This window comes from Cupressus sempervirens, chromosome 8 (assembly GCF_028749045.1).
Source record: "Cupressus sempervirens isolate cs-2001-9-10 chromosome 8, ASM2874904v1, whole genome shotgun sequence".
Classification (NCBI taxonomy): Eukaryota; Viridiplantae; Streptophyta; class Pinopsida; order Cupressales; family Cupressaceae; genus Cupressus; species Cupressus sempervirens.
The window spans coordinates 287665824-287737912 of NC_143125.1; positions in this window are offsets into that span (position 1 = coordinate 287665824).

The window sequence follows — 72089 nt, forward strand, 5'->3', positions numbered from 1 at the left end:
ATACTTGCAACCTACATAAAATTCATGCATGTACATACACAATATATACTAAGCTAAACACACAATGGCAAGAAGTGGTGCATCATGTAGATCTTGACTAGCAGATGACTATGACTCCCTTTCTTAACCACATCAAAATCGCCATACATAAAGAAAAAAAACACACACACCATACACATGCAATATGGTGTAAGTATCCATAAGAAAACACATGTAATAATCCATCTAACTAAACATCATCAATAAATGAGAACATTATAATAATCATCATGCATACATGAAATGTAGAGTCCAAGTAATTTCATCATATATCAACTAAATCTGAAACACAATATCTAATGATATCAAAACAATGCTACTAACCATCAAACATAAAAATGGCCTTACAGAGTTCAACAATGATAGCAACAATGTAACTAGGAAAATTTAAACTAGGGGTAGGCACTACATCCACCCCCCCTACAATTAGGCTTACTCCTAGAAGCCTATAAACAAGTTGGGATATAAATCTCATAATCTAGATGCATCCTCCCAAGTAGTTGAAGAGTCATCAGTAGGGTCCCATTGGACCCTTACCTTCTCTATGGTTTGACTCCTGAGGGTCAACTCCTGCTGCTCCACAATATGAGCTAGCTCGAAAGCTAGCTTCCCATCCTCTACCTACAATGCATTCTAGTCAAGAACATGCACCACATTAGGGATATACTAGCTAAGTACTAAAAAATGGAAAACATCATGAATGTGAGCTAGGTTGGGCAGTAAAGTAAGGCAATAGGCAACTAGGCCAATCCACTCAAGAATATTGAATGGTCCCACAAAGCAAGATGCTAGCTTTGAACCCTTTCCATAAAGGATCTAAATCTTCTATGGATGAACTCTTAAGACGACCTTCTCTCCTACAACAAACTGCTTATCTATCCTATGCACATCGACATACTTTTTTTTCCTATCCTGTACCATAGTCAAGTGTTCCTAGATACACACTACCTATTGCTCTATATCACAAAGCATATCAGGACCCAACAGGATGCGATCCTCAAGACTATCCCAACTCAAAGGTGTATGAAAAAGACATCCATATAAAGCCTAGAATGGTGCCATGCCAATAGAACTGTGATATCCATTGTTGCAAGAAAACTCCACTAGGTAGAGATAGTCCTCCCAATGTGTCTACCTATCCATCACATGCATCCTTAACATATATTTTAGAACCTAATTCACTCTCTTTGTCTAACTATTTGTCTTTGGGTGATATGTTGAACTAAAATTCAACTGTGCTCCAAGATCATGCTGCAGTGATGTCAAAAATGCAGAAGTGAATACATGATCCCTATTCAAAATGATCTTTTGGGGAATACCATGTAGTCTCATGATGTCTCACATGAAGACATTAGCTATAGAAGCTACAATATAGGAAGACCTTATTGGTGAAAAATGTGCCACCTTAGTCAACCGATCAATGGTGACCATGATAGGATCATGAGAATGAGCATTCATAGGTAATCCTACTATGAAGTCCATAGAGATGATGTCCCACTTCCATGAAGAAATGAGATTTGGTTGCAAAAGTCCCACCAAATGTTGGTGTTCTACCTTGACTCTCTAACACTCAAGACACCTAGCCACAGAATCAGCAATGCCATGCTTCATCCCACACCAATAGAATAGTCATTGAAAATCTACATGCATCTTCTTGACACCTAGATGTGCTAAGTAAGGTGCATGATGGACCTCTACTATAATCAAGGTACAAATCTCATCTAGTAGTGGCACATAAATCCTTCCTGAATGTCTCAAAAGGCCATTTGACTCTAAGACATAGTCTAAAAACTTACCCTTCAAAGGTCTTCCTAAATCTATCTCTCTGCACACCTCCTGATACCAAGAATTAGTAGGGAGTGCCTGAAGCATCTGACTCCTCAAATCAACAGTAAGAGTCATAGATGATATCACATGTCTCCTATGACTCAATGCATCTACCACCACACTCTCCTTCCCTTGAATGTACTTCACCTCGAAGTCATACTCACATAGGAATTCCATCCATCACCTCTGGAAAGCATTTAGATTAGGCTGAGTGAAAATGTACTAAAGACTATGATGATCATTATGCAATTCAAATTTGTGCCCCAATAAGAAATGTCGACATCTTGTCAAAGCATGAACTACCACTGCTAACTCAAGATCATGTGTAGGATAATTTAGCTTGTGACCCTTGAGCTTGCATGATTCATATGCAATCACTCGTCCATTCTGCATCAAAATTGCTCCAATCCCCTTAAGGGAAGCATATGTACACACCATAAAATCACTTGCTGAATCAGGTACTACTAAGATTGGTGCACTAGTCAAAAGCTCCTTGAGTTTCTAAAATGCTTCCTTGCATTTCTTCATCCATATAAAATCCTTTCCTTTTCTTTGAAGGGAAGTGATAGGATGTGCTATTTCAAATCTATGATAATAACCAGCTAGACCCATGAAACTATGAACTTTTGACATAGTAGTGGGTGTAGGCCAATCTACTATTGCTTGGATCTTCAAAAGGTCTACAGAGATACCCTCACTTGATATAATGTGCCCTAATTACAATATCTATGATTGGAAGAAATCACAATTCACCGCATTGGCATAAAGTTGATTATCTCTCAAGCACTTCAAGACCAAACATAGATGTTCCTCATGCTCCTTCTAGGACTTAGGATATATTAGTATATCATCAAGGAAAACAAGTGCAAATCTATCAAGATAAGAACAAAACACTCCATTCATCAAGCACATGAAAGCTGATGAAGCATTTGTCAACCCAAAAGGTACCACTGTGAACTCATAGTGCCCATAGAGAGTTCAGAAGGTGGTCTTATGAATGTCAGCTTCCTTTATGGAAAGCTGATGGTATCCCGACTTAAGGTAAGTCTTGGAAAACATTATAGCTCCCTTGATTTGATCAAATAAATCATTAATCCTTTGTAGAGTATACCTATTCTTTATTGTCACCTTATTTAGTTGTTTGTAATCAATGCAAAGGTGCAAAGATCCATCCTTCTTCTTCACAAAGAGCATTGGAGCTCCACATGGTGATACACTAGGTAAGATACTACCCTTGGCAAAAAGTTCCTCTAGCTAAAGATGTAACTCACTCAATTTCTAAGTGGTCATATAGTAAGGAGCTCTAGAGATAGGCTTTTCTCTTGGAGCAAGGTCAATGCTGAAATTAATATCTCTCTTTGGGGGCTTGCCTAGAATCTTGAAAAATATCTACATGCTCCTGTAAAATAGGGTGATCTAAGGCCTTTCTCATAGGATCTTCCTCATCTAGCTCATTTACTATAACAAAAAATATCTAACATCCCTTATGAAAGCTCCACTTCAATTGCATAGCATAAATCATTTTTAGAGATATAGGTCTCGATATCCCAACAATCTCCACATCCTTCCCTTGGTCATCCTGACACCAAATAGTCTTCTTCCTATAGTCTATACTAGCTCTATGAGAGCCAATCCAATCCATATCTAAAACCACATCATAGGAGCCAAGAGTTATAACCTGAAGGTCAACTAAAGTATCAAATCCTCCTATGTTAAGCCTGCACTTATGAACTATAGAATTTTTGGAAACCTTAATTCCTAAGGCTAGTTCCACTTGCCAACCATGATCTTGTTTAACTACTTCTAGCTTACACTTATCAAATAGAGATGGTGAAATAAAAGAATCTATATCACTTGAATCAAAAAATATAAAGAGAGGTGTACCTCAGATAGCTCTCATAGTCTCAACCACTATCCCTTGATGGTCTTCCTGATGGTGATCTACCATTATAAACACTCTATCATCTCTATCTACATCTCTGACTGTGGGCTCATATGTTGCTAGCCTATTACTTGATTATTGAGGTGCTCATTGTGGATAGTGAGCTACAAAGTGTCAAATATACCCACACATAAAACATCCTGTACCTCTGCCATATCCTCTCCCTATAAGTTTTACATTTTACTATTGGTGGCTATACCTACTAGAAAGAGACTAGCTACTCTATGTGGGCTAAGTATACAAATTTTGATTATTTTACTAAGCATTGCAATTGTTCTTGGAGTTAAAACCACTGCTACCACCCTCTGCCTAAGGGTGTGATCCCTTCTACTACTATGCTTGCTAAGGCTGCTATTGATACTAATTCCCCTTAGGAAAAGGAGGCTTCCTATTTCCACCTAAGTTGTATTTTCCCTTATATCTTGATGTTGTAGGTGTTCCCACAAAACCTCCCTATACAAGGTTGACACTATGTTCTACAAGGATGGCTTGAAATACTGCATCCTTGAGGGTTTTAGGCTCAAATACCTTAACGCCCCCAAATATATGGTTTTTCAAAGCTCTAATGAAGTATTGTGCCAATTGAGCTAGGTTGTCATTGAATCCTGAAAAGGGCATGCACTCATAGAATTTGCACTCATACTCTACCACAGTCATAGTGTATTGTCTTAGGTTATGGAACTCATTTTCTCTATGTTGCTTCCATTCCTTTGGTAGAAATTTCTCATGGAAGCTCTCTAATAATAGCTCCCAAGTGACATTGTTCATATCTATGCCCAACTTCTTTTCCTCAATTGTCCACCAAGTGTCCCAAAGTTCTCTAGGTTGGTAATAGAAAATCTCGCTTTAACATTACTATCAAAGTCTTGCATGGGAAAAAAACTATCAAGGGCAATAAGCCATTGTTCAGCCACATATCCTAAACCCTATCTATTAAAGGGCTTGACCTTGGGCCTTGAAAGGTCCTTCATATGAGTAGATACAATAGATCTATGTCGATCCCTTCGAGGGCTTCTAGACCTGGGTCTATGCTCATGTTCTACATGATGTTCTCTATCCTAATCATGAATAGGAGGTAGGTGATCAAGAATGGTTTGCATCATCTATATTAGATCAATCTCCTTACACTCAGCATCCCCCTCTCTAAGGTTCTCTTCTTGCTACTCACTAACCTACTCTTCCCTACTCTCTTCTTGTGTAGGCCCTTGCGACACTGATAGCACTGCCATGCCCATAGCCTCTACCATGGCCTCTAATGGAAGATCTCATCCCAGATACCATCCTACAAAAATATCCAAGATAAAAAATACTATTACAACCATAATGCATTTTACTATAAGAATATACATATAAAAGACACATGTTTTGCAAATAGAAAAAAGGTCAATTTCAGTTTTGCCTATGTTTAGGTTTAAGTATGATTTCTAGTTTTGAAATCTAAGTGTTGAAGTATGAAAAATATTCAAGTAATAGTTTAAGCTCTATTTTTTTTAGTTCATCTAGTTCAATTTTCAGTTTGAAAGCGATATACATGATAGTTCAAAGTTTTCATTTTTGTTCAACTAGTTAACAACTAGTGGCATTCCAATATACCTAGAGCTCCCAATGTAGAAACTTGGCTCTGATACCAAATGTAACACCCTGCCAAGGGATCCAAAAGAATTAACCTAAAGTTTCACTAGGGTTGGTAGCATTTTTTTTTTTGAAACATGAAAGATAAAGCATTCACATCCAACACATACTGGTGGAAGCAATAACATACATTCAACTAAAAGCATACATAACCATACATAACAGGTTACATTCCTTAAGGATCCCATGATGTTGAATCACATTTAAATTTAACTAATACTAAGTCCATCAAATACCACATCCATATGAAATAATAATGAAAAGTCCAATGTCCTTAAAATAATATACATTTGTTCCAAATGCCTCTTGGAAAATTAAATTCAGAATGCTCAATCATCCACTGTACATGTCATAAGGTATGAAAGGCTTAAAATAATATGCACAAGTATAAATAGAATACATCATCCTCTTTCGATCCATGATACAAGTACAATAAATTAAATTAAACCATCCACCATACATGATACATCCATCCATCATAAAAGATATAACATCACATCCATCATAGAAGATATAACATCACATCCATCATAGAAGATATAACCATCCATGGTAATGATCTATGAATAGAATGAAAATAAGTGCCAACAAATAATTCTTGAGCGATGGTGACTCAGATGGATCTCAATGGTAAGAGTGAAAAAGCACTACCACCCAACCACGTGGGACCTAGATGGCCCACTCCCACCACTTTGAGGAGATAGTCTCAAGTCCCAAATAGGATATCAAATCACATAGCACAAGTACTCTCTAAGTCAAAGAATCCTAAAATTATACTAAGTCAAAGGTTCCAACATAGACCAACATCTATACCCAAAGGCACACAAAGACATGTAGGAATCTATGATGTAAGAAGGAAAGTGTCATCGCATGAATCACACTTAGAGTTACCTGAGCAATCCCTTAGGAATCTCAAGTCCCTAGCGATCCCTGTAGCTATTAGTATCCTCTCATACTAACAAGGCATACTACAAAATGTAACATCGTAACCAAGCATTCTCTCTACTCCCATCCTAGTCTGTACTAGTACTTGAGACATGGGTGAGAACATACAATTAAATCTTATTAAGTTCATTTAAGTTAGTATTTAATGTAATGTTTTCACTTTTTAAACAACTTACAATGACTTACCTTGGTAGCCTCTTAGGGCACTAGCCCCCATTGCAAGCCACTTCCCAACACTACATATACATAACCTACCCTAAGCTCATGAAATCACAAATCACATGATCACCTCAGTCTTATACAAGCTGTTGGAAAGCATCATAAAGAAAATCCACAATATCACATCAATTCTCCACAAGCAACTAAAAATCATCAAATGATAGATCACAATATCTGTTGGTTCTTAACAAACAACTAGAAAATATTTCAAAGTAAATCACAATACCCATTGATTCTCAACGAGCAAGTGGAAAGTATCCCAAAATAATACTGATCGAGGACTCCAAAATGGTCAAGTCAAACATGTCACAACATGACATCATCAAGACCAGAACAAACACTTTAGTCTCATCAAGGCGACTACAAAGTAATCCAAATATAACTGATCGATGACTCAAAATGGTTAAATAAGGTATCTCATAGCATAAATATCATTATCTCACAAGGATAATGAAGCATAATAACCAACAATATAAACATACTCATCATAAGCATACCATCACATACATGGTTGAACAAAATGATCGAGATTGAGTCAACATGATACCACACTCACAAAACCCCTGAGCCTCTGGTAGATGTCCTATAACTGGTCAACAATCTAGTCAACCCAAAAACCCCAAAATAAATAGCATAAAGAAAACAAAATATCAAAGTACATGTTTTGGTTCATTAAAATCACATAGTTGAGTTAATTGTGGGGTTTCAGTTTCTATTTCAGAGTTAGATATCAAGTGAAGGAATATTGTTTGTTTTCCTTATAACTAACACATGTATTTGTTTCAATAGATCAAAGATTTTTCCCCCCATAACTCTTTTGAAAAATTTTTCTAAAGTGTTCCAAGAATATATTATATATAAGTTATTTTGAAAATAACCCCCATCATGTTTCAATAGAACAATTGAAAATTTAAGATGAGCAAATATAAATTTCCCCTTATTTTTATCTATCCTTTATTTTAACAAATTAAATTTAATTAGATTTAATTAGATTGAATTTATGTTATGTTAAACTAAATAATAATTACATAATTAAATTCACTATAATATAATTAATTATTAAAAAGTAAAAGAAGTATTAATAAAACCTTATTTAATAATAATATATACATATTTTTATATAGTTTGAGGTTAAATAACAGATATTATATATGGAATAACCCTTTTTTTTTAAAAATAAAAATAAAAATCAATTTCAAAAATTAAATCATACCTGTAGTGGACATATTTTAATGCAGGTGTTGCTTTTTCTAATGGCAGTGTCATGGCCCCTACTGACGCAAGCCTGCGATTGGGTATGGAGTTATTCCCTCCTCACCCCACCACATGTTAATTTTTTTTTTAAAAATATTTTGTAATAAAAATTTTCTATTGCGCATTGCAATTTTTTTAATAAATAATTTATTTATGGAAATTTCATGTAGATCCATAAAACGATATATTTTTTTACAAAACAAATATAAATATGTATATATATTTTTGTTATTCAAATTCTCAAAATTGCCAATAGTGGCATGTTGTGATGGTTAAGTTGTTATGTTGTTATCCTTACCATCAAGGTTCAAATCTCATGGGGATGAGGTCCCCCATTTGTGGCCTCACTGGTTCATAGCTCCAGGTCAAAGTGTTTACCCCGCTTTAAAAAAAAAACAAATTCTCAAAATTAATTTGATGGAAAACTTATGGTGATATCCCAATTAATACATTTTTTCTCTAGAAGATTTTTCCATTACATTCAAACCCTATCCCAATAAATTTCTCAAATCTATTGAAGAGGGCTATACTCATTTTGCAGTTTTTTCCATAAAAAAATATTATTTATTCATAACAGGAATGTATACAATCGAAAACATTCTTCACAAGGATTCATCAAAAAGCATTCAACAGACACAAACAACACAGGAAGGAAAAAAGAGCAAAATAATATATGAGAAAATCACGAGTGTCTACTTGGACACTGATGCTAATTTGCTACTCCTCAAAATCTATAGAGAAAAGTCCCTTTTTTCTCCAACATTTGTAGTTCCACCAAAATGAAACCCAAGCTACTATGAGTGTCTGTAGGTAAGGACCTCTCAGGAAAGCACCTAGAATGTCTCTAGAAGCAACCAAGAGATAAGATAAGCATTGACAACTAAGCATAAGCCTTATTCAACCTTATAGATGTGTGATAAGAATGACAAGGTTATAGATACCATGTGCTTAATTAGTGTGCTACTCCTATGTAGTAAACAACATATGCATAAAAGAGGTGCACATACTCCTAGGTAGACGTATAACTTTTATTTTTAATTCCTTTTTTTTTAATTCTTTTTATTTAATTTAATTTTCCAATTAATAAAATAAAATAAAATATTAAAATATCATTTTAATTTTCCATTAAATTAAATTATTAATTAAATCTTTTAATTAGACGTAATTAATAGAAAATTCACCAAAAACTTCCAAGGTAAAATATGAAAACCCATCATAGAAAAATTCATACAAAATCAATCTAAGGGGTTCTAATCAAAAATTACATCATCCAATGCATTTAGAAGCTACACAACTTAGATACTTGTCCTACCTTTCTAGGACAAATGGTTTAAGGGTTTAGGATTTGGACTTAAGAATTTATCTCCCCTCTCTTACCATTGAAATAATGTGATAGGGTACACTCATCCTGGAAATTTACAAAAGTCGATACTTGATACCTACAACCTACATAAAATCCACACATGTACATACACAATATATACTAAGCTAAATAGGCAATTATAGAATGTGGTGAATCATGTAGATACTGACTAGTAGGTGACTATGACTCCCTTCTTTAACCACATCAAAAACAACATACATAAAGAAAACAAACACACAAACCATACAAATATAGTATGGGCTAAGTATCCATGAGACAACACATGTAATAATCCATCTAACTAAACATCATCAATAATTGAGAACATTATGGTAATCATCATGCATACATGAAATGTAGAGTCCAAGTAATCTCATCATATATCAATTGAATCTAAAACATAATATTTGATAATCTCAAAAAAATGCTACTAACCATCAAACATAAAACTAGCCTAATAGAGTTCAGCAATGATAGCAACGATGTAACTAGGAAAATGTAAACTAGGGGCAAGCACTACAGATATCATCAACAAATATTACCAAAATTGTTAATCCATCATCTATTTCTTTCTAGTATAGATTATTATCTGCAATACCTTTGCTAAATCCAAGTTTTGTCAAATACTTGTCCAACCTTGCATACCAAGTTTTGGGTGCTTGTTTTAAGCCATACAATGCTTTCTTCAATTTGCATAGCATGTCCTCATAATTTGTTAAAGGGAAACCTTTAGGTTGTTCTATGTATACCTCTTCTTCAAGTTCTCCATTTAGAAATGTTGACTTCACATCCATCTAATACACTTTGAATTTCTTATGTGTTTCATTGGCTAATAATAATCATACTACTTCAATTATTTCCATAGGAGCATAGGTTTCGTCATAGTCTATTCTTTCTTGCTATGAGTAACCTTTATATACTGACATTGCTTTATTTGTTACAACTTCACCTTGTTCATTCATCTTGTTCCTAAATACCCATTTTGTTCCTATCACATTCTTATTTGCTACTCTAGGGACCAATTCCCATGCCTCATTCTTCACTATCTGATCCAATTCTTCTTTCATAGCTTGCTTCCAATAGTCATCTTTACATGCCTCATCTATATTCTTTGGTTCTACTTGAGATATCAGACATAGCTCTTCATTGATTCTTGTTCCTATCATCACACCTTTATCTCTACTACCAATGATTCACTCTAGTCAATAATTCTTTGTCATATTATTACTAGAAATAGGATTTTCTATATCAACTCTTAGCTCTATTCTAGGTTCTAAGCTTTATTCTTTCCTTAGCTCTCCTTCATTCTCTAAATCATTGTTATTCTCAAAGAATACTTCATCATTCCTTGGTTTAGTAACAACATTGTCATCATTAGAATTGTAGTTAACTATTCTTTCTTGTATCCTAAATTTTTCATCAACTCTTACATTTACACATTCAACAATAGTCTTAAATCCCATATTATAACATCTATAAGCTCTTCTTTTCAATGAATAACTAAGAAACATACCTTCATAACTTCTAGTATAAAATTTATCAACATCATCATATCTTTTGATATAACATTTGTTGCCAAAAATTCTAAAATGCTTAACTATAGGTGAGTGATCAAACCATAGTTCATAAGGGGTCTTGTTTGTGTACTTCTTAAATTGCATTTTATTCATAGTGTAGACAGTTGTATTCACAAATTCTCTCCAAAACATCTTGGATACATCATTCTCAACTAACATAGCTCTTGTTTCTTCTATTACTGACTTGTTTCTTTTTCTGCAATGCCATATTGTTCAGGGTTCTAGGAGAGAAAAATTGTCTTTTGATTCCACTAGCTTCACAAAATATATTAAACTCATTTGAAGTAAACTCTCCTCCTCTATCTAATCTTAAAAATTTAATATTCATACTTGATTCATTCTCAACTATATTCTTGAATATCTTGAACTTGTCAAATTTGTCAGATTTTTCTTTAAGAAATGCAATCTACATCATTTTTAAAAAGTCATCAATAATGATCATGAATTATTTTTCACCATAGAATCATTTAGTCTTCATAGGACCACTAAGATCTTTGTGTGCAATCTCCAACTTTGTTCTAGTAGTAAACTTCTTGTTGGGAAAAGAAGTATGCTTTGCCAATACAAACTCCTTGCAAATTGTGTTAGTAGGATTTACAATTTGATGTAGGAGCATCCTAGGTGTGAGAGCAGTCTTGCATCACCCAAAAATATTTTATTTCACTCTTTTCTATTTTAATAAGGACTAGTAGATAGGGTGGTTACTATTTATGGGTACTTGCTATTTTTAGTAAGTTTTTCATACGATCTAAGAATGTTCTCATTTTCTACATGAAGGTTCATTTCAGAATTATAAGCCTACCATAAAAATATCATTGGTCTAGCTTAAACATCAAAGAAGTTATTGTAGATTTTTGGTTGAAATTTTTTTAGAAAAATCTTCAAGCTCACCATTGGAGGCCTTAGAGTGCCTAGATGAGGTCCAAGAACTCAAAAAAGGGCACTTCCATGGTTCCAATCATGTAGATTATGAGCTACCATTTCCAAAAAGTGCTTATAATAGCCAATTAGAACAATGGTTCATGAGTTATGGCCTTTCAAAGTTGGGCTACCCGAAATATCTAAAATAATTGTCAAAGATTATTTGGCCAACTCTATATGTATTGTTAGAGTCTATCGGCCCTATGTATTAAGTTTCAATTTCTAGGACCTTCTCATGTGGCATAAAATTGCCTATTTAAGAAAGGCTTGAATATTGTCTAGGATAACTCTAAGTGGTAGTTCACAGCTTAGTCTTGTAGGTTACTCACTAATACATTTGGCATTGATTTGTGATGGCTAAGTGTAACAATTACAATCGCAATGTGTTGCCACTATGACAGTAATAGACATCATTATTTTTTAGTCACAAATTTTGACGTCTATCCTATCTATCGCTATGAAACCACTTTATTATGGCACGAACCCCGTCGCAATTGTGACGTCTACCACAAGCGTTGCGAAAGGGTCATGATGGCATGTTGAAACGAGGTCACTATGGCACTTGCCTTGGATGTCAGAATGGTGACATCCATAGAAAATTGTGACGGGGGTCACGACAGCATCTGGTGATGGGGTCACTGTGGCAATGACACCGACATCTGTTGCAATGCTTTTGCAACATCCACAGCAAGAATTGCGATGGCACCATTGTGGAGGTGACGTCAAGGGCCATCGCAATGGGTGGGTGGGCATCACAATTGTGACATCTATGGTAAGCATTATGACAAGGCTACTATGATGATGATGCTAGCTATCATCGCTACTATAGCGACCCTGTCGCAAGCATATTCAGCCTGTTGCTTCAGCCACAAACATTAGCAATGTTACACCCATTCTGAAGCACACCAGTTGTAATTTCTAATGTCTCAGTTTGCTGTATAGAAACATAGAGAGTAGACTATTTTTTCTCTGTGCTAATGTTAGAGTCTTGCTCAGCATCAGAATATTGTCTAGCTTTATTTAAACCAAGTCTACCAGGAACTTCTCTTTATTTATTTAGCTTAGTACCATTTCCACTAGAAAGCTGCCTATTTACAAGAGGCATTGGAGTATCACAAAATTTAGCAATGTTACACCCATTCTGAACCACACCAACTATAATTCTAGATGTTTTGGTTTGTTGCATAGAAACACAACCATTTATTTTGATTGACAGACCCTTTCCATAGGATTGTTGTGGATACTTAGAAGCGACTAAACATGTAAAACTTTTCACAGCTGGATACTCTTTTCTAGAAGGCATTTTTGCAGAGCCTTTCTGCTTAAGAAAAATGTTAGCCTTCTTAAGTTGTAACTTTGTGCATTTCTTCCTTTCATTTGATCGTTTCTTCCTCAAAATATGCATTGCTCTTAGAAGAAAATGCCCCCTAAAAGACAATGCTTGTAAAAATTGAGGACATGGAAGATGCTTCATAAGCTTCAATCTGTTTCTACTAATGAGGTAGTGGTTGTCATCATGGTTTTTTTGGTACTTTTGGCTGGAAATACATTTAGTTTCTTGACTATATTTTTGCAACCTATGTGGATGCATAGCTTTTACACATGACCCATTCATTTCCCTTCCCTTATAGAGAAAAGTACCATTTTTGCCTCCCTGCCAAAAGGAACATATAAAGATTCATTAAGACTAAAAGAAATTTTCTCAAAAACAAACATATACACTACATCGTTAATACAAAAAACAAGCACCTAAAATAAGGAACCATCTTCCAGGGATAGGAGCTTAGCAGCCTCACTCTCATTATCTATAGAATTGTGGACCACACTACCATTCTCTAGATGCTCACTAGCTACAATTTTACCATTTGAATCATTTTTTGGTAGTTTAGTAGCATGATGTCGAGTAATAATACTTGTCAAACCATTTGTAGAATGTTTTACATTCTCATGATCTATTACCATTAATTTTTGAATAAGCTTTAGAATTTCTACCAATATAGTTCTCATTATCATTGCTCAGGTCATAGCTCTGATAATGTCTAACGACCATATCATTAAAATTACCCATTGAATTAGTTCCCTTTATTTTAGATTCCTGCTTCTTAACATTATTACTAGACCCATTCGATGTGCATCCATTACTTATGGTATGACTTGACTGGAAGACATTATTTGTTTAAATACCATTGGTTCTTGGAGGCACCATCTGTAATGTAGCATCATGATCTGCTGATGATCTAGATTTGCTGCATGACTAGCTAGAACTTGTGTTCTTTTCTAGACTTTCTGAAATGAAATTGACATTTGACAAATTTACTACTTGTTGGGGTATCTTGTTTACACCTGACACACTAAAAGAGATTGCTATTGTTTGGAAAGAATGCATGTTTTCTGTCACCTAGGGGACATATGAATCTTGTAAGTGGTTTTTGTTTGGATATCCAATGTTCAATGACACCCTCTTCTTCAGTTTAGAGCCATTATACTGAGATTCAAACCCACCTACTATTTGAATGGTAGTTTTCTTATCTCGTATATAGAATAGCTTGTAAGCTTTTTGGGAAAGCACACTTTTCTCACTGACTAAATAGACCTAGAGTACAAAATGTCATAAGAATAACTTCAATCAGTCTAAATAAATTTAGTATAATTAGTGTTACCATGTAAAGAAAAGGTTCTACATAAAATTGTAGTTTTTTTGTGTATTTTGTTATACACAAATTATAATGAGCTTGCTCCACAAAATTAAACATGTCTTCACAACTGTAGTAAATGTATACCCGATTATCATCTAAAGCATGCCAGATGCCTGTGGATGAATGAATAAAGCAGAAATGCATCTTCACATCCATTTGGTGAATGCGCCATCCAAATTTAGTAAATGTTAAAGGATCAAGAATTTCTGAGGTTATATAACTTCAATTATTTGAACTAAGTGAGGATATTATTTTAATAGAGGCAATCTTGTTTTCTCTCAAAAAAAATATGGATATGGATAATAGGCACTTACTACCCCACCTTGTTGTGCATATGTATTTCTATTCATCCACATGGACCCACTCATTACTTATAGATTACTCTTCTTACCCTAACCCTAATTGTGGTTGAGTGGCAAAATCTATGTTGTTTATTTTATTTCAATCCTAGTTGCCCATTGTAATTTGAGACCTATATAAAGGCCTCCCTTCTCATTTGTAAAGGGGAAAATTTTGAGATTATTGCTAAAAGCTACCAAGATAATAAAGATTTGGTGCTACTAGGTGTATTTTAGTGCTTGCATCGTTTCATTGTTCCCTCATTTAAAATTGATTTGTTTCATAAAGTGTCTTCATTAAAATGGAGAATGCAATAGTGTTTGATAAATTTTCCTCAATCATTCTTTTGGTAGTTTGTTGATTGTAATTGTAATGTAAAGTTAGCCTATGCCCTTTTATGGATGATTAACTTCTATCAATAAATGTTCATTGTTCATTATCATATTGTTCATAGAGATGTGAAAGTTCTTTGAATATAATCATTAGAAGATTCCACCAATTATGGCATAATTGTAGTTGATCTTGGTGAAGTAGAGCTTAGTTATTGGGAGCTTGTGTACTAGAGAACTATCCATTGACATCATTTTCCTTAGGAATAGATTTAGACCCTTCTAACCTTTTTTCTTTTAATTTCAGCTCATTTCAGCTATATCGTTAAAGAAAAAGCATTACAAAATTGCAATAAGTTATGTAGTTTCAATCAATATTGTGGAAGTGAAGAACAATTTAAATGTAAGTCCCTTTATGACACCAACATATCACATCAACCATTCCACTTATCACAAGTCAAGACATGATTGGTAAAGAACCTTGGAATCATGTATGATCTTTCACAATCTAATTATATAGGGGGTTTTGCTCAAGAAAGGATAAGATACCTTCATATTTTATTTTTTTGTTGGTGCAATCATAAAACACACATCAACATCATACTTTAAAAATTAAAATAACATTAAAACATTAAATAACAATACTTCCATAAAATTATAGAATTCAAATCTAGATTCCAAAAAGTTGATTAAATAATAAATGTTAAATATAAACAAAAGCTATTTAAGATTTTAACAAGACTTTATGCTAAAGCTTATAAATGATGGCTCTTTCTATGAAGATTTTGGTCACATATTGGCTTTACAAATCTTGTGTTGGCCCTGTAAGTGCCCCAGAAGCAGTTTTTTGACTCAAAATAACATTAAAAAAGTGCCTCAACAAATTATATGACTACATACAAGCAAATGTAATGAGAAATTTGTTCTTATGAACCACTACTTGTGAAACATGGGTCAAGAGTTGCATCCTATTAGCAATATCACAATATAAGGTCAATTTTTCCAAACAAATTTTGAGAATATTTTTGATGTTCAATATGGTTCAACAAAGTTTAAACATGGGTCATGAGATATGAACTTTAGTTAACCACTAACCACTGCTCATTGAAATATGGATCACTATAAGTTGAATCCAGATAAACAAGCACAAACTAATACAGTACAGAGTACCAAATATTTGAGTAATCTATACAAATCACAAGATTTTAAGAATTTAGATATCTTAATTAAATGTAGAGATAGCAGAATTTGACATGCTACAAAAAAAAAAAAAAACACTTGAAACCGAATTCAATTTGAGAATAAGAACAAGTAAACATGAGAAGGTAACCATTAAAAGTGAGGTGTTAATGATACATCATGGAAATTGGCACTTTTTATTGAAAACTCAGCAAACATGTAATTTATGTCATTCACAAAAGAAGTCATATAGTCTATTAGTTACAATTTCAATACAAAATTACAAATCATGCCAAGGATGTTTTCCACGTCCTCCACAAAGCCCACATTAAGCATTTCATCAGCCTCATTAAGGACACAAAATTTCAATGATTTCAAGTTTAGACTGCCTCTCTCAAAATGATCCTGTGTAAAGAAATTGAAACATTTTTTTTACCAATGAACTGTTGCATATCAGGAAAGTAGTTAATAAAAGCTACTCACTTACCTTGATACGACCTGGTGTTCCAACAACAACATCTACACCTTTGCATAGTGCATTCTCCTATGGACCATACAGAGCACCTCCATACACTCAACATGTATTAATGCCAATAGATCCACCATAAAACTCAAAATCCACATGAACTTGCATATCAAAAGTCATCATACAAAGTTCTCAGATTTGCTGACGTAGAGAAATTTCCAAAGAAAGAACATATTTTCAAAATACTAACATAATCAGACAGTTTACAGGTCAATGTTGACATAATACCTATTTTGCAAGCTCTTGAGTTGGAACCAAAACAATCACACTAGGTAGCTTTCCATAGGACTTATTCCTACCTTTGGAGTATTGTCCACTTGTTAATGACTCCAAAATAGGCACCACAAATGTCAATGTTTTACCTTGGAAATATTCATGTGTATATTAGAAACACAATAACAATACAGAATAGCAAAGTACTTAATTAAAATAATTAACAATTCAAAACTACTTGATGGACATGTTGCATCTAAACACTGATTAAATAAAAGATGTCCCCTTAGTTATTTCAATGACAATAGATGATTTTAGGGAAACTGCACATTTCTTCAAAACCAGTTGAATGTATAGTTGCACAAAATATATGAACTAAAAATATAAAACACAGCTGCAAATTGATAATTCAATATCAAGTAATATAAACCAAACTGATTTATTATAAACACTTGACAGTAGACATTGAGCTATCAATCATCAGCTGTATTTGGCATATAATCAATTTTTTTACAAAATACTCAAAATTAAATACGAAAAACATCCGATAATTGATAATTTAATGACAATTGTCAAATGTCAATAAAAAAGCAAATCGATTTATACACGTGCACATGCACATGTGTAAAGTTGCACCATTGTTTAACATATTAAACCATGGCCACACATGACGACATATAAGGTGGTAGAATGGGATGATGCACTGGTCATAGCATTGACCGCCACTCATGGGGGTAGAAGGCTAGTTGTTGAATACGACTTCATGAATGTTAATCAAGGTCCTGCATTTTGATCAATGCCCAAATTGGAAAATAGTAATTAGCTAGAGAAAGAATCATTTGGAGTAAATTCTTTGACAAATTAAGTTTTAAACAATGTTTTAATGCACAACTACAATAATTTTGGTCTACTTTCTTTTTGATATATTCTAGGTTTCCATTGAGGCTTGAATATGCTATCCTATTTGAATTTGTTCTACTCATTTTACCTCTATTAATTTTTACCTTCACCTATACACAACAAAAGCCCAAGTTGATTTGGGATTCAAATTGTGCCTCTTAGCACAAAGAAAAGGGCAAGTGAAAGGAAACATTGATTATTCCTACTTAAATTCACCAATTAAATAATACGTACTAAATACATCAGGAGCCTAATTTACATTTTTCAAGAAATAATACTATACCATGTAGAGAAGGGCCACATGACAAGAAGTGTCTCTCTTTAGCCCAAGAGGAATGCATTTGATGTAATAAAGTAATTTTCTGAGGTTTAAATAACAACATATAGAAAGGAGAGATAAACAAGGATAAACAAATTGAGTATCATGACTTATGAAGATAAGGAAGAAAACTGGAACAAACAGTACAATAAAGGAGCATTGAAGCATACCTCAATGAATGAAACTCTTAACTGAAATTTTGCTTGATTTTTCAATGTTTCAATTTTTCTAAATATTGCCTCCATAACTTGAGGAATAATTCCTATCTCCTCATATTTTGTATAACCAGTCCCCATGGTGTATGTCTTGCTAGAACTAGTCTAGAATAAGATGTAAATGTCACCCAATGTGAATCCAAGAGAAAACATTTAATCAAGCAGTACATGTTAATGAAAATAAAACTTAATGTGTTTGAATCATTCATACATCGGTGGATCTGATGGGGGCACAACCCAAGAACAGAATGGAACCAACAGAAAGGGAAAATTATATTAACTGAGAAAATATGCTAGTACAAATAGTACAAAGAAAATAAACTTCAAAACATGCCCTAAGGGCTTACAATAGCATAAATCTGGAGAATATTTCTCCTTTTAGCACCTCCTCTCAAACTCCACTCCGAACTACCTTTTACAATGCCAGAAATCTCCTTAAATAGACCCTGGAGGGTTAAGGACTAGGACTACATTCTAGAAAGTGCTAGTAGGCATCACCAATGACATAGAAGGTTCCGAAAGCTGCGTTAGAAGTCGATGCAAATCTAGAAGAATCTAGAAATGGTAACCAAACTTTTGGGAGGCATAACTTTTGAACCGTAGCTCCGATTGGCAAACCATTTACATTTTCGAAAAGCTCTCAAAGTGCTCTATAGCCCTATGGGCAAGCTTCCCTCATCCCCCATTTTTTGACCCTTTTTGAGGTCATTTAATGCCCCAAACCTGACTTTGAAGCATTCTTAGGAGGTCTCCAAAACCCGAAAAACTATAATAACTTTCAAACCGTGGGCCTATTGACCTGATTCTTTTTGTGGAATTCTCTTCACCATGATTACATTCATTTGGCCAATTCACACCTTCTAGTTTATCGAAATGAAGGCCCAAATACATGCTCCTATTTTTTGGGATTTTCAAACGCATTGATAGTTGAACTATGAGAGTTGGAACCTTTATTTGAGCCAAATGTGTATCCAAAAATGTAAAGGCATGAAACAGAAACTAAGTCTAAGTACATTTTTTTTTTCGGTGACACAGGATTGCCCTTATACCTCTGGATTCTCCTACATCAGACACCTAGGGTAGATTGAAAAGTGACCCTGTCACTTTATGGATGGTAGAGGAAATCCCAAATGGGAAACCTCAGCTGCTGAAATCCAAGTTGAGTCCTCGATTGGTCATCCTTTCCATTTGACCAAATACTCTTCATACTGCCTGTTTCTGGTACTCCTACCCACACAATGATCTAGAATGTCTTCTATCTCCTCCTTCTTAGAAGCAGGAATTGGACATGGCTCTAACACCAGCTCCTCATCTGCACCATCATCATGATACTCTATTAAATCTGCAATGTTGAAAATGGGAGAAATCTGAATACCATCTGGCAGCTCCACTTCATATGCATTTCCTGAGTCATGTTTCTTCAAAATTTTGTAGGGGCCAAATTTCTTCATTTTTAGCTTATTGTAAGTACCGGCTGGATATCTTTCTTTTCGTAAGTGTACCATGACTAAATCTCCTACTTGGAATTCCTTATGTCTTCTCCTTTGATCAGCCCTAGCTTTATACTCTTGATTCATCTTGGTTATGTGTGCCTAAACCTCCTCATGTAGACGCTTGATATGTTCAGCAAATTCCTCAGCTTCAACACTTGTCCTCTCCCCTTGTTCTATCTTCCTCAGCTCTGGTGCAGTCCTTGGGCTATTCCCATATACAATTTGGAATGGTGATTTTCCAGTACTCCTATTTACAGAGTTATTCTAAGAAAACTCTGCCTATGGTAGAATCAAATCCCATCCCTTGGGCTTATCCCCAGCTAAACATCTTAGCAAATTGCCCAAACTTCTATTTACCACTTCTGTTTGACCATCAGTCTATGGGTGATGCATGGAACTGAATTTTAGGTCTATTCTCAACTTCTTCCACAATGTCCTCCAGAAATACCCCACAAATTTAGTGTCTCTGTTAGAAACTATACTCCTTGGAAGACCATGTAGTCTTACCACCTCTTTGAAAAACAAGTTTGCAATATGGACAGCATCATGAGTTTTGTGGCATGGAATGAATTGTGCCATTTTGGAGAACCTATCAACCACCACAAATACTGAGTCATTACCCCTTTGTGTCCTTGGCAATCCAAGAACAAAATCCATACTTATGTCCTCCCATGGCCTTGATGGAACAGGAAATGGCTGATATAGACCAGTATTGTGACTAAACCCCTTGGCAACTTGACAAACCTGGCAACTTTGTATGAACTTCTTCACATCTTGTGAAATTTGAGGTCAAAAATAATGTTCTCTAAGAATGGCAATGGTCCTATCTCGACCAAAATGTCCTGCCATCCCTCCACTATGTTTCTCCTTAATCAGATTTTCCCTCATGGAACTCCTTGGAATGCATAATTGACTACCTTTGAACAACATGCCATCCTGAATCAAATAGTCTAACCACTTGGTTCTATCTATAGCAACAGGCTCTTTACAAGCTTTCCATGCTTCAGCAAAATCAGGATCCTCGGGGTACAAATTCTTGAGTTCATCAAACCTAACTACTTCAACCTGCATTACTGTAAGCAGTGACTGTCTCCTACTTAGTGCATCTGCAACCCTGTTAGATTTTCCACTTCTATGCTTCAACACAAATGTATAACTCTGCAAGAATTCTACCCACTTCATATGCCTCTGATTCAATTTACCTTGGCTATTTAGGTACTGTAATGCCTGATGATCAGTATACAAAACAAATTCCTTTGGCAATAAATAATGCCTCCATTTCTTTAAGGCCTGAACTATTGCATAGAACTCTTGATCATAAACAGAATACTTCTTCTTTGCATCATTCAATTTTTCACTAAAATATGCAATAGGCTTACCTTCTTGGCTTAATACAACCCCAATAGCACTACCACTAGCATCACAATCCACCTGGAACACTTTTCTAAAATTTGGAAGTGCCAACACAGGTTGTTCTGTTACCTTCTTCTTCAACAATTCAAAACTTCTCGCAGCTGCTACAATCCATTTGAACTCTTTTCTATCCCCTCTTATTGTATCAATTAGGGGTGCACATATGCCACTGAAATTCTTAATAAAATTCTTGTAAAAACTAACCAGACCATGAAATGATCTTACCTCAGTAGCAGTCCTTGGAGTAGGCCATTCCAAGATGGCTTTTACCTTCTCTGGATCCATTTTGAGACCTTCAGGTGATATAACAAAGCCCAAATAGACTAACTCCCTTTTTGCAAAGACACACTTCTTTAGATTAATTAACAGTTTCTCTTCCCTTAGCCTTTCAAGGACACTATGAATATGCAGTAAATGTTCTTCCAAAGTCTTGCTAAAAATTAAAATATCATCCAAATAAATAATAATGAATTTTCCCAAGAACTTCTTAAGTACCTCATTCATGAGCCGCATGCAAGTGCTTGGGGCATTCGTCAATCCAAAGGGCATGACTAACCACTCACAAAGACCCTCCTTGGTCTTGAAGGCTATTTTCCACTCATCTCCTTCTCGAATCCGTATCTGATGATAACCACTCTTTAGATCTATCTTTGTGAAGTACTGAGCTCCACTCAAGCAATCCATAATATCATCCATCCTTGGCAAAGGAAACCGGTACTTGATGGTGATCTTATTTATAGCTCGAGAATCTGTACACATCCTCCATTCTCCATCCTTCTTTGGTGCGATTACTGCAGGTACTGCACATAGACTCAGGCTCTCTCGAATCAAGCCCTTCCTCAATAGCTCCTGAACCTGTCTATTTAGCTCCTCTATCTTAGTAGGAGTCATCCTATGAGCAGTCTTGTTCGAAAAACTAGCTCCTGGAATCAGATCTATCTGATGACTAATTTTCCTTACTGGTGGCAATCCATCTGGAACATTATCAGAGATAATATCTCCAAACTCCCCTAGTAAATCTAAAACTTCAAGTGGTATTTCACTACTACCTTCTTTATCTTTCCTAAGAATCAAAGCATATAGCACATATGTTGATGTTTCATGCCATCTAAAAACTTCCTTCCATGAACAAGACAAATCCTAGCACTGCTACATACCTTTTCACCTTCTTTTTTCATGGGCTTCAATTTGTGGGGAACTCCATCCTTTGTTAGAGAGTATGTGTTTACATGTCCATCATACACTGCATGTCTATCAAACTGCCATGGTCTACCCAACAATAGATGGCAAACATCCATCGAAATAACATCACAGAGAACTTCATCATGGTAACTCCCAATTTTAAATTTCACTAAACATTGTTCACTTACCAGGACCTTATGATCATCTTTTACCCAAGAGATCCGATATCGCTAGGGATGTTTCTACCTCTTGAGCTTCAGCTTAGAGACCATCTCTTCTGATACCAAGTTATCAATGCTACCACCATCAATGATCAGATCACAACATTTATCCTCACACTTGCATCTGGTATGAAACAAACTCCTCCATTGTCCTGGTTGATTCTCACCACTTAGTAGGACTCTTTCATTTACCAAGGTCTCTCCTCTTTCTGCATCCTCTGAATGTGATGATTGTGCATCCTCATCCACATGAGCAACCCTAGCTTGGACCTTAGTTCTCCTATCTGTCCTTCCTTGTCATTGAGGCAATTCAAAGGCACAATGACCTTCTTCATTGCAATGGAAACAAGTACCACAAAAGCCTCCTCTTCCTTTTCCATGTCCTTTACCTCTTCCTCTTTGATTTCCAAAGTCTTGATCATGGGAGCGGTTGAAACCCTCATTCCTCTAGTTTCTGCTAGTACCCACATCTTCATTTTTCTTTTGGGTTTCATTGCGACCTCCAGATGATCTACCGCTTCCCCTTCCTCCTTGACTGCACCCTCTTTGTCTTCCTTCAAACCTTTTATTCAGCTTCTCTTCAACTTGCAGGGCAAACTGGTATGCCTCTTCAATGCTAGTCATTCTTACTAGACTTAATTCCTCCTAGATGCTAGGTCGCAACCCACTGATATAATGAGAAACCTTCTCCTTATTTGCTTTTTCATGCCGTGCTCTAATCAAGAGTCAGTAAAACTCCTCTTTATATTCTTGGACTGATCTTCCTGCTTGCTTTAACCCATGCATCTTCTTAAACAGATCAAGCTCATAGTCCATAGGAATGAACTGCTTCTTCAATTTGTCCACCATGTGATCCCATCTTGTGATCTTCTTCTTTCCTCTTCTAAGTCTTTCCCATTGAACCTCTTGCCACCAAATTTTTCCATGGCCTTTCAGTTTGGCCTTTGCAAACTTAACCCTATCTGGGTCCCTTATATCCTCATACTGAAAGTATTCTTCTAGTTCATTGATCCAATCGATCAACTCATCTGGTTTTAGATTTCCTGAAAATATACCCACTTCAATTGTAGGTCTTTTCCCAAACTTAGTAATGGCCCTAAAAATCCTTTCCTCTATAGGATTCAGAACTTCCTCATCAACTTCCTCTTCTGGTCCCATTACTTCCTCTTCATTGTCATCCTCACTATTGTCACCTGCAGAAACATTTGCTCCTCTACGAAGCTCCTCTTGCAATGCTTCTTCCAGCCTCTAGAGGGCTCTAACCTCCTCAGGATCAATAGCTCTGGCCCTTTCACCATGCTCTCTTTGTGGAGGCATCTTCTAACTCGAACCCACAACCACACAGTCCTGGTGCAAACTGCCTCACAGTTTACACACTCAGGAAAACCCGCTCTGATACCACTTGATGGGGAAACAACCCAAGAATAGAATGGAACCAATAGAAAGGGAAAATTATATTAACTGAGAAAATAATCTAGTAAAAATAGTATAGAGAAAATAAACTTCAGAACATGCCCTAAGGGCTTACAATAGCATAAATTTGGAGAATATTTCTCCTTTTAGCACCTCCTCTCAAACTCCACTCCGTACTGCCTTTTACAATGCTAGAAATCTCCTTAAATAGACCCTGGAGGGTTTAGGACTAGGAGTAAATTCGAGAAAGTGGTAGTAGGCATCCACCGACAAAATAGAAGGTTCCGAAAGCTGTGTTAGAAGTCGGTGCAAATCTAGAAGAATCCAGAAATGATAACCGAACTTTTGGGAGGCATAACTTTTGAACCGTAGCTCTGATTGATGAACCATTTACATTTTTGGAAAGCTCTCGAAGTGCTCTATAGCCCTATGGACGAGCTTTGCTCGTCCCCCATTTTTTGACCCTTTTTGAGGTCATTTAATGCCCCAAACCTGACTTTGAAGCATTCTTAGGAGGTCTCCAAAACCTAAAAAATTGCAATAACTTTCAAACCGTGGGGCCTATTGACCTGATTCTTTTTTTGGAATGCTTGAAATCATGATTACATTCATCTGGCCAATTCATACCTTCTAGTTTATTGAAATGATGGCCCAAATACATGCTCCTATTTTTTTGAGATTTTCAAACGCACTGATAGTTGAACTATGAGAGTTGGAACCTTTATTTGAGCCAAATGGGTATCCAAAAATGTAAAGGCATGAAACAGTAACTAAGTCTAAGTACATTTCTTTTTTTGGGTGACACAAGATTGCCCTTATACCTCTGGATGCTCCTGCATCAGGATCCTTCACCATCTTCAAAACATTGAGCATTGTAGTATATTGTTGGAGATGGATTGGAGAAAATAAAAACATCACCTCAGATTCTATAATACCAGATTGTTTTTCATATTGTTCAATGTGCTTCCTTGTAATCTTCTTCTTACAAACCTAGGAAACTACTCTTGAGCTCATGTTGACAGTATACCCAATTGTTACTTGCAATCATCAATAGATCCTATCAAATTTGCATCTATGTAAAAGATGCTCTTGTCCTTCCACTTGAAAGGGGCCTTAGCAAGACACAATGTTATATGTCTAAACATAATACAAAATAGATAAATATTTAGTATCTTATTGAGCTTCACTTTGTTTTGAGAATAGTTTAATATTCTCTACTAAACAGGGCCAACCACGTGAAGGTGGAAGCTCATTTGACCCCACCCACCTCCCCCTAACATCACTCTACATTCCCCATTAACATCTAACATTCATTCATTCTTTCAACCATTAATAAAATGTAACATTCAATCAATATCACATGATAACATTCATTAACACATTAGATTCATTAACATGCAACATTCATCAATATTATGCATTAACACATAATTCATGAACATTCATTAGCACATAATTAAATTCATTGAGACATAAAATTCAGTCATTATCAATTAAGGTATGTAGATAACAATCATTTCTTTTTTTTCTTTCTATTTATTTTTTCTATAAAAGCTCTAAGAGGAGCATCAGTGTCATCATCAATTCCCCCCTCATCAGTTGTTCTATTCTCTATTCTTGATGATCTCAAATTCCTATGCTGTTGCAAAGGGGGGTCCTCTGTAATAAAAAATAAAAGAGTTAAATTACAAATAATTTATTATAATTATTACAAGTATTTAATTATTTTAAATAACATAACTGTGGCGCTCTTTACCTGATCTGACCACATCATTTTGTTTGGACTCAATGTCAACACGATCATGAACATCGACCCCTCGATCCTCTATAGCTGCTATACAAAATGTTATGTTAATCCAAACACCAATTACAATTACATATAAAAAAATTAAATAGCAAATGTATACCTCCAAAATTGGGATGCACATCATGCAAACCTTCAGCATCCACAGATTATGTAGAAGGATTGTTAGGCTGCATTCCAACGTCCTAGGCATTATTATCATTGCTTGCTTAAAACAGATATACTCACTTTATATTGGAACTTAACATCAAATAGACTAATTGGTAAAGTATTCAATTTGAAATAAATTTCATTTAGCTTATTTACCTGTGGCTTAGATGCATCATTATTAGAACCTTCCACACTAATTTTTGTTGGAAGCCAATTCTCTTATCCTCTTCTATGAGGCATCTCTTGAACTCTGAGCCCTGCATTTTTGTGTGGTATGGTGAATTTTACTTGCATTGTTTTATCAAACAATGGAGTGTAGTTAAAATATCAAGAGGAAATGGTAAATAGTTAGTAGGGTTTCCAACCCTTGTTACACCTTATTTTGGTCATGTTGGAGTTGTTCTAAACTTTCTTTGGTCTTTGGGAGTCCTAGAGGATCTGATTTCACTCTTGGTTGGGTGTGTAGAATAAAGGTCAAGTGTTGCAATCTACCTTGTCGCTGGTAACAGCAAGTTTTCCTTAGACCTAATTTGTTTTGAGTTGTGTTGATTTTTTTTTGGTTTCCATTTATGTTAGAGGGTTGGAGTTGTACAAAACACTTGGTGTCAAGGTTGGGTGTATGAGGCCTTGAATGGTACAAGGGAGAAGTAAATAGTATGCGGCCTTATGTGATAAGTTGGGTCCATGAATTAAAGGAGCAGACATTGTAATAGTAGATTAGTTCCTTGTTTGAAGGTGAATCAAGCCTTGAATGTTCTTGTAGATAATAGAGGATTGGGGTGATAACTTGAATTGCTTAGTTGTTCCAAGGTGCTTGGAGTTTGTTGGTGCTTGGTGTAGGAGAACCAAGGCTAACCTCTACTAGTTAGTCAATTTTGGCTTGTACTTGACTCTAGCCAAGTCAAGAAGTTAGTGTAATTTGGTTGAGGACCTTAGAAGGTCTTGTTTTATGTTGCCTAGGTGAATTAGTCACTAAGACTAAGGTCACAAAAATAGCCTTTGTTAGTTGTTATTTAAATTCTTAATGTTAGGAGTTAGGGAGATTGAGTCATTAATATGTGTTAGGCCTAAGAATGGTTAACAGTTATTAAATAAATATGATGATCATGAATGATCTTGTATCCTAAAAAAATATGTGAGGATAAGAATCCTATAATATAGGATTAAGGCATCTATCAAAGTTGACAAGTGTTGTAAGAAATGTTGTCATAACAAAATTTTGCACTTATTGCAAATATTCCATGCAACATGGATAGCCTTGGATTCATTTGATTGTGGGAGGTTATTTTCAACCAAATAGACCCTAGAATGGTGGATAAGACACCTAATGGAGTGATGTCTTGAATCTCCAAGCATTGGTTGCATATTGTAAAAAGTTTGAGTTAATGAAGTGGCTGGAAAACTCTATTTTTGAAGTGATATTTTAGTTTTTGAAGGAACATTCATACTTGAAGCCTAAAACGTGTTGATAAAGTGGTTGAGAAATGTTCTATAGTCATTTTTAAGACTTTTTCATTTTATGTGTTAAGGGTTTAGAGTAGTTTTATCATAGTTTTTAAGTTGTTTTAGTTTAGGACTTTCTTTTGGTCACACTGTGATAGATTTTGTAAAAATGGCTCCCACATGAGTTTCAACAATGGAAACACTAAATAAGTGGTTGAATCTTCAAGTGGGTCCTCTATACATATTGTATCTAAATTTAGGAAGAGCCATGAGAAAGGGAGCTAGCTTTATGATCAGGCCCTAGGCGAGTTTGACATACCCAGTTAGAGGCTTGTCAGGGAGAAATCAAATCATTTCATGTGGGGAATGGGAAGTACAGCACGTCCCCAGGAATTTTTATGGTAGGTTTTCATCTTAGTTATCCATTCTAATAATTGGGAAGTCTTACCAATCCATTAGGATATGTTTTGAGCATTTTTCATCAATCCTAGACAAGCTATCCTGGAAACTAGGCCTCTTAGCCCTATTTCTGCTTGATATTAAGAAGGAGGTGTATAGTCACTTTGAGACCCAGAAACCTTGATGAAAGTTTTAAAAATTCAAAAGGGTATCCAAATCAGGTTTTATTTTTTTGATTTCTTTGGGAAAATATTTCTAAATAGGGGAAAACCTGATTGGTGAAGGCTACTAGAAATAGGCCTATTTTTAAGATCTCTTTTGCATGAAATCTTGAATATGATAAACCTAAGAGCCAAGAACCTTCCCAAATCAGTAAAATGGGATGGAATATGAATGAATTAAACATGAATAAGGTCCCCACAATGAAGTTTGAAATTTGTGATGTTTTAGTGGATTTGGCAGTTAGATCCATCTAAGTGAAAGTGAGAAAGAGAACCAAAATTAAGGTGTGGATCATCCAAGGTGGAGTTTTCAAGGTGTGACTCTTGTAGTAAAGAGTGAATAGGATTTATTTAATGATCTAATCCTACTAGGAGATAATATAAATCTCTTGGTGGAAGTGGAAAACTAAGCCTAGGAGTTTTATCTTACACTAGTGCTTCCAAAGCGTGTTACTCTATGTCATATATTGGTGTGGAGGAACACTAAGATCCAAGTTGAGGATTAGGAGCATAGACAAGATAGTCTATCCTAGAATTTCCCATCATATTATATACAAAATTTGATACAATTTTTCATTTACTAATACTTACAACTCTTGCTTGAAGTTTCAAAAAACCACCAGAGCCGAACTTGTGTGTCTCGTGCTTTTCTATTCTTTCCTTTGTTGCCTTTGATGTGTTAGGAAATCTATGAAAAGTTTGAAATATGTTAGATAGTATAAATATAGAGGTTAATTAGTACATAATTAGATTCTCAATAGTATCACATACCTTGTTGTACTCTCCACTGGTGTAATATTATTTTTCTTGTTAGCTTTATACTTTCCATCCAAAATTAGAGCCTGCTACTCAGCCTCAGGAACATAGGGTGGACACTCGTACCTGGGGTTATCCCATAAATTTTTTCTGTACTAGTCCCTAATATACTTCAAACATAAACTAACTTTTTTGAGGAGCTTGTTTCTCTCAAGTGCACGAGGTCCAAAGAGTTGGGTCATGCTCTCTATAAGATCATCTTTCAACGGTTTTTCTTGGTTATTCCACCTTTTAAGTAAAAAAAAACATGTTAGAATCATAAATGAAGTGAAGCTACCTTTAATATAGTTCAAGAAATGGGTGAAAAGGAAAACTATTATAGCAATGATATGAAACCAAAATAGTGGTTTGGGGTTTTAGTTAGGATATGATGTTCCACTAGGTATGTAGGGTGGGCCCAAATATTAACAAACACTCATCACCAAGATTTCTCCAAAAAACATCATTCTCTACAAAACAATCATGGGATCATTAGTCGATGAAGAGTGATAAAAAACTAAATTACTATTATATCACTATAGAATAATAATAACTTTAAAGTACCTAGAACTTTGGCTACTTTTAATGGAATGCCTTCATCGTCGCTAATGATCAATATGACATCCTTCACCGTTCCCATATTAGGAACATAGAAACATCCAAGAAATGATGCTACAGCTCCTATTTCAAAAAGTTTCATAAGTTTCATAAGTCTTTGTCATGAAGTATAAAAGAACAAATGATAATTGATGTTAAAAAGTTGTAAAAAAAAATTGTTTTTTTCTATCATAAGAGAGAAAAAGAGGGATTTGTGTACTAGCAGATGGTGCAACAGTCGATGCCTATAAGCTACGTGTTACTAACTTAGTAGTCAAAAAGAGATTTGTGGTTGTCTCGGATGGAGGTGGCATCATCATAGGATTCAATTGATGTGAAGCTAAAGAATAAAATTGTTAGGGCATGCATAAATATAGAATGTGTGGACTAGCATGGACAAGAATGTGTGAGCATTAAAAAAAAGGATTGTTCGAGCATGTATTGTCAATGATTATGATCATTTCTATATATATTCAGTGGAAAATAGAAGTGGGGAATGGAACATGCGATCTACCTGAACCACCTATAGCACCCTCATCATGGAAACGGGGCTTGAAATCACACAAAAAACTCTATAAAGACAATGCATCCATATTTTAATTAATGCCATAAAAGAGCATAACATAAAAACCATTATTGAACTCTTGTTATAATTAAAAATTTCATTAATACTTACGTTTAAGGTTTTAGAGGTGTGCATCAATTCAGATCCCCTATCTCTTATTTCCTAAGTAGTAGGCTTTATGGTTGCCAAACGTAAAATTTCTCTACCAATTTTCTTTAGCAACTTTTTAGTCAAACCGATCGATCATTGGTGTCTGCTAAATCAATATAAAAAGGATCCTCCTCAGGGGGGACTGCAGGTTCCTTTCCCTCCCTATGACCACCGGCCCTCTGTGAAAAAAATAGTATTAGTATTATCAAAATTACTCCAAAACAATGAAGAAAACAACATTAAAAAAATAACATTTTGCTTCTATCTAGTTTGCACAATTATAATGAGTTTTACCTACTTGTGTGTAGATGAGCCAAGAACATCACTAGCATCCCCTCCATGTGGTTGCTCCATATTGTGCCCCTGTGTCAAAGATCAAGTATAAAAATGTTAGAGAAAAATTTATTGACTAAATGGTATGTTGGAGTCATTGATTAGAAGTTGGTTTAATAGTATGTACCACCCCCATAATAGTAGCCTCGTTTGTATCTATACGATTCAAATTGTAATCAATAAGAAGCTCTTCCCCTATATGTATTGATTTTATCGCACAGATGAATACACAATTTCCCTCACGTGCCTCAAATATGCAATTGGGTTGCTTTAGAGTTGACCCAGGTCATGTACTATTTATAAAACTTGCAATATTCCTTGTTGCTTTTGGCCTTCCATCAATGTATATAGCCACACTTTTACTTTGATTATTATCTTGCTATTGTTTATAATTCGTTGAGAGGGCATACCTACGCATAATTTTTTTATATTGAACAATATGCATCCAACTTTTGTAATCGTAACATGGTCCAACATACTCCATCAATTCAGAAACTTTTTTTTAAGACACCTTTATGCCATCCATATAAAATAGGCCCAAACCATGTAGTGATGATGGTGTTATGCGATATATCCTCTTGTTAACACAAAAATAAGTGTTTATTGGAGGAAGTGCCTTGGGTACCCAATGTTTTTGTAGATGTTGGTTACTCAAGGGCACCTTGATGTTGCCTTCCATCTCATCATCATAAGAACATGACCCCCCTTGAGCAAGGAAAAATTTCATGCGTTTATTGAATTTCCTTCTAGTCCTTTGACCTCTAGTTAACGTCCCTATTCTAGATAAACTGCATGTCTCACTTTCCTCTTCTATTCCTATATTTCCCTCACTTGAGGAAGACACTTCTGAAAAATACCTATTCACTAGTACCTACAAATGGGAGAGATCTTAGAAGACATCAATCTTACTATTGATAAGTGTATTAAATAGACTTTCTATAAGGAGTATTGACTTATACCTGTCGATCCATGAGACTGTGCGAGATGCTCCTGAAAGGGGTTTAGTTTCTTGCAAATGTAATTCAATTATCGTGAGCATAATCACATCATAATCATAATCACATCCATCATTAGAATCACATAAAAATTAAAAATGTTAAAAGGTACATAATATAACACTTAAATCAGGCTCACATTATAAGCCTACTAGGGAAGTAGGCCTAGTGAAGGGCTAAAACTGGGTTTTTGTATCAGCTAATGAGTTGAGGGCTTAGTCACCTTGGGGACATGCTATTTGAATTTGTTTGACGTGTGTGGAGGTGGAGGAAAACCCTAGTTAAGGTGAAGTCATGTTTGGCACCTATTGAGGCATTGTGAGCATTTGATAGTTTGTTGATTGGATTTCTTGGATGAATTCATTGGATGGATTGAGGGACATTCATGGGATTATTCCAAAAATGTAGAACCTAAGGTGGCATAAGAATTTGGTGTGCACTCTGATAGGTTATGGATTTGGATTGGATCAAGGAGAGGGATCTTATGAAGATGCTTGGTTGGTGTTGTGAGAACACTATGGAAGTCCCTCTTGTTATGAATGATTGCAAGTCCACCTAGGGTCTCTACATCACCTACAGATGTAGAATTATTAACCAAAAAATTAGGTAAGCACTTATATTATGTTTTCCCTATGAATTTTATTCTAGGTACAACTCCCTTTTATAGATATTTAATGAATTCCCCTTTCTAAACTAAACACTTACAAATGCTTTTGACATTAAAGAAAATAAGGCTCAATACATTCACACATAAATATGTGTTTTAAATAGTTTTATTTAATTAATTTAGATTAATAGTTAATTTAGATTAGCAGTATTCTATTTGTAGTTGAAACTTGTAGCTTTTAAATAGATAATGAATAAACTATGTAACCATATATATAAGACAAATATATTTATATCAAGAAATGAATATTAAATAGATTAAGGATTGATGGTATACCTCTAAATTCCATCATCATCATCCTTATCATCATCATCATCATCATCATCATCATCATCATCCTTGTCATCATCATCATCATCATCATCATCATCATCATCATCATACTCGCCATCATCGTCGTCGTCATCATCAACATCATCATCAATATCAACATCATCTTCATCATCATCATCATCAGTAGCAGCATCATCATCATCTTCTTCTTCTTCTTCTTCATGAAAATTTGTGTTAGGAACATCATCCAATAACTATCGATCGTGATCACCATCTACATCATCTTCTACTTCTTCGGTATCTTCTTCTTCCATCACATTATACTTTATTGGCCTTCCTCTTGGTTCATGTCTAACAACAAATGACCAACCTAGTTTATGTGGAACTTTTGAGTAAAATACCTACTCACATTAGCTTGGAAGAACATAAGGCTCATCCCTAACTAGATCAAATGACCTTGTATTAACCATTGTAAATCCATTATCATGTTCAATAATAGTTCTATCAAGATCATTTGGATTAAGTCATAGCCTGTACCATTTGACAACAAAGAGTACTAATTTGAAGGAACTAAAGTCACACTCAAGTATATCATCCAAAATTCCATAGTATCAATTTTCAGACTCTTGAGGATGTAAGTCATTTCTAGATGAAATATTAGTCACTTGAAAGACTGTAGTTATTCCTGAATCATAAGTTTTCTTCATGTCATCCAACACTATGACACAAAATTTTTGACCATTATAGAACATAGCCTTGTGGTGTTTAACCTACAATAATATGTGAAACATGTCAAAATTATTGTATCGTAAGTTGATAAACATATGGGTGATTAATACATTTGTACGTACCTAGAAATCTCTTGAACCACGTGCTAAATCTATTTCCCTTTGCGTAACATTGGAATCTCCATTACGATGAGCTTCTTTAACCAATGAAGATAAACCTTCCCATGTTAATGTGCGAGCATAATGTTGACATCATTCAATCCATACCATCATCCAATCAAGATTGTTTGCAATATACAAATGTAGTGCATCCCACTTTCGAGCACTTGTACAAAAAAAAAATAGACAACTTACAACCAATTTATTTTGAAGATTAAGAAATAATTTATTACAATAACATCTTATAATTTATTACCTCTCACTTTCCTCAATGTACCTTTCCCCATCAAGTACTCCCCTTCTAATTTTTTAAAAGGCTTGAGATCCCAAATGTGATCTACATGGATATTTGATGCAAACTTAGGAAGATAGTCAGTAATGTACAACATAGTCTAGTATACCATATATCCCTCTACCATAGAACCCTCAAGATGTCCTCTTTGTCGAACCAAAACCTTCAAAGATTTCAAATGCCTCTCAACCATCCACATTAACCTAGTGTGTATAGGTCTACACAATTCAATCTCCTCAACTAGGTGTATGAGGTAGTGTTCCTGTGCATTGAAAAAAGTTAGAGGTAGACACTTTTGCATTTGACATAGTAAATGAGGAATTCTTCTCTTCCAATAGTTTATATCTTCTTTATGGATTTCTTTAGATGAAAACCACCTACATTAAGAGATTCAAGTCACAAAAAATATATAGATACGAGACTTTACAAAATAATATAAAATAGTTTACATAGCAAGAAAAAAAAATCACGGATATAATAAATATATATAACAAATTGAATAGATATTACTGCTTACCTCATATATTTTCCAAGATCGTATATCACTTGTTTGATGTTATTTTTGAAGTGCTCTAGGAGAGATAGAGGAAGCACGTACTGCAATAATTATAAACCAATCATTTCATTGTTTTCAAACATAACATAATGAATAGTACACATAGTTTCTGAATATATTGTAAATACAGAAGAACATAACTTACCTTGACGAAAGTATACCAATCATGCATTTTGAGCCCTAGCCCAAATTCACTTTTTTTTTATATGAGATTGTTTATGTTTGCAGAAAATCCTGTGAGAAGTCAAATTTTTCGTATGACTTCTTTTACGGTATCACTTTGCTGCTCCATTAATAACCAAGGAAGGGCACTTATATTAATCTGATCTCTATTGCTATTTGAGTGAATGAAATTCTTCAATGCATGATTGGATTCATGTATGTCATTACAAATTTTGACAATTTTTCTTTGTCACGCCTTCCATCCAATATTTTTCACAATGTCTCTGTTATATTCTTTCCAATATGCATAGTATCAAACAAATACACAATTTGTAAGTGCTCGTAGTAGGGAAACCTACTAAATTGTCTGGGATAGCCTTTTAGTCCCTTTGGAAGGTTGTCAGTATTGCCTTGATGACCTTCATGATCATCAATTACACAATTAGTAAACAAAAATCACAATAGAAATATATAAATTACAAACATAAACCATTAGGTGGAATGGTATTACCTCGACAATTAATTCTATTATATTCCAACTTCCATAGGTGAGGTGTCATTCTTTGTGGATTTGATGTAGTCTCTTCTTTCCCATTGAAAAAATATTTTTTCGTACTTCGATACTTATGATTCCTGTGGAGGAAGTGTCTACACTCATCAAACACCTACTTTCCTAAAATTTTTGGATGATGAGATTTCATCTTTGAACCACAACTGGACATGCAAATTTTTCCTTTATTTGAAGACCTACAAGATAATGATATAATTGGATTATTAAATATGTTGATATTTATAATTAGAATTATCGTGTGCAACTTGAATTCACTATAACATACCACAAAAATGTATTAGCGCTGGGGCATCATGTATTGTCCATGCAAGTATTGCATGGAATTGAAATTGTCTTTTTCCTATTGGTCTAGACACGTCATACATAGTGACACCGTTCCATAACTCCACCAACTCGTTGATAAGAGGCTCAATATATACATTTATATCGTTTACTTGATATTTACCTACTTGAATGAACAGTAACATTACATAATTATTGTGACCATTTTACTGTAAGATTTGTAAGTACATGTAAATTAATAACTATCAAATGATAAGATAACTGGAACAATCATTGCCAACATAATGTGCTCCCTCTTTATTGACATACATAGAGGAATGTTATTGTTGATAACAAAAATAGGCCACACTAAGTAAACAAATCTCATCTCCCCAAATGGATTGACACCATCTGCTACCAATGAAAACTATAGATTAAGAGGTTCTTCTTTGAAGTGTTGCCTTTTTTCCTCTATGTGCATAAATGATGAACCATCCATAGGGATTCAAATAATGTTATCTCAACTTCTATTATGCGCATGATAATCCATAAATTGAGCCAAGCTACTACACTTGAATAATTGTCACATCCATGGAATAATGGGGATGTAACGAAGAACCTTTTGAGGCACCTTTTTTGTTAGTCGATCTATTTGATATCTACTCATATGACATACAGGGCATTGTGTTGCAAATTCATGTTCTTTATAATATATAATATGATCATTGGGACAAACATGTATTGCTTCATACTCCATTCCAATATCTTTAATAATAGCAGTTAATTCTCGATATGAGTGAGGTAGAATATTTGATGATGGTAATAGAAACTCACCTATCAATCTAGAACAAAAAATATAACTTGTTAATATAAACAATATTAGTGGTACATTATTCACCCTTTGTTAACCATAAAGACATATATGACATACCTTAACATACATGACATTGTTATGTTGGATAAACCATTCATAACCTTCAAGTTCAACAACAACATTATAGTAGAGAGAAGAGTTGTTTGGGAGTCTTTGTATTGGGGCTCGTATGCCTTCTCAAGTAGAGGTACATCGAGGCTATCATCATCATCATGATCAGATTCACTTGGACTAAATGTGTCATGGATTAATGAATTTATACCATTCTCTTCAATTGTGTTTTTTGGTGCATGATCATCATCTTCCATGGGATCATTATCTTCACCTTGGATATTTGCACCTCCATGTTCCTCCACTTCAAAAACCATATTCTTTGAATTGTTGTAGTTCATATCATGTACTTCCCTGGGAAGATCAACCTATATAAAATTGATTAATATAAATAACCCATGATCATCAACTCATCATCAAGTGATTTCATATGTATATAAATTGTTAAAATGATATAATGAATGACTTACTAGTGGATGACAGTCATGCCCCCCTTCAATGTGACCATTATCCCTACAATGTCTCTTAACTGTTTTGATTAGTAGTCTTCTACGGTTTAAGCCCTTACAAATATTGCAAGGACAATAACATTTTCCATCACCTTTTCTTTTCAAGTTAGACCACAATCTAGCGATTGTCTCCCTATTTTGTTCTTCACTTATATTATCTGACATGATCATTCTTTGCAGGAAGCAAAAATCAGGCTATGAAAACTTCAGTCTACAACTTTCACAAACTAAACAAAATTGTCAAAAGTACACAAATCTTCTTAGACCTAGCTAAATACTTTAATATTTTAAAAATACTTTCTTTAACTTTATTCCTAAGATATTTAACCCATTCACCTTTTATAACATTCAATCAATTTCTCTTGGCAAATTTGTGGATAAGATTATTTGTAAAACTTTGACCAACCACCTGAAGGTCTTATTTCAAGAGACCTTACAATATTAAGCCACTAAAAGCAATTTCAAAACATATAAGCTAAAAGTCTAGTTAAAATATACATTAGAATAAAAAATATACAATTTTCATACTCGAGCGCGTGGCTATAACTCGTGCAATGGCCTTCTTGCTTAGCTGTAGAAGCTCTCCAGCAATCAAATTATACAAACTATAAGGCCTAACAGCAATTTCAAAACATATAAGCTACAAGTCTAGTTAAAATATACATTAGATTAGATTCAAAAATAGAAAGCAATGTTATTCAGAATTAGATTCAACAAACCTTAGTAGTGTAAATAGCCATCTCCTCTAAACTGGACTCTAGACACGAGGGGGCATTCACATACTCTTCCCCTAAAGGTATCCTGAAGAACAAAAGCAACTATTCTTGAGTTTGTGAATTTCACCTCAAGATGAATGAAGATTAAAAGGAATGAAAATTATTTTCATACATTTAAATTAGGATGTAATATTCATTCATAAGTACATACCTTGCAAGCACTTAAAATTGTTGTTATATGTGTTGCAGGAAAAGAAGAAGTTTCAAGATAAGTTTACATTGCTATTATATGTGTTGTAGAAAAGGAAGAACTTTACATTGCTTTAACTTGCCATTGATGAGTATCATCTAAGACTTTTACCAAAATTTTCCCAGAAAATTTTATCAATTTTGCCTCTCCATAATTTTACTTATTAAATAAAATAAACCACACAATTATCATTTAGTATAGGAGAGTTATGTTCATATGTTAAGAGACAATTCATTTTCATGTTATGAAAATCTAGGGATGCCAAATGCTCTCAAATCTGTTATGTTCACTTTTTTTCTAATTTTATTACAGTTAATTTCAATGTCAATTAAGGTTATTCTTTTTCTGAAGAATGATATTGAATGGTTTGTCACATGTATGTGCTTCATCACTTGGTGATATTTCTACTAAGGCTCAATTAGATGAGAGAGCCATGATTGAAGAGGCCTCAAATTCTGTAGCCACTGATATGCCAACCATTCATCCAAGTGCTACTAAGGAACATAGTGAAGTAGACAAACCTGAGTCTTTAGAAAAACCAAAGGAAATGAATGAACCACTTGAGGAAGATGGATGCTAGTTAGGTAAGGTTGATTCTAATGAAAAAAGACTTGAAATTTTTGAAATTCTCATGCAACAAGCTAAAACTGAAGAGGTTGAGATGCACTTGGTGGAAAAGTAGGAATCTCAAACCATAGTTCAAGCATCAATTCAGATCATGTCTCAGAGTGATGATATTGTGAAGCAACAAGAAGAAGGGCTGCTAATTGTGGAGCTAGTTGCTAGAGCTAATGGTAATGCTTCTGCTTCTAAAGAACCCGAGTTTCAAGGGGTACATTTTAGTGTTGATGTCCAGAATGAAAAAAATGTGACAGATATTAGTGATATTCAATGGAACAGTGATATTCAATGTAAGAATGGTATCAACAGTGCTTTAAAATAGTACACATCTCTTAGATAGTGAGATATCAATAAAAGATAGTGATGCTCAATAGATGTCACTGCTATGACAAGAAAGGTCTTTTGTATTATAGAGATCTTGAAGATGATAAGAGTAGTTAGGAGCAACATTATGAAGAGTCGTGAGAAAAGGAAAGAAACTAAGAAATGAAGACAATATCAAGGACACTAATGAAAACATCGAAAGAATGTGATAGCTGTTAGAGACGATAAGAAGCAGATGAAATACATTTTTACACAAATGTTTCCAGTATAGGAATTCTTATAATAGTTTTCCATTTTTATTAACTTTCATTATATAAATGAAGATCCATCTAGGTTGCATTTCTTGCAAAGAAAATCTTTATGATTCTGGTAAACTTACTATTGGTAGTTAAGTAAGAATGGCACCTTACATCAAATGTAGGATGATTAGGTTGATCTAGACATCCATGGAAAATATTGTGACTTAGAGGGATTTTACATGAATATTAGGTCCTAAATGATATTTAACACTATAAATTTTGAAAAAAAAGTGATGGTCATGACAACTCAGTCAAAAGGATGTTCAACAGAGCATAAGGTCTCATGAATATTATAGCAGTAAGAAAGAGATAATGGAAGGCATGTGTCTTAGAGACAAAGATACAAGTTTGTCTAAGAGCAAAGCATTACACAAAATAAGACAAGAACATTGTTGTTGAAAAGATGAATACTAAAATCTAAAAGGAAAGCCTAAAGAATGAGAATTCTAGTGCAAAATAGTGATCAACAAATTAAAGGACAGCAACAGTCAAGAATCATACAATTAAGATAGTAAAAAGAAAATTAATGGAAAAGAGCCAAGTCATTAAATGGTGCTCATTCAAAGACAAACACAAGTGCTACAAAAGACTAAAAATAGTGAGAAGGAATTGGAGATATCTTGAGTAGAGATCAATTAGAAGTCATCAAAATGAGTCACTATTATCTAGGAACAATATTAAAGGGTAGTGATAAAGAAATATGACATTAAAGGATAGTGATGAAGAAATGTTGACACACTTTTATATGTATGTTTAGTGAGCATAGATCAAGAACAATGGTAAATGTTGAAAATAACAAAACAGACATGTCATCAAATGGAATCCATAATAGTGATGACGAGACAGTGAGATGGACTGTTATAGAAACTCAAAGATGATAGGACATGACAAGATGTACATTTACCATTGTCTAGAGGAGCATCATCATCAGAGGTTACAGAAGAGCTATCAACAATGATATGAGTAGATTCAATGACATTAAAATAGCATGATCGCAATTAATTTCAATGAAGAAGAAGAGAAAAACTATGATAAATATTAGAGAGCATGACTCATATGATGAGGGGCAGAAAGAGAGATAATTTTACCTTTTTGTTAAAGGTATTTAGAGTGTTTGCAAGGTGATTCACTATCCTTGGATACATTCAGAGCTTTTATTTGAAGTATATTCACCATATAATGATCATCAATTTATTGTCTTGTCGGTCCAAGCACTAATGTCAAAGACCATTTTTTGTTAATAATGGTATAACACTTTTGGTGAAGATACAATATCTACGATTGTATGAAACAATGCTCTTGGTTACACAAAGTAGACCTAAAAATGCAGTAAGAATATTATGATGGCCATCAGACAAAAAAGAGCAGTGAGGTGGCCAAGGGTAGAAACAATGTGTGTGCCATATAAAAGCAGAAAAAATATATGTATAAGAGAAAAAATAATGATCAAACAATGTAAGGAAATAGTGAGTAGATATGCATCCATATAGCACTACTGCAATGAAAAAAATAGTGACATCAAAGAGAAATATAGTGGTGAATATACATGCAAAAAGGTGATTGATGTTATGAATAAATTATAAAAAATGAATGTGAATAATAGTGAGTAAATAGGAATATCAATATTAGAGGATAGGAAGATCAGAAACAGTAGTAAGAGATTAGTAATATAGAAAAATTGGGTACATTATCTGGTTTTTGAAGTTCTTCATTAGAGGGGTTTAGATAATTGGCCTATTAAGTTTTATGCTACTCGAGTTGTACTTCCTAAGAATCCTCCTTTTAAGTTCCAACCAATGTGGCTTCATTTCATGGCTTCATGGTTTTGAGATGGAGGCCTACCATATGAGCATATGATAGAAGTAAGAAATTGCAATATGTTTAAATGGCATATCAAGAAATGGTCATGTATTGGTAATATTTATGCTAGGAAGAGGTACGCACAAGATCGTGTGTTGTCACTTACAAAAATTCAAGATCTTGTCTTTTCATAGGATTTGAGTAGAGAGGAGTCTCAAGTTGTTTGAGAACTTAAGTAAGTAATGAGAACTATTTTTAGGAAGTAGAAGGTAAGGGTTGATTGGCTTTAGGAAGGAGATATGAATATAGTCTTTTTCTATAATTATGTGCAAACTTATAGTTAAAATAGGATTTATATATCTACTTTGGTTAATTTAGAAGGAATTTATCTTATCTTTTCATATGTTTTGTCTCATAAAAATCTACATGGTATTATTTAGAAGATTCATCCCTACTAAGGATGAGGGGAATGATGCAGAGATGTGTAAGGACTCTTTATCAACTATTAGGTAGTCTTGAAAAAAGATCAAATTGCAATCCAAACTGACAATGTTCCTTAGGGCTACTAATGGCTCACATATACAAATACAAGGACTCAACTTCACGAGGGTTCTACTATGGTTTCCAAGGTCCTCAAATACCTAACCCAACCCAAAAAGTTCACTCACCAAGTTAATGGTGAACTAACAATCAAATGCCATTAGCAAGAATAAAGCTGAGTTCTACAACCTTTTGACCATTATTAGAGCATGTGGAATTAGAGTTGTAAGCCTGTGAAATATTTGAAAGGTTTCTTTACTAGATGTGGAATGGGAGTTGCAAGCCTATGAAGTATTTGAAAGGTTTCTTTAGTAGATGTCATCTTGTGGGACATCTGTTTGTATGAAGTATTTGAAAGGTTTCTTCACTATATGTCATCTTGTGTGACACATGATTGTTTTAATCTCATAAACTTAATCTATGCTTGTGCCAAATGGGAATTTTGATGAGTGGATGTCCATTAAAGCTCATGCCAAATTTAGAAGTTTATAAAGGTGACATAGGAGCATAAGTGGTTCTTGGCAATCTTGAATCAAACAAAAAAATTTGCTTTGAGTTTGTTCCTTTTCATTCTAGTTCTATGTTTCTTTCAACATGATTTTGAATTGGTTGGTTTTCTCATGTACACCTGTTTGACATGTTCCTAGCACCGTGGTGTAGGAGGACCTAGGGTTTGGGATAAAACCCCAAGATATTCTAGCTTGTAAATGATCCTAGTCTGGTCATTGATGAATAAAGACTCCAAGAGGGTCTAAGTGGTGTGTCAGGGTAGTTTGTGTGTATTTGTGATCCTAGCCAGGTCATTGATGAATAAAGACTCCAAGAGGGTCTAAGTGGTGTGTTAGGGTAGTTTGTGTATGTTTGGGAAAAAGTTGCCAATAGGTGACAAGAAAATGCCAAGTTTGACAAAATGAGATAATGCCAAATGATCCTAAAAAGTGTGTAATTGTTTGAAAAGGATGGAGACATGGTTCATGTTGCTAAGGAAGGCATTCTACATTGATTTGAGGTGATGGTAGGTTGATAGGAGTCAAGATACTGAAAAGTTGTAAAGTTGTCATTTTAACTTCAACATTTGGGCAAGATTTAACAAAATCTCCACAGGTGGTTATGGGTTAGTTCCAATAGTTGGAACATGGCATATGGAGATATCTAAGGTCATCCAAGGCCTAGTGTACGTGTTGGTTGAGGTTTTGCTCAAACCTTAATAGCAAGCAATAGCATTTACACTGCAATTTTGTCACAGTCTGGCTTGCAACTCAAGAAACTACCTTAATATGAATTGAAATTCACATTTTATTGTTATTCTTAGTTAATTTGCTTTGATTCCTTGCTCTATGTGTTTTGGTAGATCTTTTTGAATAGTTTGGCATAGTGTAATAAAATTCTAAACCCACTGGCCTGTTCACTGCCAGAACCAGGGTTTGTTTAATAAACATGCCATTTTCTTGAACTCCCACAGTGCTTCATAGCCTTTTGAGGGAATTCAATGTATAGTGTATTATATCTTTTTTGGGTTGAAAAAATGCAGTTTGCTATTTTTCATGTCTTGCCCTAGGCGGGCCATTATACCGTTGACCATAGGTATATACATGTATGTTCTGTAAGCCTATATTGTTTGTGGCCAATTGTATTTGAATTCATGAATCTATGATATTGTTGTCAATGTTATAGCTTCAGTCAGATCAGTAATGGATTAATATAGAATTAATCTTGAATTCTATATGAACTATATTGGTTATTATTTGGAATGGATATGAGTTTGTATATATATTTGTATATTTAATATATATGTGGAAATAATAAACATACATACATACATACATGCATATATATAAAGTTATAAACATAATTATAATTAATTTTCATTATGAATGATCACCATTTGTATGAATGGTTGTTACTAATAAAGTATGACTTTTAAGTGGTCGTCAGTATATATATTAGTATGAGGGCTGACTTAGAAAATATATATAACAGGCAACAATAGAAATACAAGTATCAGCCTTCAAATTAATAATTTGTTATTATCAATTTATTAATATTATTATCATGGTATTAGAGTAACTTTCATTTCATGTGCCTTCTCTTTAGTGAAAGAACAATTTCTTATGAATATTGCAATATTTCTTGTCACAAATTTGAACAAGCCCACATTTGCATTGATTTGAGATTATTGTGAGTATTGGGTTATGAATCAGAAGCAATCAATACATTGGTGGATATGAAGTATAACCATCATAGGAGTATCCTAAAAAGAAATACAGAGGGATCGGCATGGATTAGAGTTCCTGAGGAATAAAATAGAACACATGAAAGGGTAAATAGAAAAGGAAAATACCATCACACATTAAGGAGAATGAAGCACAAGATGGGAAGAAAACATTCTTATATACATGATTGAATTCTTTTTATAGCTAACATATAGAATGAATAGTTCTTAACATAGGAAAACTTATGGGGAAAATAATAACAATATCTCAAACTAACATATAACTGATTAAAAAAAACTACAACCCTACATTCTTGTATGCATAATAATTAACATTTAAAAAAAATGGAGATATGTAAATACCAGACATTGGCAACGAGACCCTTCTTCTTGCCAATCACCCTTCCCTCAACTAGCTGCTCTATACATTACAAAACCTAGGCTTTCCTTGGAACATGGTTAATGTATGTCCAAGATTTTGGAGGAAGAAATGTATGTTGGTTTCATAGCTGGTACTAGAGGGTACTGATCAAAATTCAAATTCTCAAAGCATTCAACCAATCCCCTTGCCCATGCCTCAGTAGATAAATTCTACCATAATTACTCCACACCTTGATGAGGCTAAGATATGCACGCACTCCTCCACATCGGCTCTGCACCAACAAAAATGTGATGGGCAAAAATGTTTGAAATGGCATATATTGTGTGTTGCCAAAAAAAACTTGCATTCCAAATGTATTTTTTTTTCAATTATAGCCTGACAACATCATAATTGTGACACCTACATTGCCTGATGTTGCAATTGCAATGTTGTCGGGCTATAATTGAAAAAAAGAAGCTAAAAAAAATAACATTTGCTCGCTATCACAAATTGGCATCGCAAATTGACCCCTAATGTATTAGTGACTATAGTGAAGGCATGCATGTGGATTATCATATTGTACTTATGAATTCTATAATTTCACATTTGAGGCACAAATAAGAAGTCCATATTTTTTTCTTGCATTATCTATTGTCTCTTTTTTTCTATTATGTGTTAAGCTATTAAGGGGAGCACCCTTCATCAAGTGGTATCAGAGTTAGAGTTCTTGAGTGTGTGGACAGATTGTCGACTATGAGTCAATTTGCACCAAGACCATGGTTTTGGCTAAGCGCATAGATATATCACTAATTGAGAGGCAGTTTGCACAAGGGTTTCAGTGAAAGTGCAAAAATGCCTCCATAAAGAGAGTGTGGTGGAAGACTTCTAGGTGTTACACCTAATGGGTTTAGAGCCCTCCAAAGACAAATGCAAGCATTGGAGGAACAAATATTTATAGGAATAAATCTTCCCATAAGAGATAAAAGTGAGGATGAGGATGTAGTAGAAGAACATGTTGAAGTAGAGGCAATTCTAAACCCAGAGGAAGAGAGGCTTTTTAGGGCCATCTCTAAGATTGGAAAAAGACCTAAGTTTGAGATTGCCACATTTTTAGTAACTCTTAACCTAGAGGAGCTAGTCAATTAGATAAATAAATTGGAGGAGTAATTTGAGAATGAAGATATTGAGAATCCTAATAGGGTCAAGTTTTTAAAGGAAAAACTAAAGGGACATGTGAAGATCTAGTGACATGAGGTTCAGTTGGAGTAAATAGAAAGGGAAAGGAAAAAATCAATATATGGGAATAGATGATAGATAAATTGAAGTGACAATTCATTCTTTTGGATTATGAGCTTGATCTATTGAAAAAAATGCAAAGGTTGAAGCAAGCAAAAAATTATGTTGAAGAGTATACCAAGGAGTTCTATCGAGTTCTTATTAGCACTGACCATGCAAAAGATGATAAGGAGAAATTGGCCCATTATCTTAATGGATTTAGACCAAGTATTCAAGATATGCTGAGTCTAGTTTGAATGAACAATATTGGGGAGGCATACCAATTTTTCCTAAGAGTTAAGGAGAAACTAAGCAAGAAGTTTGACAACAAGAATAGTGGAAGAGGTCATGGTAGAAGATGTGGTAGATGATAGTATGGTGGTCATAATGATAACCAAAAGAACAAGGATGAGGTTGGAAGTAATAGTCAAAACCAAAGGGGAAACAATTCCAATTATTTTCACGTTAGGAAAATAGAGATTGGAGAGGAAGAAGCAAAGGACAATGATCTGAAAGAGGAGGAGGCTTCCATGGGAAATGTTTTCACTATGAAGAAGAAGGGGAAATAGAATTTGAATGTTCTTAGCACATAGGAAGGATAGATCAAAGAACAAATAGCCAGGCCAAAATTGCACATGTTGATGAAGATGCTAGATCACCACATTCTAAAGATGTTGAAAGACAAGAAGTCTTAGTTAACAAAAGAGACTTGTTAAGTAGTGAGAATGAACCTAATCAAAGAAGGATCTTTTTTTACACAAGGTGTAGATGTGAAGATAAGTATTGTGATGTGATCATTGATGGTGGAAGTACTAAAAATATGGTGTTAGAAATGATGGTCATAAACTTCAAGCTAAAGAGATAGAAACACCTATATCCATACCATTTTTCTTGGGTGCAAGATGACCACAAAGTCATGGTCACTGAGCAGTTCTCAATGAAGTTCAATATTGGGAGCTACCAGGATGAGGTACTATGTGATATCATACCTATAAACATATATCATATGTTTTTGGGTAGGTACTGGTAGTTTGACAAGCATGCTATACACAATGGGCGAGAAAATACCTACACTCTGACTAAGGATGGAGTGAAGCATAAGTTAAAGTTGTTGAGTGAGAAAGAAGAAAAGGTATGTAGTGCTGCTAGAATATGTTTTGTTGATGGAAAAGAGTTTCTCAATTGTATGAAACATTAACATATGTATTTTGATATAATTCCAAAATATAGTAAAGAAGAAGTAGAGGAGGTACCTATAGAAGTTGCAAAAATGTTGGGATAATTTCCTGATATTGTATTATATAACATACTTGATGGATTGCCCCCAATGAGGAAGATCAGTCACGAGATGGATTTGGTTCTAGGAGCCAGTTTGTCAAATAAGGTAGCACACAGAATGACACTAGCAAAAAGTGAAGAGTTGAATAGACATGTTCACGACTTATTGCAAAAGGGGTTGATTTGAGAGATTCTAAGTCCATGTGTTGTACCAATAGTATTAGTACCAAAGAAGAATGGAGAATGGAGGATATGCATAGATTCTCATGCTATCAATGTCTAGAACCTTCCTATTTAGCACAAAATTTCCTATTTAAGAAAGAGCCAAACATTGTCTAGGACAACTCTAGGTGGTGGTTTGTAGCTTAGTCTTGTAGATTACTATAATGAAGGTGCCCATGTGGGTTAGCATATTGCACTTATGAATTATATAATTTTTCATTTGCAGCACAAATAATAAGTCCATATTTTTTTCGTGCATTTTTGTTGTCTCTTTATTTATGTTATGTGTTATGGTATTAAGGGGAGCACCCTTCATTATAATCTTCAGCAAATCTCTAACTACAAACACACTACTAGTTTTCACAATGTGATCAAAGTTTATATGACAAAATCTCTTATTCCATAACCAACTATCATCTACCTTTGCAACCAAACATGTCATTTTAGTGGGATTTAGCTAAAATACATTACCTCTAGATTTGGTTCCTATTCCAATGACCTTTCTATCTTTATCTTTGATCATGCATGTATTCTCTATGAACTACAACTAATAACCTTTATCTACTAGTTGTCCAACACTCAAAAGATTGTGTGTCAAACCATCAAAAAAATATATATCCTTAGTGTTAGTTTTACCATCAAGAGTTATAGATCTAATACCTTTCACATGGAAATTTGCATTATTTTCAACTCTGAAAATGTCTCCATCATAACTTTTGAAGTCAAAATACTTGTTCATATCACCAATCGTATGATATGAACAACCATTGTCAATTATCCAATCAGATTTCTTTTCAACTAGTTATACCAAAGCCATTTTCTCTACACTTTCTTCTTTAATAGCTACAAATCCTATTTCATTGTCACTATAACTTACGACTTGTTCATCAAAATCATCTTCTTTATTGGCATACAAATAATCTATATCTCTTCTAGGTTTGAAATTTCCTTTTTACTTTTTCTCTCTTTTAGGACACTTAGATGCATAATGACCAAAATCTTTACAAGTCCAACATTTAAAGATTTCTTTACCATCTTTTTCTCTTCTTACTAGAAGAGCCATTCCTTCTATCTTTCTATCCTCATCAAATCTACTATTGCTAGCAAAATCTCCTCTAGCACTTGTGCTTCTTGATAAATTAGGTCAAATTTTTGGAGTACTGAAAGTTATCTTTGTTCTAGATAATTCTCCAAATTTTCTAAACTCATTCTCAATGGCTTCTAATCTCCCAAGTAATATTTCCTTTGTGAAATCTTTGGTATCAAGAGATCAACAAATGTATCATTTGAACTTCTTTCTTAAATGGTGGTGTCAAGCTCTTCAATATCTTCTAGATTACCTCATCATCTTTCGTGGTTCCTCCTTGAGATCTGGTACTTGTATTAATTTATGATATTCTACCTACATATGTTCTTATAGATTCATCTTTCATCATTTTAGCACAAATCAAGTTTTGTAGCCTCAAATTCTTAGAATGTTCATCACCTTCAAAACTATTTTCCAAAGCTTTCCAAATTGTATGAGAAGTATCAAGTGTTTTTACCTAGTTGTACTCAATTTCAGGAAGTGTAGACAATAGTGCTTTTCTAGCTCTCATGTTGCACATGAAAAGTTCTCTCTCATCCTTGATACAAGTTTCCAAAGCACTTTCAACAATAATTGTCTTTTCTAATTTTGTCAATATCCAATATCATGTACCCATACACAACATATGTGTCTTCATCTTTTCCTTCCAGCTGTCATAATTTGTTCTATCAAACTTTAGGCTATCCATTCTAAATATGTTCACCATGGATATCCCAAACTTTCTTAAACTTTATCTTCAAGGACCTTATTCTTTGATACCAATTGTTAGAAATAATAGTCAACTAAGATAACTAGGAGGGGTGGGGGAGGTGAATCAATTATCCAACTAAAATATTTATCAACCTTAATTAATCTTAATCATCAAATCAAAGTAAACAACAACCATAATAAGATGCACACACACAATTACATCAATTTATTAACTAGGAAAACCCTTGACCAGGGGGAAACCCCTAGTGGGAATGATGTCTACAAAGATATACTTATATATATATATATATATATATATATATATATATATATATATATATATATATATATATATATATATATATATATATATATATATATATATATATATATATATATATATATATATATATATATATATATATATATATATATATATATATATATATATATATATATATGTATATATGTATGTATGTATGTATGTATGTATGTATGTATATTTCTTGTTAAAGGATGGACCTTGTTAGGAGTCTAGAAACACATTTAGTACATAAGAGTCCCTATTAGGAGTTGTGTCAACCCTATTAGGAGATTTAAAATCTAGAAGGACCTACTTTCCAAATAGCTTTTGGGGCAAGACCACTGAATTTCACTTTCCAATTGATCTCTCAATTATTCCTTGTAGAATACTTGTTCATACCATGATTTAACCTCTTTCCTATGTCCTATCAACTAGACTAATCACTACCAAACCTTGTAGATTAGGGCATGAACCTTGGATCAAAATATCAATCCTCGGATCTCAAAATAAAACCTTGGCAGTGAAGTTCCCTCCAACTTTTCTCTTCTCTACTTATCCTTGCATACCAACTTGTTTCTCTTCTATTCTACTATTTTTTCTTCTTACAATAATTTTTTACTTTCATACATAACAAAGAAAAAATTTCTTCCTTTATACGAAATCCATAAAACAATTCATTGAGTTAGCTATTACACCTTGTCAGTTAGTTATTATAGGATCTCATTAAGAACATGTTATACTTATTGATCACATTAATCTGTCTCCTTGTAACTTTAATAATTTTACATAAGTGTAATATCATGACAAGTGAGATTATCCATGTCATCTCCAACATGTCTTATAGATTCCTTTAACCTTTCTTCTTAGAATAACAACATTGCTAAGAGATATAACAAGTTTACTAGAACATGCTTCTATAAACTCTATCTCAAAATAGTCTTCACCAAAACTTGCATAACTTCTTCTAGACTTAATATCTTATGCTTCTGAGGTTAGTTTCATATTCTAGACACTTATTAGTATCTCCCTTTAACCTTTATTAGTGAAAATTCTCAATGATCTATCCATACCAACTTGATCTTTATCGTTGTTCTTCTGTCGGGTATCATAGAAAATTGCTATGTTGACATCAATGAAAAACAGAGTCATGAATGTAACATATCATCATGATAATGATATAACTATTTTTCTACAATACTCCCCCATAGAATTATCATCAACATTCATGCTTACAATAGACATTCCATTTTATGCATATGATGATGCTTTGTTACATTCTCTTATTGACAATCATCTTCCTAAAGATGATGTTAATCAACCTTTAGTGATTCATGATGTTACTAGCTCATATAGCATTGCTATATGGGATGATCCTTGTCATAGGAATATTGGATACTCTCTTCCTCATGAAAATTATTCCTCCCTTGGTGATTATCCTATTTGGGATGAACCCTTGGATAAGGACATGGATTATTCACATCCTTGTGAGACAAATTTAGATGGCCAACCTCTTTCTTTGCATTTAGTTTATATACCTTCTAGACATGAGGTCTTTATGAGTTTTTTTTATCCTCCTCCTAAGATTTCTTGAGAAATAGAAGACCACACATTTTATCCTCCTTCTCACAACATATCTTAATTAAATCTAGATCTTGTTGAAAAACATGATTCATATGACCTTATTTTTACCAATTTAAATTTAGATCCTAAGGATCCTATTGACATTGAGTCTATGATTAGTTTCTCAACTCTTAAATATTGGAAAATTCTATATTTCATACCTATATTTTATATTCTTCACTTTGTGCATCCAACACCTTTATTTGATGAGTATATGCATATTGAATTCTTCTCTTTACATTTCCACCTAATTAAACCTAAGAGACCTTCTTTATCTATCCTTCATGCTTCTTTCCAATTCATTTATAATGTTATGTTTGGTATTATTTTCAATATTGAATGATATCTTTTTCATGATCATTTTACATGATGCATTCACATCCCCATTTTGTATCTCCTAGCTCTGAGACATTGTTAGCCTATCTTTTGGGGGATTTTTGTCTTACTTTGTGATTAACATAATAGGCATTCCTCTTGTCTCCTCACTTAGGGGGTAAGGGCCTATTTTCTCTTTTTTTCTATATCAAAGGATTCATTTTCTCCCTTTGTTGACTTTTATTCACTTTAATGATGAAATATTTTCTTGTATTTATTTATTGTGATTACTTGTGGACTAACATCCCAAGTGTAATCTTATGTTTTCTTGAAATCACATGTATAGTATAAATTGAAACCAATTAGGGAGGTATAATGTGATTCTCCTTCTCTTCTCTTTTCCAATACCCTTTGTAACTTGTGTTCTCTTATAATTTGATGTTTTCTCTTGAATACATTTATTATATTTGTAAGTTCATCTTTATTATCATATAATCTATCATTTATGGCATATTTTAGATTTTCCTTTTCTTTTCTCTCAAGGATCCATTATCCCTATATTTTCCCTTTCATGATAACTAAGTGGGAATAATGTGGTATCCTTTCCTCTTCCTTCTTTATTTCTCTATAGATTGAATTATTTTATGATACATTCTTATCTTTGGTTATGAAAATCTTTGTTATGTTTAGGATTGGGTATCTATTTCCTAGCAAATATCTTTTTATACCTTGGGTAGTAATGTTTCTTATTTTATAATCATCTATAGTTTACTTCATAAGTGATATCTCTTCTAAATATTTTATGATTTTTTAGAGTTGGTTATCCCATGATGTTTCTTTAATCATATATGGTATTGCATTATTATATAATACTTCTTGTTACATATGGAATGTTTGTATTTTGTGCACAACTATCAGTTGTTTCTTACAATTCATCTTTATATCTTATGATTCATTTTATAATCCTACCATAGATTTTATTCCTTGTCTCATGCTTGGGGGGAAGAGTTCCTTTGTATTTTTTTTCTCTCTATTAGTATATTGGGTTTTCTTAATATGTGACATATTTTCTCATAAATAATGATGTCTTGATCATGAATCTCTCTTTTATACAAAAGGTGTATGTCCTTGATCATGACCTCTTATTTATTTGTAAAACTATGTCTATTATAAACATTTTTCATTACTATGTGCTCTAAAGCTTTCCATCTTTCTTTCAAGGATCCCTATTCCATTTGTATATAATGGACTAAATAGGTCCATTCATATTCATCTTCTTTTTTGTCTTGAATTTGTATCTTTGTTCATGATAGTCATCTTTAAGGTAGATGTCTTGTACACAAGGCCTCTTCTCACTAGTGATATGTCCTTTTATAATTTATTTATATTTTGTAGATTACAAGAGCTAGTGCTCTTTTCTAAGTTTATGGTATACATTTTTGATAGAGAGTATCTCCTTGTTGATAGAAGTAGTTATACTTGATTATCTTCCTTATAGTGTCCATGGTTACATAGTCACCCTAAGGAGGGGGGAATATATACACTCTCCTTGTACATAGTTTCCATGAAGCACAAATACAGATTCTAAGTATGGCTTGGATTAAATCATCCTTGATCTCTTGGTATGATTTCTAAATCATCTTCAAATCTATGCATTGTGGCTTCATATCCATTTTTCACACTCAAGCACAAATGTTAAATATCATACATATAATTAAACTATCAGGTACATAAACCTACTAGACCATTTAATCCTCCCTCATTTTGATTCATGGTAAGGGACACAAACCTTACTCAGAAAGATAATCACTTTTTCTTTATGCTTTCATGTTGGTGGTGTTAGGAAGTAAAGTCCATCAGTATAATTGAGGGGGGGGGGAAGGGGTGTGAATTAATTATCCAACTATTAAAACACTTACCAACCTTATTAATATTTAAGCATGTGAAAAATATAATCATAAACCATAAGATGATACTCATACACAATAACACTAGATATGTTAACTATGGAAACCCTTGATCAAAGGGGAAACACTAGTGGGGATGGTACCCACAAAATGATGTACTCATATAAATGTTCCTTGTTAGAGGATGGACCATATTAGGAGTTAGTGAAATACATTTAGTACATATTAGTCCTTGATAAGAGCCCTTGAATCCTTATTAGGAGATTCTAACCTTGTTAGGAGTTGTGTCAACCCTATTGGGAGTTATACCAGCCCTGTTAGGAGTTATAGAAGGCAGATGGACCCATTATCCAAATAGCTTCACGAGTAAGATCACTAAACTAATTGTCCAACTAATATCCATATTATTCCTTGTAGAAACATAAAAATGTATAGATCCTTCTCTATCCTCTAACTAGACTTCTCTTCTTATCTCAATACTAGATTTCGAACATTACATCCAATAATCCCTTGGATTGCTTACTCACATTTACCAAATACTTTTCATATCACTTGTCAAATTCAAACTTCATCAAAAAGAAAATAACGTTCCTTTTATATTTAATTTTCACAATAATTTCTTGAGTTAGCCTTGAGGCTTTCTTAATTGATTATAATAGGACCTCTTTAAGATAATTAATTATTTTACAATTAAATAACACTATCAAATAATAAAATTTACTAGTTCTCAAAAATGTAACCTTAGACCTTAAAATATTTCTATCATCATTAGGTTGTCTACTATCAATGTCTAACTTCACATATCATGATTCTATCCTTGTTAGGAGATACAATCCAAACATTAGAAACTCCTTCTCAAGTACTCTATCTATAAATTGTCCTCTATAAATTAAACACCATCTTTTTATATGTTCACTTAACCATGTCTTTAGGATACAATGTAAGAAATTTCCTTAACTACACTTCACCTAATTATCAATTCTCCATCCATACAACCTCGTTCTCTATTTAATATTTTTCTAGTCTTTATGGAAATATTGCTATATTGACATCAATCAAAAACAAAGTCATGAATGCAACATGCCAACCATATAAACTCTCTCCAAGTGTCTTAGAAATTCTTAGGATACTCCCACAATTAATACCATCAACATTCATGCTAACAATCTCCCCCTTTGGCACTAATGGCAACATAGATGAAAAACATCTAAGTTCCAAGAATACCAAATCAACACTATGTTGTTACTATTTCTTTCATCTTTTCAAATCCTCTTCATTAGTCAAATCTAAAATCCTCTATAATATTTCTCTATCGACATCTCTTTCTTAGGATTGGAGTCAGTTATTCACACTCTAATTATCAGGAACAACTCCCATTATTCCATGGATGGAAAATAGTTATTCATATCTTCTACCCCATTCAATTTTTCTCCCCATTGACATAAACAATACTTCTCCCTCATACATACATAATATTTTATCATTCACTCATAGGAGCAATCTTCTATGAAATCTCTCCTTTAATCAAGGATCTTCTCCACCATTCATTGTACTTCTCTCTCCCCATTTATACAAGATTTTGTCATGTATAGTTATCCCCCATTGACATCAATGAAAATGGATTGATTATGTCAATCATTTACTCCAAGTCTTCAATCAACTCAAGTGTCCAAAGACACTATTCTATACCAACTACCAAGAGTCTTTGATGACATTGCTAATCCTAGATACTCCCCATATAGGAAATATTAGCATTCATTCTAGTAAAACAATTGTGCTTTGTACCATTAGAATAATGAAATCTTTGCATCATCTACTCAAAAGTAGGTAGGAGCATAAACCCAAACATACTTTGTAAATTCTCAAATGTATCTTTAGGAAAAGGATTCATAAAGATATTTTCAATATGCTCTTTAGTACTTACATACTCCAATTTGATTTCTTTTTCTGCAACTTTTTCTCTCAAAAAATGATACTTAATAGATATATGCTTAGTATTAGAATGTAATGAAAAATCCTTAGACATACTCATTGTACTTTTGTTATCACAATATATGATAACAAGTTCTAAAAACTCTATTTGAATGTCCTTTAGAATCTCCTTTGTCCACATGATCTGATTATAGTTATTTTCTACTACTACCTACTCTGATTCAATTATACTCTATGAAATACAATCATGTTTCTTTCTTAATCAAGAAACCAATCTTCCTCCATGAAAAAATTCTCCACCGCTAGTGCTCTTTACGTCATCCATACTACCTACCCTATCTACATCAGTATATGCACACAAAGTGAAATCAATTGACCTGTCATAACATAATCCAAAATTAGGTGTACCTTAGATATCTGAATATCCTCTTTACTACTACATAATGAGATTCGTTAGGATCATCTTGAAATCTTGCTATTATTCTAACTATATTTTCTATATCTAGTCTAGCGTGAGTTAGATATCGCAAACCTCAAATCATAAATCTATACTCCTTCTCCTCAAGTTTAGGTGTCTCATATTTTCTAGATAACTTGTGACCAATTATCATAGGTATACCAATAGGCTTACAATTTTCCAAGACAAATCTTTTCAAAAGGTCTTTTAAATACTTATCTTGTGATATGAAAATATCATCATTATTTTGCACAATCTCTAAGCCCAAGAAAAAATTCACTCACCAATCATACTCATCACAAATTTATTTTTCATTTCATCAGAAAACTTATCACTTGCTTCATCATAACCTCTAAATATTATGTCATCAACAAATATTACAATGATCAACATTTCTGATGTAGGAGCATCCTGGGTGCAAGTGAAATATTGCATCACCCAAAAATATATTGTTGGAGGCCTTAGAGTTCCTGGATGAGGTTTGAAAAATCAACATAAGGTCACTAACATCATTTTTGAGCCTATAGATCAAAAGCTGACATTTCTAAAAAGTGGTTATAATAGCCAATTGGAACAATGGTTCGAGAGTTATGGCCTTCCAAAGCTGGGCTACTAAAATATCTAAAATAATTGACAAAGATATATTTGGTCCACTCTATATGTATTGTTTAGGTCTATCAGCCCTAGTTATTAAGTTTTAATGTCTAGAACCTTCCTGGGAAACATAAAATTGCCTATTTAAGAAAGGCTGAAACATTGTCTAGGATAACTCTAGGTGGTAGTTCGCAGCTTAGAATTACAAATTACTATAATGAAGGTGCCCATGTGGGTTAGCATATTGTACTTTTGAATTCTATAACTTCACATTTGTGGTGCAAATAATAAGTCCATATTCTATTCTTGCATTTGTTGTTTTCTCTTTATTTCTTTTATGTGTTATGATATTAAGTGGAGCACCTTTCATCAAGTGGCATTAAAGCTAGAGTTTTTGAGTGTGTGGATAGATCATTGAATATTTGGGCTGAGCATGTAGACAAATCACTGATTGAGAGGTAGTTTGCGCTAGGGTTTTGAGAGAAGCATGGAAATGCCTCCATGAAGAGAGTGTGACAAAAAAGTTGTAGTTGTTACACTTGAGGGTTTTGGAGCCCTCCAAAGACAAATGCAAGCATTGGAAGAACAAATAAGAAGAGGAATAAATCTTCCTATAAGAGATGAAAGTGAGGATGAGGATGAAGTAGAATAAAATGCTAAAGCAAAGACAATTCTAAACCTAGAGTAAGAGAGGCTTTTTGAGGCAATCTCCAAGATTGGAAAAGACTTAAGTTTGAGGTTCCCACATTTTTAGGAATTGTTAACCGAGATGAGTTGATCAATTAGATCAATGAATTAGATGAGTAATTTTAGTATGAAGATATTAATGATTTTGATAGGGTCAAGTTTTTGAAGGCAAAACTAAAGGGAAATGCAAAGATCTAGTGACAAGAGCTTTAGTTAGAGAAAAATAGAAAGGGAAAGGACAAAATCACTAGATAGAAATAGATGATAGATAAACTAAAGCAAGAATTCATTCCCATAGATTATGAGCTTGATCTGTTGATGAAAATGCAAGGGTTGAAGCAAGTGGAAAAATGTATTCAATAGTATACCAAGGAGTTCTACCAAGTTCCGATTAGAACTATCCATACAGAAGTTGATAAGAAGAAAGTGGCCCATTAAGTATTTAAAATAATCTGAGTCTTGTTCAAATGAATAGTATTGAGGAGGCATGCCAATTTTCCCTAAGAGTTAAGGAGAAACTAAGAAACAAGTTTGACAACAAGAATAATGAAACAGGTTATGGTGGATGATCTTATGGTGGTCATAATGATGATCAAAACAATAAGGATGAGGCTGGAAGTAGTAGTCACAACTAGAGGGTAAACAATTTGAATCCTTTTTATGATTAGGACAATAGAAATTAGAAAGGAAGAGGAAAAGGACAAGGATCTGGAAGAAGAGGCTTCCCTAGGAAATGTTTTCACTACAAAGAAGAAGGGCACAGAGAAATTGATTATTCCTAGAACCAAGGAATGATAGATCAAAGAATAGATGGCCTAGCCAAAATTGCACATGTTGATGGAGATGTCAAATCCTCACATTCTAAAGATGTTGAAATAGGAGAATTCCTAGTTAATAGAAGAGTCTTGTTGAGTTGCGAGAATGAACCTAATCAAAGATGGTGCTTGTTTCACACAAGGTGCAAATGTGAAGATAAGTGTTGTGATGTGATAATTGATGGTGGAAGTACTAAAAATATGGGGTTAGAAATGATGGTCACAAAGCTAAAGCTAAAGAGACAGAAAAACCCATGTCCATACCATATTACTTGGGTGCGAGATGACCACAAGGTCATCGTCAATGGGGAGTGCTCAGTGAAATTCAAGATTGGAAGCTACCAAGATGAGGTACTATGTGATATCATACCTATGGAAATATTTCATATGTTTCTCAGTATGCTATGGTAGTTTGAAAGGCATGTTGTACATGATGAGTGAGAAAATACCTACACTTTGACTAAGGATGGAGTGAAACATAAGTTGTTCAGCCATTGAAGGAGAAAGGAGAAACAATATGTAGTGATGTTAGAATATGTTTTGCTGATGAAAAAGAGTTTCTCAAAGGTATGATACATGATCATATGTGTTTTGTTATAGTTCCAAAAGATAGTAAAGAACAAGTAGAGGAGGTACCTACAAAATTTGTAGATATGTTGGGAGACTTTTCTTATATTGTGTCAGAAAATGTACCTGATGGATTGCGCCCAATGAGGAAGATCAGTAACTAGATGGATTACCCCCAATGTGCATAGATTCTCATGCTATCAACAAGATCACAATCAAGTATAAATTTCCATTGCCATGGATGGGTGATATTATGGACTATTTGAGTGGATCTAAGTATTTGACAAAGATAGATCTAAGAAAGTGGGTACCTTCTAATTTGTATCAAAGAATGTGATAAGCAAAAGAATGTTTTAAGGACCAAAGAAGGATTGTACAAGTGGTTAGTCATTCCTTTTTGGAAAACCAATGTGCCAAGCACTTTCATGAGGCTCATGAATGAGGTACTAAAGGAATTTCTTGGTAAATTTGTCATTGTTTACCTAGATGATATTTTGATCTTTAGTAAGACATTGGAGGAGAATTTGATTCATATTTGCAAGGTGTTTGATAAGTTGAGGGAAGAAAAGTTCTTGATAAACCTAAAGAAGTGCAGTTTTGTAAAGAAGGAGATGGTGTACCTGTGATTTTTAGTCTCAACGAAAGGCCTAAAAATGGACCTAAAGAAAGTGAAGCTTATCATTGAATGACTCAAGCATTGAAAAAGTAGAGACACTATCTTCTTCCTAAGGAGTTTGTTTTTTATACTAATCATCAAGCTTTGCAATATTTGAATAGTCAAGAAAAATTAAACCAAAGGCATTTGAAGTGGGTTGACTTTTGCAGAGTTATACATTATTTTTGAAACACAAGAGAGGGAATTCTAATAGAGTTGCATATTGTCTTAGTAGAAGACAACTTTTGCTGATAGAAATGTAGATAAAGGTGGTTGGGTTTAAGGAACTTAATATTTTCTATCTAGATAATCATAATTTTGCTAAAGCGTGGAAGGCTTGTACATAACTTGTTACACTTGATAGGACAAAATGGTTGGATCTCATGATCTAGGATAGTATGTTGTTTAAAGGAAGCCAATTGCACATTCCAAAAAGTTCAATGAGAAAGAATCTCATCAAGGAGAAGCATAGTGGAGGATTGGTTGGACATTTTGGCTGAGATAAAACCATAGCTTAGGTTGCTAAGAATTATTACTAGCTACAATTGCAACAAGATGTGAAGTTTGTATAGAGTTTTAGAGTATGTCAGATGGTGAAATGAGTAAAATAGAATATAGGGTTGTATTAGCCATTACCTATACCAAAGAATCCATGGGAGGATGTCAACATGTATTTTATTCTTGGATTACTAAGGACTCAATGTAGGCATGATTCTATTTTTGTGGTGGTTGACAAGTTTTCAAAGATGGTACATTTTATTCCTTACAAGAAGACTAGTGATGTTGTTTGTGTGGCTGAGTTATTTTCATAGAAGTGGTGAGACTACATGGCCTACCAAAGAGTATAGTTTTAGATTGAGATACCAAAATTTTTGGGTATTTTTGGTGTACATTATGGAAGAAGTTGAAGATAGATTTGAACTTTAGTTCATCACATCATCTATAGACTGATGGGTAGATAGGAGTTGTGAATTGCAATTTGGGAAACTTGCTAAGATGTTTGGTTGGAGACAAGCGAAAAAGATGGGATATGATCTTACCATAGGTGAAATTTTCATATGATAATTACTTCAATAGGAGTACTTGTAAATCACCATTCTAGATTGTATATGGGAGTAGTCCCAAAAATGCTTCTAAATTGAGGCAATTGGATAAAGGATAGATAAGTAGTGCTAAAGTAGGAGAATTTGCTAAACATTTAAAGAACATCCATGAGGAGGTGAGGAAACACATTATTAAGATGAATACATAGTATAAGGCTAAGGCTGATGTGAAAATGAGGTATAAATAATTTTAGTTTGAAGATGAAGTCATGGTTCATTTGATGAAGGAGCATTTTATAGTGGGTACATATAATAAGCTGAACATGAAGAAGTTTGGACCATGCAAGATAGTGAAAAGACATGAATTTGGAAATGTGTACGAAGTGGAGTTGCCTACTGAATTGAATATTTCACCAGTATTTAAAATTTTAGATTTGACAGTCCTCAGGGATTTCTTGTTGGTTGGTACTACATCTTCCAATGTTTTTTAGAAGATGTATGATCAAATTTTGGTTGAGATTGACATATCCAAGGGACTCCTTGAAAAGATTAAGTTGGTCTCTCCTCTTCGATCTAAGACTCAACTTCTTGATTATGAGGGTATCCCCTTCCATTGTAGGAAATGCCACAAGACCAGCCACCTTGCTACCCACTGCTCCTTTAAAAAATCTATACCCAAGAAGTCCTCTTCTTGGTGGAAGGGGGTTTCATATGATCACTAAATTGTGTGCAAAGTCCCCTCTATGGGGGATGGTGACTCTCCTTAGGACACTTTGGTGGAAAACTTGACTATTGGCTTTGATGGTACAATTGTTGCCCTAATGGTGGTGACCTCTTCTGCTCACTCTCTCTCAAATTTTGTTACTAGTGATTCAATTTTTGCTCCTCCTATGGCTTAGTCTCAGGATGTTTTTATCCCTTCTTTTGTTGTGGTCCTTTCCCCAACTGTAGGAGTTTTGTGGGCTAGTCATGATTTTACTAACTTTGCATTGTCGAACGTGACTTGTATGGTGGAGGATGGATGGGCCATAATAAAAGGAAAAAAGGTCAAGCCCTCCACTCCCTCTTTTGATATGGCATTACACTATCAAAAGATGAGACCAAAAGGGAAAGCCTAATGTAGCTATCCTATTTTTGACTCTCCTAGCTCTTTTGGCCTATTGTTCTATATAGTTTGTCATGGTTAGGGACTTATTGTCTATTCCATTTTTAGCCATGGGGTTTCAGGTGCCTAGTCAAAACCGATTTTTGAGGCTGTAGTGAATGGTGTTATCTGTGATGCCACCCTGGTCACCTTGTCTTGGTTGGTGACCTACTTCAACTTTGGGCTATAGTTCTATTTGGTTTGGGATTCATTGAATATTTTATGATTTGTAAAGGGTTTTAGGCACCCTTCAAAACCTATTTTCCTTAATAAAAAATATTTTAGATTTGATAGAGTATTATAAAGGAGGTGATGGAGATGAAGTCACTAGTACATTTAACCCTAAATTTTGACCTTAAATTTTGACCATCAAATATAAATTGCTTGGTTGATCATCATTATAAAGAATTTTTTTGTTTTTTTTTTAATACATGCCCATGTTGGTCTCAATTGCAACCAACACGAGAACATAAAGATCAAAAAAAAGTGGCAAACATTACTTTATCATCTCACTTGAGCATTTTATTCAAGTATTTCGAGTAGTTCTTTATGTCTACTATATCATTTACAAATTTTATTTGACAATTTTTTAGCATTTCATTGGAGCATTTGGAAACCTTGTGAGCATCTATTGGAGCCCTAAACTCAAACTGTCAATCATCATTTGAGCATACATTGCAACATTTCATTGCATCTATGACACAAACTCACCTAGCTTTGCATTGCAACTGGTTGCAACATTCCCACTATTAAAGGTATTCAATCATTGGGGAAGCCCTAATTTGATACTTGCTAATGTATAAATGAAATGTGGACCTGAAATTACCTTTACTTAAGAAAAATTTAAACCCTCATTTGAATATTTGATAAAGAGTTGAAAAATAGGTGAATAGGTGAGTTGAAAAATAGAAAAACTTTTTCTATTTTGCAAGTATGGGTATGGGTAGTTTGCTAAGCTATGAAATTTGAAAAATAATTTGAATGTTTACATTGTTCTTTTCATCTTTGATTGGGGGAAGACTTCTCTGATGATACCTTCTTCTTTAAACAATCATTTGAATCTATTTTGGAAGCATAAACATATGGTTTTGGTTCTTATATTATGATTGTTCATACACAATGTTGTAGATGATTATTCTATATTAGTTTGGTAGTCAAAATGAGGGTTTAGGGCTCATTCCTCTTTATGTTGTTGTTGTTTCTTAAGGAATGAGTCTCTAACATTGTATTATAACCTAAAATATTGACAAGAATTTAGGGATGAAGTTGGAGTTGGCAGTGACCAAGTTTGAAGGAAAGATTACATGTTGGAGATGCATGCCTATAGAGGCTAAGGTAACAAACTTGGAGATTTTTCTTGATAAGGGAAAGGTTTTGTTAGAATGTGTTTACATTTGGTGAGTACAAGATGAGATAACTTATGTTTGATGAAGTTGTAGTTATGAGGGCCTAAATACAAGGGTTTGTAAGTTAAGGCATAATCTGAGAGTGGCTGACCAAAATAATACCAAAATCCACAGTTTGGGAGAAAAAATAGTTACACATATCGAATTTGAAAGCTTTTATTATCATATTTGAGAATATGCAAAGTAGAGTTCACATAAAGCAAAAAAATTAAAGCTTAAGAAATTAACAATCTTATATATATTTGGAAGTTACAATCTTTATAAATAATGTAAAGAAATGAAGTAAATCTATTAACTCTATTCTTTTGCTGAACATACTGACTACTTCTCTTTTTACAAAAATAATTTGACAACTATGAATTAGGGCTAAAAAAATGTATGGAATGTTGTCAGAAGTTTATAGTTGTCAACTTGTTGTATTGGTAAGTAGATACTAATTAACCTCTACTATGAGCTCACAAGGCTCACTAATAAGCCTTCTTAGGGTTTAGCCCAAGACCCCACACTAGGATAATTCTTTACTTAATCCTCCTATTCTTTCCAAGGATATCTATACCAATTTCCTACTTCAATATTCCAATTTAACAAGATACAAGACTGAAAGCATCAAGATTTATTCAACTCAGTAAGGAATTCAGTAGTGTTATAGTAGGATGGAGGGATCCCATAGAAGTCTATTTGATTAGGTTGAAAGTGTTCTTTCTAGCAAAATTTCATGGTTTATTACCAATCTCCTCAAACCCTTATTTTAGGGCTAGTAGCCTTTTACCCTAATTAGGCCTCCAAATTTTCCATTTTGAAAATATTTCAAGAAAAAAACTCAAGAAGATACCAATCAAGTTATGGTTTTAGAGAGCTTGAATATTTTCAAGGTTTTAGTTCTTCAACCCCTCTGTAAACCTCATTCTTATAAAATATCCTACTTATAAGGGTTTTAAGACTTTACTTGTTGACAGGCCTTACAAAGACTCAAAAGGAACATAAAAATATTTAAATCTTTCTTAGTTCTTGGAAACTATACCTTTAGATATTTCTATACATACTCTAATCCTTGATTGGCACAAACCAATCAAACTACTCCTCTATCCAAACCCTATAACCATCAAGTCACCTTGTCGGGTATGCCTGAATCCACCTAGGGATTGATTCCAAAAATAGAAGACCATTTCATATTGACCCCAAGTTATTTATAGCTCCCTAATAGATTCCTAAAGGTTGTTGTGTTCCAACAATTAGAAATCAAACTAGAGCAATTTCTATGATAACTACTCTACCTAGGCCAGTGAACTAGCCAAGAAGAAAAAAATTATTTACAACTACCAAAACATAAAAGAGGAACTTAATTAATGCACTACAAAATTTCTTGGAATGGTTCATCAAACCATGTAATCGAACCACTCATTTCAATCCATTAGAATATAGAGTTATGAGTTGAGAGATCATTGTGATAGTTTTTTAATGTAACAATTTTCTTTATTAGTCAATATTTCATACACTAAGAACTCCACCCCCTCAAAATGATTTCAAATGAGATTATATAACTCTATTGTTCAAGTGCCAGCTTTCTTCATCAATCCCCAACTATTTCTTGGTGACTTTCTAATATTGCTATCAAAGTTGTCATTGACAATTTTTGTAATTTTTTGACTTTGATGACTTGGAAAGTCATGATTACTTCTAAAGGGTTGAGTTTGGTTTCAATAACATATCTAACTATTTTGAGACTAATCCTACTCATTTTTTTAGTCAAACACAAAATTTGACCCATTGTGATAAACTTAAGAAACTATTGCAATAACATGCCAACCTTCCCAACTTCTCATCACACTTAAATTTTAGATCATGATTGTTATCAATATTGAAGAACTTAAATTTTAGATCATGATGTATGATCTAAAAATTTTATGATGAATAAAATTTTACAATGTTCAAAAGTTTAACAATAGACATCATTGATTGGGAAAAATACTTGTTCAATTTTTCTAGCCCCAGATTGGTCTTCATGGTGATAATCCTTGTCATCACCATGAGCTTCCCAAGAAGCAAAAACATCTTTTATGGATACCATGATGACATTAGTTGCACTAGTAGCTTCTTAGGCACACATGCTAGGCCTCTTTGGTATAAGAAACTCCACCTTTGCACTAGCATCTTCTTAGGAAATAATGCCTTGCCTCTATGGTATAAGAGACTCAACATCTACTCTTGTTAGACCATAATCTTGTGGCATTAAGAATAGTAATTACAATTCAAGATTTTTCTTCCTATTTGAGGGTTTCTCTAGAATCAAACTTGTTTTTTTCATTTTGTGTGTGATAATGAAAAAATGTTTATTTATGCATTTTGAGTTGTTTTCAATTTAAACCCTTGATTGCATAGCATGGAATTTGACTTACATTATAGACTTAAAAAATGCATGCATTTAAACTCAGTTCTTTACACTTGAAAATCTAAATTTTCATACTATAGATCCCAAGCCTTGGTTTCAAAAGTCATGTGCTACATCTTTCTCCATCTAATTTCAAGTACAAATTTTCTCTATTTTTCCTTATTGAGATGGTTGATAGTACAACATAGATTGTGCATTAGTACACAGGTATTACAAATTTTTTAAGAAAAAATGTTTTAAAAAAAGGATTTTGATTCCTAGTCTCAAAGTTCCTTTGTACCCATTTCCAATTGATACATAGCATTCAACTATGAGCTTGAAGTACTCTATTAACTAGCATAAAGAGGTGGGTTTGAAGAAAAATACAACTGAGATGAACAAGAAACTAAAGCCCAATTCTCTGACTAATTTGCCAATTTTTATTCATGTATGTTCATAAGAAGGGGCAAGGAATTACATATTTTTGTTGGCATTAAGTTATGTTTGTCACTAGTGACAAAAATTATTTAGATTTTGAGTAGTTATCAAGCCCTCCAGTGTTTGCCAAGAAATTCAGTGGTTTCCAGGTTTCACAGTTCACATTGAGCATTCTAGAGGCTACCGAGTGAAAATAGGCAATGTGAATGCCAACAGTTATCACTAAGTAGTTCAGTTGTTACTGAGCTTCATAGTGTCTTCTAAGTCATTAGTTCCTATGATGTGAAGCCAATGTCAACTAAGTGATGGGATGATTAGTGTTTATCAAGTGCAACCAAGGTAAACATAGTATTTAGTTTCTACTGAGTGACACTATATCTACTAAGTCTCCAATGTTCACCAAGTTTGAAGCTATGTTATGTTATTAGTATGGACCATGCCTCCACTTCTACAAAGTGCAAGATGATGTTGAGTAATGCAATGGATGCTAAGTATCAGAAGTTCACCAAGTCAGCTTTCAGAACCTAAGTTTCTAGTATTGGGCCAATTTAGTAATATTTGTGTTATCTTGTGTTTTAGCTAACCTTGTAATTATGAGAATTGGAATGGTATATATGTGCTATATTGTATCATATTAATGAATCAATGTAGTAAGTAGTATGTCAAGTAGGAGTAATGTTTTGAGAAGAGTGAATGCAAATCAACAACAAATAAAGGTATAGAACAGGGTCAATTCAAGAGTAGAAAAGTCTTACCTATTATAGAAGTGATCGGTATTTCAAGGATCTAATCTAAAAATAAAGTTGTAAGTAAGATCCATTATTTCATCCTAATAGGTGAATCAGATTGAAATCCTTTAACAGGGTAGACTTAATAGTATTTTGTTTAAATCTCTTTACCGAGTGCATACTTCATTTTAATGTTTGTAAACCCTGTAACAAGGTGGACCTAGCAGTCCTATTTGCTCCTAATAGGGCAGATCATTAGAAGTGATCAATGTAAGCCTTAACTAGTCAACTTTATGCTGTAGTACTAAAGTTTTTTGGTTATCAACCCCACCCCAATTTTACTTTCTATTTGGACGGTTTCTAGGTCACCAAATATTGTGTTCATGTGTCATGAATTTTTATCTTTTAGTTTCTCATGCATGTAGTAGATTAGATCAATTAATGGTGAATGATTTATGATATTAAGTGCTGAATTTATTGAAATTTTTTGACGTTACCAATTCATCCCTCCCCTCTCAGTAACCTAGCAAGTCTTGATTATTTCTAACAATTTGTATCAGAGCTTTGTGGTTCTCAAGATAAAGTTTAACAGCTTGAGCAAAGATCAAAGGACAATGGAGATATTTAGACTTGAAAAAGCTATTGAAAATGAAAAGGTAGATCTGGAGATGGCCATAGCTCAACTCAAAGAAGTAAAAGAGCATCTTTCTCAATCCTTGAAAAGAAGAAAGAAACTTGCAAATTAGCTGAATGACCATAAGTATGTTGAAGAGAAGATTGAAGACTTTTTCCCTTTAAGGATTTTAGATGAAGCAAACAATTCAATCAAAGAACTCCTAGAAAAGAATGGATCACTACAAGGAGAAGTGATGAAACTCAAAAGAGAACAAGAAATTCAATCAATAAGATTATGTCAAATTTTGGAATGGAGAAATAAGGCAAAAGAAGACTTGGAGGAAAGGAAATTTGAAGATCAAAATCAATCCCTTAAGCATGAAGACCTTACTGATCAAATCTCTAATGCAAATGAAGAAATCATGACTCTCAGAGTAGAAAATGAAAGAATAAGAAATGATCTAAATTTTGAAAGACAAATCAATGAAAGAACAAGAAATGAGCTGAGATCTAAAAAGAAAATTAGTGAAAGATTGAAAAATGGCCTAAACACTGAAAGGAAAACCAATGAGAGAATGATGAAATCCCAAATAGAAATGAATGAGTTGAATTAGGAAAATGAGAAAAATCTTCATAGGAAAAAAGGTAAAGCAGGACTTGGATACAAAGAAGAAGGTGAATCCTCCAAACAAGGTGCACAAAGAAATAAAAAACCCTCTTCCAATCACTATGGTAAGATAGGTCACACATCAAACAAATTTTGGAGTAATGGAAAGGAAAACTTTAATGGTAAGTGCTACAATTTTAATCAGCATGGTCATAAAGCTAATGAATGCAAGGAGAAACCAAAATTTGAGGGCAAATGTCACAAATGGAAGAAACAAGGCATCTGAATGCAGATCCAAACCATTTAATCCAGCTAAATAATTTGTAAAGGCAAGATTTGGTTGGGACTACAATACTTGGTGTAGATGTCATTATTGTGGAGAATGTGGACACATTGGCATAAATTGTGCAAGGCATCACCTGAGAAATAATGATACTACAATAAGATGTTACACATGTACTGAACTTGGTCATATCGCTAAGAATTGTATGAACATAGGTAAAGTTAATGATGAAAAGAAAGAAAGAGTAGATAACATTAGGAAATAGATGAGACAACAATAGATTCCTAAATCTACCAAAGAAACTAGTTCAAATCATGGTAGTGAAGTCACTCCCGAAGTGGGTGACTCGATCATTTCCATTTAAGTTTTTAAGGAAGAACTAGAACTATATTCTCAAGGTCATATCTTGATCAGTTCCAATGAAAGGAAGTAAAAGATCCAAATCAATATTCCAAATATAGAAGAATCACAAGAGTTGAGCATCAATATTCACCGAGTAAGATTAACTCATACCAAACAAGGTTGGTCATAGGCTCTATCGAGCAAGGTCAGGAGTAACAATTTTTTTTTTGATTGCTGAGTTACAAGCTTCTACCAAGCATAGAAAATGGATGAAATTCTATCATGCACTATGTCTTTATGGCACCGAGCATTAATGGAAAATTTTCATCACAAAGGTAGATTTTGACTTCATTTTCACCATGAATTTAGTATACCCAAATCAGAGCAATTTATAAAGCTTTCAAGTGATCTCGAGTGAAATTTGTAGAAAAGATTTTTGAATAATTTTCTTAAATTTACCAAGCAATCATAGCATTTGGTAGCAACAACAACAAGGAAAAAATAGGTTCAAAGATGTTGGTGAAAGGTGTTGAATGGAAAGCACTGAATTTCAAGTTAGTGCCAACAATTACAAAGTCACTCGACCCTAATGGAGCACAATCACAAATCCCACCAAAGGTACTCCTTATAAATGATATTCATACTCATTTCAAGTGTACTGTGCAAGAAATTGGAACCCTAGAAATGGACAGTGCCCTAAGTGAAATTTGTGTTGATTGGTCTCTCAAGCCTGAACATTAGCATTTAGAGGTCCAAGGTTTTACCCGCATCCTGCATCTACCAAGAACCTTCCAATTAAAATGGATTAGGTATATTTTGAGTTGTGTGCATAATGGTTAGTTGTGGTTAGAGTAGCTAGTTCTAATTATGAAGAAGATGATTCATAAGATTACTGGTCTCCCCATCCTCAACAAGGCCAAAACTACCAAAACCCTAGGTCGAGAAGAGCTTCAAAAGAAAACCCTAGCCAAGTGGGATGGCATAGGACTGAAGATTAACAATGTATCTGATGTGGAACTTAGGTTTGGTATTCATATTATTGTACAAAAGATATATAGCTCTAGTCAACTAAATAGTTTGTCATGTGAGGTTGTGTACTTAGCATATAAATTTGTTAAAAAGAATTTGGAATTTGAGATGGCGGACCTAATGTTGAAATAGTAGAATAAGAACATGGATAGCATCAGGACATCAAAGAACAATCCTTGTAAATTTGGTTCTTTATTAACTTGTCTATTCTTTTATGTTCAAAATTTTTCCCCTCCAAAGGATCAGTGGTATAGAGAAATGAAACTCCTATTTTTTTATCAAATTAATGAGTTTATTGGAGAAATAGGTGAGAAATTTGATAGCATCATAAATAACTATTTTGAAGTTTTTAAGGAGAAGATGAACAATTCATTCTAGATTCCTCCCAAACTAGCTGAAGACTACAAAGATGATGTATGTTTCATGGTTGATTGTGACAGAGTTTATATCTAGGTAGTTAGGGCTAGAGTAGCATGGGTAAAACCTCTTCCATATGAGGTTAACATTGATGAAACAAAGGATACAATTGAAGCCCTAGTAAATGATCTAGTAGATCCAAAGCTACCTATCTTTGGAACTTATGATTATGCCAAAGCCAGAATAGAGCTTGAAATCAAGCTTCCCCAAGCACTTAGCAGAGGTAAGAAGAGGGTAACAAAATTGAAAATTGTTGAAGCCCCTCTTATGATTACTGAGAGAAAAGGTGAAGATGAAGATGAACTAGAGAATGAAGAAAAAGACTAAGAAAATAGAGGAAGAACTAGTGAGAAAGAAAGATAAGGTGATTATCACCAAGCCACCCAAGCCCTCTACAACTATGTTCACAAGGAGATCTAAGAAGAAAGAAGGAAAAGATGAGAGTAAAGTTGAGTTTTATTGACCCATACCACATATGAAGAAAGATTGAAACAATTAAGACAAGGTTCTAGTATAAACAACTTCAAGGCACTCAAATATGAAATGAGGAAAATTGCATAATAGAAAGAGATTAAAGATCTAATCATGGAAAAGTTAGGCAAATGGAAATTCTCTCCAGATCAGTTTGCTTCACAAGTGCTTGTAGTCCTATTGGACAAGATCAAGGGTATATCGGGGAACACCATTCAAACTTTCAAGGATATATTTTCTCAAACCTTAAAGTAGTTGGTGCCCAACTTGATAGATGTAGAAGTGAAGAAAGCATTGAAAGACAATGAGAACATAATGATTTTGAAGTTCAATACTTGTCTTCTCTTAATGAAAAATGTTGAACATGTTGTAAAGAATGCTACAAATGTATGGAAGGATGTATTCCATCTTCCTAAGCCTAGTGAAAATCCAGTAGACATCAAGGATGATGATAGTGACAAGGATAAGGATGATGAGGAAGACAACACTCCTTGTGACACTATAAGTGCTAAAGGTTATTAGGATTTGATGAAGGATGGTAAAGAAGAGAAAGAGGATGAAGCTAAGGAGGAAGGTAAGAAAGAAGAAGAAGATGAAGAAAGTGATATAGTAAGGATTTCTACATAAGTCATTGCCTTCCTTCCCAACTTTCCACCAAAATCTATAGTATCATCTATGGAGACAACTTAAGCAAGTGTGATTGTGACCACAACAAATACATCATTCGCTAAAGCACAATTTTCTACCTCTTAGCTTCAAGTATCTCAAATGGAAGTGTTTACCACTTCATCTACCGAGCTATAGCCCTCTTCTTTAGCTCTTTAGTTAGGAACATCAGTACCATGTACAACATCACGTTCTACAAATTTTTCTACTTCAACTTTGCTTGCTCTAGTTTTTGTTCTAGTAAGTTCTTCTATTATAAGTACCTCCATCAAAATTCCACCTATGATTACATCAATTTTGTGTAGTACATCAATTTTGGATTCTCTTAGCACTCTAGTTAGTATTTCATTAGTAGGCACTATTCAAGTTTTCACAGCTAGCCATACTATTTCTACAATTGTTTATGTTTCTAAGTCCAAAGTAGTAATATCAGAAGTAGAACCAAAGACACCTCTTAAACTTCCTATTACTCTAAAATAAATTGAGGAAGATCTTCACTTGGACAAGGAAATTGAAATTCCTAAGTTGGATTTTAATACTACTACTGTGGAAGAGATGAGATTGGTTAGCCAAGTTCTGGAATAGAAGGCCAAATAGAAGTAGCTAAGAGAAGAAAGGGACAGAGAATTTAGAATAATTGAAAGTGCAAAGAATATCATAACAGAAGCTATTAGGTGTTGAGGTTGATTCATCTCAACATATTTTGTTATAGTTAGAGGAGGAAATACGTAAATTTAATGAGGATTCTACTGGACAAGTTAAGTCAATAGAGAAGGCAGAGAAAAAGTTTGATAATAAAGTGCTTGAGCACATTGCTCAGCATATTTCCATACATTAGGTAGAACTATCCTCAATTTTGGTTAATCTTGAAAATTATTTTACAAATGTAACATCACTTTTTGCCAAGCTACATGATGTTAGCAAGAATACCAAGGAAATAAAGGAAAAATTGAATAAGATAGATGAAGATTTGAGGGCCAATGCTCAAAAGTTTTAGCTTGACCCTAGCTCAAGTTCAACACATGACATAAAGGTTAGATTTCTATCAAATATGCAAGCTGAAATTTTGAGAGAGGAAGCAAGGATCTAGTCTACTATAATAGACATCCAAAACATGATCCTTCCAATCATGTACATAATGCAGAAGCATATTGCTTATTCTAAAACATTGATCCAGGATAACAATTTTTCGATAGCAGATCATATGATTGAACTCTTAGCAGAAGTTCAAGTGGCACTTCAAACCTAAAAAATTTTGTAAGAAAACTAGGATAAAAAACTAGCTCTTATTCTTAAGGTACATTCCAAGTGTCTCTCACATTTTGGTGTCTCTGTATAAATAATTTGAATAAATCTTTGGCATTATTTTCAAAAAGGGGGAGAGACTATGTGTATAAATATGTAAGGGGAGAGAGATTGTGGAGATACTGTATATATATTAAGAAGGAGAAATAATTATATATACACTCAGTTTGATACTATGTATTATATGATATGTACATTATATGGGGGAGATATGTGCATATGCATCACAAAGACAAGATTTGAAAAATGAAAAATCAGCATGTCAGTGTACATAAGTTTTGGCTAATAAGTGTTTTTGTCACTAATGCCAAAGGGGGAGATTATTGGCATTAAGTTATGTTTTTCATTAGTGACAAAACTTATTTATATTTTGAGTGGTTATCGAGACCTCCAATTTTTTCCAAGAAATTCAGTGGTTACCAGGTTTCACAGTTCACACTGAGCATTTAAGAGGCTACCGAGTGAAAATAGGAAGTGTGAAGTCCACTAATTACCATTGAGCAATTCAGTTGTTATCAAGATTCATAGTGTCTACCAAGTCATCAATTCCTATGACATGATGCTAGTGTCAACCGAGTGATGGGATGAGTAGTGTTTACCAAGTGCAAGCAAGCTAAACATAGTATTTAATTTCTACCAAGTGACACTATATCTACCAAGTCTCCAATGTTCACCGAGTTTGAAGCTACATTGTATGATTAGTATGGATTGTGGGTCTACTTCTACCAATTTCATGATTATTTTAAGTAATGCAGTGGATGCTGAGTACCATAAGTTCACCAAGTCAGCTTTTAGAACCTGAGTTTCTACTATTGAGATGACTCAGTAATATCTGTGTTATCTTGTGTTTTAGCCAACCTTATAATTATGAGAATTGGAATGGTATATATGTAATGTATTGTATCATATCAATGAATGAATGTAGTAAGTAGTATGTGAAACAAAAGTAATGTTTTGAGAAGAGTGAATGTGAATTAGTAGCAAAGA